At 33.9% G+C, this 72,089-nt stretch overlaps 3 protein-coding genes and 1 non-coding gene across 7 annotated transcripts; 3 read left to right on the top strand and 1 right to left on the bottom strand.

Annotated features, from left to right (window-relative positions):
- Positions 1–22,319: 22,319 nt before the first annotated feature.
- On the top strand, positions 22,320–32,653 carry LOC112288966 (uncharacterized). Of its 3 annotated transcripts, none has more exons than XM_024533788.3 (23): positions 22,320–22,456; positions 22,946–23,969; positions 24,166–24,513; positions 24,638–24,770; positions 25,225–25,400; positions 25,525–25,598; positions 25,771–25,806; positions 25,911–25,998; positions 26,131–26,190; positions 26,344–26,775; positions 26,997–27,098; positions 27,261–27,371; positions 27,640–27,705; positions 27,840–27,929; positions 28,087–28,392; positions 28,536–28,847; positions 29,114–29,301; positions 29,546–29,794; positions 30,023–30,102; positions 30,351–30,985; positions 31,253–31,478; positions 31,628–31,742; positions 32,084–32,653. In XM_024533788.3, exons 2-21 carry the CDS (start codon positions 23,484–23,486, stop codon positions 31,406–31,408), a joined length of 4,128 nt encoding a protein of 1,375 aa, XP_024389556.1. In that variant the 5' UTR covers positions 22,320–22,456; positions 22,946–23,483; the 3' UTR covers positions 31,409–31,478; positions 31,628–31,742; positions 32,084–32,653. The 3 variants fall into 3 exon arrangements, with proteins under 3 accessions (XP_024389556.1, XP_090105765.1, XP_024389538.1); XM_090249639.1 differs by lacking the exon at positions 22,320–22,456 and adding an exon at positions 22,479–22,563 and having other exon boundaries at positions 31,253–31,519; XM_024533770.3 differs by lacking the exon at positions 22,320–22,456 and having other exon boundaries at positions 22,582–23,969; positions 31,253–31,519.
- Positions 32,654–38,022: 5,369 nt separating this feature from the next.
- On the top strand, positions 38,023–38,106 carry TRNAY-GUA (transfer RNA tyrosine (anticodon GUA)). Its single transcript is given in 2 exon segments — positions 38,023–38,059; positions 38,071–38,106. It is a non-coding gene; the product is annotated as a tRNA-Tyr (tRNA).
- A 9,731-nt stretch (positions 38,107–47,837) lies between these two features.
- On the top strand, positions 47,838–48,835 carry LOC112287596 (uncharacterized). Its single transcript, XM_024530749.3, has 2 exons — positions 47,838–48,199; positions 48,397–48,835. Exons 1-2 carry the CDS (start codon positions 48,074–48,076, stop codon positions 48,628–48,630), a joined length of 360 nt encoding a protein of 119 aa, XP_024386517.1. The 5' UTR covers positions 47,838–48,073; the 3' UTR covers positions 48,631–48,835.
- A 1,590-nt stretch (positions 48,836–50,425) lies between these two features.
- On the bottom strand, positions 50,426–53,182 carry LOC112287588 (uncharacterized). Of its 2 annotated transcripts, none has more exons than XM_024530729.3 (6): positions 52,610–53,182; positions 52,165–52,314; positions 51,657–51,747; positions 51,304–51,474; positions 51,050–51,148; positions 50,426–50,939 (listed from the first exon to the last, which is right to left on the bottom strand). In XM_024530729.3, the coding sequence occupies exons 1-6, from the start codon at positions 52,651–52,653 to the stop codon at positions 50,832–50,834; spliced, it is 663 nt and encodes a 220-aa protein (XP_024386497.1). In that variant the 5' UTR covers positions 52,654–53,182; the 3' UTR covers positions 50,426–50,831. The 2 variants fall into 2 exon arrangements, with proteins under 2 accessions (XP_024386497.1, XP_024386503.1); XM_024530735.3 differs by having other exon boundaries at positions 51,657–51,729; positions 52,610–53,141.
- Between the last annotated feature and the right edge of the window lie 18,907 nt (positions 53,183–72,089).

The following is a 72,089-nucleotide window of genomic DNA, read 5'->3' as shown; positions in this document are numbered from 1 at the left end:
GTTAATCTATCAAGGACACAAACTGGAAGAAGATACATAAACTCGTGGAATCTATGTCAAAAAGAAAGTGACAAAATAGAAGAAAGTATGTATATTCAAGGAAGAATTGGAATGGCTATTATCAAAGATTAGAAAACATAAGACTCTTGAAACTAGACTAAAAGCAAGAAAGGAGTTGACAATAGTGAAGAAGGCCTCAATCTTCCTTCTATATATACTACTTAAATAAGAACTATGAGGCGACATGCTATATGACCTCTAATACATGTCCAACTTGCAAGACATATATCTAATTTGTAAGGCAAGTTTCTTAGGTGTGTGCCATATGTCCAACTTGTACTACAAGTAGTAAACATGTTGACATGTGGCCTCCTTATTAGCCAAGTTTTCAACCTACCAATCACCTATAGACATGTATAAAGGAAAAGCAACATCTATGAAGCTTTTAGGAAGCTTTCTATAAGATATTATCATGTTTATCTACTTTGACTTAGTTTTACATATTCTTATTATCCAGATAATTATCAGGGTAAATATATATGTTTGTGACATAAGGATTTGAAGCTATTGTTAGGATTTTGGTGATATCTTGAAATTCGTAATAAATTTGTAATTGAAATTTGTTGCAATAGTTGTTAAAAGTATATTAGTATTTCATGTAAAATTTGGATTTTTTTGGATAGTCTAATTGTAAGATATGAGCCATTGAAATTTGAGAAAATTTTATCTTAAAGATATAAAAGGTTTTATAATATTTTTATTATATTTTTGGTGATCTTGGTACTTAAGGCTTATGTATTGATGTAATTGCTCCTATAGAGACAATTTTGTATATAAACTTGTTTTTTTTTTTTTTTTTTTTTTTTTTTTTTTTTTTTTTGTTTTTTGTTTTTTGTTTTTTTAATCTTAAGGCTTAATTGAACAATTAGTGATACCAAGAAGTCTAGCACTTTCTTAAAGAAAATTCTTTCTACTCTGACAATGGCAAATTTTGGTGTAGTGGTCTAATTATTTTGATGATTTACAGAAAATAAGCAGTATTAACATCAATATGCTCATAATTTTATAGTAGATGTGTGGTTGGCTTTGATATGATCTATCTTGTTCATTATCAAAGATGCTAGAGTGGTTTTATTTATTTTTATTTAATTTTTTATAAAAATTTATATAATTTCCTAGTTGAGATTTGTAATAGATGCACAAAGCTTATATTGCAATTGCTATTGTGGTGGTATCTTTGTGATGATGACAATTTTTTGTGCATAAATTCAATTCTCTAGCAATCAATATACAATGTAGAATCCAAAAAGTGGTGATATCAAATGCAAATATTCTTGATTACATCATAAATGAAGGCCAATAGAACACTTAACATAGTTTATATTATAATATAATTATAATATAAAAAAGATTGTGCATCTAATTAATTATTGATAGCTACTAGTTTGGCTAAACTTCATATAAATAATTAGCATTGGAGGCTCAAGTGGCTTCTATATTATATTTTTCTATTTAATATCATAATATCAATGACATTTGTTTGTATTCCCTCTATTTTTATATCACCATTTACACTACTTGCGGACATAGTTGGGGCATGGCGAACAGTATGTTGTCTTGAACGTTGGTCTTGGCAGTGTTGGAATAGGCGATTATCGCACTTCATAGCTTGGCTAATAGCTTCGTTGAGCGTTTGTGGATCAGGAAGAGTTACAAGCAAATCCTTCATATCGTCCCTTAAATCCTAATAGAATTGACTCATCAACACTTCTTTGTCCCAATTGATGTCGCATGCTAATTGCTTGAAGTCCGATGCATAGATTGATGTAGAGCGCATCCCTTGTCGTAGTGACCGGATCTTTGTTGTAGCCCATCCAACCTTGTCGTGTTCACCAAATGCTTCCGCAAACGCCTCCAAAAAGGTTTCAAAGTTGTTTACTATGGATGATCGTTTCTCAAACAAAGGAGCAAACCATGATAGAGCTTGCCTTGTAAGTAAGGTTCCAACAAGCCCAACACGTGACTCCTCTATTGGATAGCGTTTGGGCTGTAAAACTGTTATCAACCTGATTTGGTTGACGAATCCTCGAAACTTAGAATGCGTACCATCGAACTTATTCGGAAGGCTAACTCGGGGCTCTTTATGTTGTAGAACCAGCGGTGCTTGTCAAACCTGAGGCAAAGTTGCTTCTCCAAGTGCAGATGCTTGAAGCTGGTGCAACCTAGATTGTGCCATCCCAAATGCTCCATCATTATGAATCCTTGCTACGACTCCTTCAATCTCTGCAGTTCTTTGCGATAACGTAGCGAGGGCATTCATGATAGCATCCAACTTGGACTCCGAACTTTTCGTCATACTAATGTCTTGGCCCTCGGCCATTCTAAGAGAACGACAGAAATGACTACAAGAAGACAATATTGGTTTAGAGGAGGGTACTCCGCAATCTCTAAAATGCCTTAAGAGCTTCAAGAAAAGGGATAATCCACTCTCTCCAAGAAGAATAAGACTCTAATATTGTAACAAAAGAAGTATCAGTTTAGAAGAGAGTAATCCACAGCCTCTAAAATGTTAGTACACTTCCAAGCAAAGGAATAATCCACATTCTAACGAGGAAGAAACTAGCTCTAATATCTGAGATGAGTGAAGTCTCGACAAACTGTCATGGACACAAAAATATAGACTCGAGATCTAACAAGAAGTTCAAGAAGAACTCTCAAGAACTAGATTAATCAAATGAATACAAGAACAATACCAGAGAGGTGAGCTAGAGCTCCAAGAGATGTGTTGTCGAGACTAAAGAACTCTTCAGCCTCGATTCCAATATATACTCCTATTTAGGAAGCTTCTCAAGCAACTTCTACCAACTAGGAAGCTTCTAGAAGGTTCTAGAGACTTATTTCTAGAAGGTTCTAGAAACTTATCTCTAGAAGGTTCTAAGGACTATATTCCTAAAATCTTCTACCAACTAAGAAGCTTCTAGAAGGTTTCAGAGACTAGCTTCTAGAAGGTTCTAGAAACTTGTCTCTAGAAGGTTCGAAGGACTATGTCCCTAACATCACCCCCTCCTTTAGCTTCGAGGTCTCTGAGAAGCAATGTTGTTGTTAATTAGTACTAATGCAAGAAAATGAAGTTCTGTTGCATAACGTCTGCTATGAACTCTAACTTTTGTTTACGAGGCAAGTGGTTCATCGACCCTTGAAGCCAACGATAGTGGCCCACTCCTTCAACTTGTGACCAAGTATGACGGACATAGAATACAGACTTGATATCTACCAAGAAGTTCAAGAAGAACTGACAAGAACTAGATTAATCAGATGAATACAAGAACAACACCAGAGAGGTGAGCTAGAGCTCCAAGAGATGTGTTGTCGAGACTGAAGAACTCTTCAGCCTCGATCCCAATATATACTCCTATTTAGGAAGCTTCTCAAGCAACTTCTACTAACTAAGAAGCTTCTAGAAGGTTCTAGAGACTTGCTTCTAGAAGGTTTTAGAAACTTATTTCTAGAAGGTTCTAAAGACTATGTCCCTAACATCTTCTACCAACTAAGAAGCTTCTAGAAGGTTTCAGAGACTTGCTTCCAGAAGGTTCTAGAAGCTTGTCTCTAGAAGGTTCTAGAAACTTGTCTCTAGAAGGTTCTAAGGACTATGTCCCTAACATCACCCCTTCCTTTAGCTTCGAGGTCTCTGAGAAGCAATGTTGTTGTCAATCAATACCAACGCAAGAAAATGAAGATCTGTCGCATAACGTCGCTATGAACTCAAACTGTTGTTCACGAGGTAAGTGGTTCATCGGCCCTTGAAGCCAATGGTAGTGGCCCACTCCTTCAACTTCTGACCAAGCATGAACTTCCGTGTATTCATTGTGAAATTGTCCTGCATTATGCCTTCTGGTTGACCATAGTCAGCAGGCTCGGACTCAAATACAATCACCAATGATCAGTTACTTGGTATCCTCCGTCATCGTGGTGGTGCAGGTGGTTCTTCATCTCGGGGTCGCCTTCGTGAACTAGTTGGTTGAGATAATCTGACTGGCATAGTATCTATCTCTTGGCTATCCATATCAAAAGACCAAACTATGGCTACTGAAAAAATTCTATTTTATTTTGGAGAAAATAACTACATCAACTACGAATTTTGGTGGTGCTCTCTCTCTTTCTTATATTCTTGGGTGAGCAAGCTTCACAAAGAAGCTATTGTCGAACCGGCTTAGGTTTATGAGGATGTTGTTGATGAAACTCTTGTACCTTTTGCGGCGCATTGGTGAGATTTTCAGCTGGCTCCCATGTTCGCTCATTAATGTCGTAGCCGCACCAATGAACAAGATACTCCAACTTGCCCCACCTTCGCCGAGAATCCAACACCTTTTCAACCTCGTATTCCTCGTGGTTCTCGATCTCAATATTAGGTGGCGGACATTGCACTCTTCCAGGAAAAGAGGACTCTCGATAACGCTCCAACAAAGAAACATGAAAGACTAGATGTACCTTCATAGAAGCCGGTAATTCTAGACAGTCACCACTGGATTGATTTGCTTTTGGATGATAAATGGTCCCAATCTTCGATAGTCTAACTTATCACATGGTCGCTTGGTCTTGATATTCTGTCGAAGAAGTCATGCTTTATCTCCAATTTTGAAAGTAGGTGCTTGATTTTGAAATCTATCTGCAGACGCCTTGTAGGATTCTCGAGCGGATTGTAATTGAAGCTTCAACGTATTTTGAAGCTCTGATAGTTGTTTCGCAAATCCTTCAATTATTGGATTGTTATTTATTGGTGGACTCAATAAATCAAGCTTTGGATGATACCCATAGTTGGAAAAGAATGGTGTGTATTGAGTCGACGCATGGAGGGTGTTGTTATATGTAAACTCGGCTAGCGGCAGATATGTGGTCCAATTGTCTTGTTGATAGTTGATACTGCATCGTAAGTATTGTTCCAAGACTTGGTTCACTCGTTCCGTTTGACCGTCAATTTGAGGATGAAAAGCCGAAGAAAGCTTGATATCCACCTTTAGTATCTCAAAGAGAGATCTCCAAAACTTTGATACGAACTGGGTTCCTCGATCTGATACGATATAATCTGATAGTCCATGATATCGATACACATTATCGAGAAAGAGTCTCACTGTGACTTCACTGGATGATGCCTTCTTGCAAGGGACAAAGTGTTCCATTTTTGTAAGCCGATCTACCATGACAAAGATGCTGTCAAATGAGTTTGATGATGGCAGGTCCATGATGAAGTCCATGGAAACTGAAGACCATGGTCGACGTGGAATCGGCAATGGCTGTAGGAGTCCATAAGGACGATGTCGAGGATTCTTGGATCTTGAACAGATGTCACACGAGAGGACAAAATCTTTCACATCCTTCCACATTTGGGGCCACCAAAAATCTCGAGAAATAAACTCCAAGGTCTTGTTGAATCCAAAATGTCCCGCAGCTGGAAAATGGTGGCGAGATTGAAGAACTCGGAGTCGTGCTGGTCCTTTTGGGATATATAACCGCTCTTCAAAGTATAAAAGATCTCCCTCCACCTTGAACTTGTCGTCATTGGCACGCTGCTTAATATCAATGGCTACTGAATCTTTAATGGTTACGGCACGTGCTTGATTCACGAATTTAGCATCAATTGGCATAATAGTAGCGCAAAGCTGAAATTGCTCTGGCTTCAATAATGTCATACATTGTTGATCAAACGCTGCTTCTCCAGCCTTTGGTACAAGATACGATCTCCTCGATAAGGCATCAGATAGTCCTTGTTGCTTTCCAGGTCAATAAGTGATAATAAAATCGAACCTAGATAGAAACATACTCCATCGAGCTTGACGTCAATTTAGAACTCGAGCCGACATGAAATACTCCAAATTCTTATGATCTGTGTATACGGTCACTGGATGTGCAGCTCCTTCAAGAAAGTGACGCCATTCTTGGAAAGGATCCACTATAGCAAGAAGTTCCTTATCGTGGATGTCATAATTGATTTCAGCAGCAAAGAACTTTCGAGAATAGAATGCAACCGGATGGAGCTTCTTGTCTTCTCCCATTTGTGAAAGTACAGCTCCCAAAGCAAAATCTGAAGCATCAGTTTCTAAATGAAGGCCTTTGTAAAGTCTGGATGTACCAAGATTGGAGCCGTAGTAAATGCGGTCTTTAGGTTTTGAAATGCCTTCTCTGCTAGAGATCCCCATTCCAGCTTATCCTTGCATGTCAATCGAGTTAGAGGAGCAGCAACTTGAGAGTAATTCTTGATAAAGATCCAATAGAAGTTGACAAAACCAAGAAAGCATTGTACATCTCTAACCGTCTTTGGAACCTCCCAGGACACGATTGCTTCCACCTTCTTGGGGACCATCTTCAAGCCTTCCGTAGTCGCAACGAACCCTAAAAATTCCATCTCTATTTGGTGAAATAAACACTTCTCTAACTTGGCATATAGTCGTCGCTCGCGTAGTTTCTCCAATACCAAACGAACGTATTTTTCATGTTCTTCCTCATTTTTGGAGAATATCAGAATATCATCCAAATAGATGATAACAAAATTATCAAGGTGCTCTCAAAAAATGTCATTCATCATATGTTGAAAGACTGCTAGAGCATTGGTAAGACCAAAGGGCATGACATTATATTCAAAATGGCCATACCTTGTACGGAATGCTGTCTTCCAGTCATCTCCTTCCTTGATTCGTACGAGGTTGTAAGCTCTCCTTAGATCAATTTTTGTAAAGATCCTTGCACATCTAAGTGGTTCTAAGTGACCAGAAATCAAGGGTAACGGGTAACGATTCTTCTTTGTTACCTTGTTGAGGCCTCGATAGTCCACGCACATCTGCAACGAACCATCTTTCTTCTTCACAAATAAGATGGATGCTCCAGGTGACGATTTTGAATGACGGATGAAGTTCTTGGCTAGATTCTCTTCGATGTACTTCTGCAACTCCGCCAACTCCATCTGCGATAGATTGTAGATTGGGCCAAAAGGCGGTTGTACTCTTTGCTGTAAGTCTATGGCACAATCATATGGTCTGTGTTCCGGTAGCATTTTGGCATTTTTTTTTTAAAACACGTCTTTAAAATCCTTATATTGCTCTGGTATACTTGCTGTCGAGATCTTCTCCCTGGTAGTTGGAGCCGCATAAATGACAAACGGTGTGCCTTCCTTGGACAATCTTATAAACGCTCTTGCTCCAATAAATAAGGATTTCTCTATTCGGGGTTTTCTACTAGGCTTGCTCTTGGATGGTTTTGTGGGAAAGGTCATCTTCCGCAACTTCCAATCTATAGATGGGTTATGCTTTTCCAACCAGGAAAGACCAAGAATAACAGGATTTGATGGGGTTCTAATAATATTGAAAATAATATGACTACTATGGTCCTTAAATGTCACTTCTATAGATTCTGATTCATGAGTGACACTACCAGACAATAAAGGTCGTCCATCTATGACCTCAACGTGAACAGGTATGGATTTTTGTACTAAAGGGATCTTATGATGCTTTGCAAATTCTTCGTCTAAGAAACAAGCAGATGCTTCTGAATCTAATAATGCTAAGGTTCTCAATTTCTGAGGGCCAATAAGCAAAGGGATTGTAAAACAAAGGGCAGGTTGAGCGGAAAGAAAGGAACCTGATTGTTGTTGCAATATTTCACTGTCCAGCCGCACGGTTCCTATTGTGGCTAGCCATCCTCGTTTTCCTCAATAAATGCATCCCTAATCTTCATAATATGTCGATTTTGCTTCTTGGAGCAGATTCCAACTTTGTGGCCTTCTTCACCGCAATACAAGCATAGACCTTCCTCCATACACCGCTTTTTTTCTTCTAGAGTAAGAGATTTGACACGTACTGCATCAATTTGCATGTCTTCTACCTCTGAATTTGAATTCACGCCGCTTGCCGACATAGTTGGGGTGTGGCGAACCGTATGTTGTCTTAAACGTTGGTCTTGGCGACGTTGGAATAGGCGGTTATCGCACTTCATAGCTTGGCTAATAGCTTCGTTGAGCGTTTGCGGATCAGGAAGAGTTAACAACAAATCCTTCACATCGTTCCTTAAACCCTAATAGAATTGACTCATCAACGCTTCTTTGTCCCAATTGATGTTGCATGCTAATTGCATGAAGTCCGATGCATAGACTAATGAAGAATGCATCCCCTTGTCGTAGTGACCTGATCTTTGTTGTAGCCCATCGAACCTTGTCGTGTTCATCAAATGCTTCCGCAAATGCCTCCAAAAAGGTTTCAAAGTTATTTAGTATGGACGATCATTTCTCAAACAAAGGAGCAAACCATGATAGAGCTTGTTTTGTAAGTAAGGTTCGAACAAGCCCAACACGTGACTCCTCCGTTGGATAGCGTTCGGGCTATAAAACTGTTATCAACTTGATTTGGTTGACGAATCCTCGAAACTTGGAACTTGTACCATCGAATTTATCTGGAAGGCTAACTTGGGGTTTCTTATGTTTTAGAACCAACGTTGCTTGTCGAACCTGAGGCAAAATTGCTTCTCTAAGTATAGAAGTTTGAGGCTAGTGCAACCTAGATTGTGCCATCCCAAATGCTCCATCATTATGAAACCTTGCCACGACTCCTTCAATCTCTTCAGTTCTTTGTGATAATGTAGCGAGGGCATTCATGATAGCATCTAACTTGGAGTCTGAACTTTCCGTCATTCTAATGACTTAGCCCCCGACCATTCTAAGAGAAGGACAGAAATGATTCTAGAAGAAGACAATATTGGTTTAGAGGAGGGTACTCCGCAATCTCTAAAATGCCTTAAGAGCTTCAAGAAAAGGGATAATCCACTCTCTCCAAGAAAAATAAGACTCCAATATTGTAACAAAAGAAGTATCAGTTTAGAGGAGGGTAATTTGCAACCTCTAAAGTGCTAGTACACTTCCAAGCAGAGCGGTAGTCCACACTCTAACAAAGAAGAAACTAGCTCTGATATTTGAAGTGAGTGTAGTCTCGACAAAATGTCACGGACAGAGAATACAGACTTGATATCTATGAAGAAGTTCAAGAAGAACTGGCAAGAACTAGATTAATCAAATGAATACAAGAACTATACCAGAGAGGTGAGCTAGAGCTCCAAGAGATGTGTTATCGAGACTGAAGAACTCTTCAGCCTTGATCCCAATATATACGCCTATTTAGGAAGCTTCTCAAGCAACTTCTACCAACTAGGAAGCTTCTAGAAGGTTCCAGAGACTTGCTTCTAGAAGGTTCTAGAAACTTATCTCTAGAAGGTTCTAAGGACTATGTCCCTAACATCTTCTACCAACTAAGAAGCTTCTAGAAGGTTTCAGAGACTTGCTTCAAGAAGGTTCTAGAAGCTTGTCTCTAGAAGGTTCTAGAAACTTGTCTCTAGAAGGTTCTAAGGACTATGTCCCTTACACCAAGCATGAACTTTTGTGTCTTCATTGTGAAATTGTCTTGCAAACACGCCTTCTGGCTGACCATCGTAAGCAGGCTCGAAGTCAAATACAATCACCAGTGATCGGTTACTTGGTATCCTCCGTTGTCGTCATGGTGTAGGCGGTTCTTCATCTTGGAGTCGCCTTGTGAGCTAGTTGGTTGAGATAATCTGACTAGCATACTATCTATCTCTTCGCTATCCATATCAGAAGACCAAACTATGGCTATTGAAAAAATTCTACTTTATTTTGAAAAAAATAATTACATCAATTACGAATTTTGATGGTGCTCTCCCCTTTTCTTATAGTCTTGGGTGAGCAAGCTTTAGAAGGAAGCTATCGTTGAACCAACTTACGTTTATGATGATGTTGTTGATGAAACTCCTATATCTTTTATGACGCATTGGCAAGATTTTCAGCTGGCTCCCACGTTTGCTCATTAATGTGATAGCTGCTCCAATGAATAAGATATTCCAACTTTCCCCACCTTTGTCGTGAATCGAGCACCTTTTCAACCTCGTATTCCTCGTGGTCTCGATCTCAATACTAGGTGGTGGACATTGCACTCTTCCAGGAAAAGACGACTCTCGATAAGGCTCCAACAGAGAAACATGAAAGACTGGATGTACCTTCATAGAAGCCGGTAATTCCAGACAATACGCCACTGGATTGATTTGCTTTTGAATGATAAATGGTCCCAATCTTCGATAGTCCAACTTATCACATGATCGCTTGGTCTTGATATTTTGTCGAAGAAGCCATGCTTTATCTCCAATTTTGAAAGTAGGTGCTTGATTTTGAAATCTATTTGCAGACACCTTCTAAGATTCTTGAGCAGATTGTAATTGAAGCTTCAACGTATTTTGAAGCTCTGATAGTTGTTTCATAAATCCTTCAACTGTTGGATTGTTATTTGTTGATGGACTCAATAAATCAAGCTTCGGGTGATACCCATAGTTGAAAAAGAATGTTGTGTATTGAGTTGACGTATGGAAGGTGTTATTATATACAAACTCGGCTAGCGGCAGATATGTGGTCCAATTGTCTTGTTGATAGTTGATGCTGCATCGTAAGTATTGTTCCAAGATTTGGTTCACTCGTTCCATTTGGCCATCAATTTGAGGATGAAAAGCCGAAGAAAGCTTGATATCCACCTTCAGTATTTCAAAGAGAGATTTCCAAAACTTTGATACGAACTGGATTCCTCGATCTGATACAATATCATCTAGTAGTCCATGATATCGATACACATTATCGAGAAAGAGCCTTGCTGTGACTTCACTGGATGATGTCTTCTTGCAAGGGACAAAATGTGCCATCTTTGTAAGCCGATCTACTACGATAAAGATGCTGTCAAATAAGTTCGATGATGCCAGGTCCGTGATGAAGTCCATGCAAACTGAAGACCATGATCGACGTAGAATCGGCAATGGCTGTAAGAGTCCATAAAAGCGATGCCAAGGATTCTTGGATCTTGAACAGATGTCGCACGATAGGACAAAATCTTTCACATCCTTCCACATTTGGGGCCACCAGAAATCTCGAGAAATAAACTCCAAGGTCTTATTGAATCCAAAATGTCCCGCAGTTGGAAAATCATGGCGAGATTGAAGAACTCGGAGTCGTGTTGGTCCTTTTGGGATATACAACTGCTCCTCAAAGTATAAAAGATCTCCCTCCACCTTGAACTTGTCGTCATTGGCACGCTGCTTGATATCAATGGCTACTGAATCTTCAATGGTTACGGCACGTACCTGATTGAGGAAGTCAGTATCAATTGGCACAATAGTAGCGCAAAGCCAAAATTGTTCTGGCTTCAACAATGTCGTACATTGTTGATCAAACGCTGCTTTTCCAGCCTTTGGTAGAAGATATGATCTCTTCGATAAGGCATCAGATAGTCCTTGCTGCTTTCCAGGTCGATAAGTGATAACAAAATCAAACCTAGATAGTAACATACTCCACCGAGCTTGACGTCAATTTAGAACTCGAGCCGACATGAAATACTCCAAATTCTTGTGATCTGTGTATACGATCATTGGGTGTGCAGTTCCTTCAACAAAATGATGGCATTCTTGAAAAGAATCCACTATAGTAAGAAGTTCCTTATTGTGGATCACATAATTGATTTCAGCAACAAAGAACTTTCGAGAATAGAATGCAACCGACTGGAGCTTCTTGTCTTCTCCCATTTGTGAAAGTACAGCTCCCAAAGAAAAATCCGAAGCATCAGTTTCTAAATAAAAGGCCTTTGTAAAGTCTGGATGTACCAAGATTGGAGCCGTAGTAAATGCGGTCTTTAGGTTTTGAAATGCCTTCTCTGCTAGAGATCCCCATTCCAGCTTATCCTTGCATGTCAATCGAGTTAGAGGAGCAGCAACTTGAGAGTAATTCTTGATAAAGATCCAATAGAAGTTGACAAAACCAAGAAAGCATTGTACATCTCTAACCGTCTTTGGAACCTCCCAGGACACGATTGCTTCCACCTTCTTGGGGACCATCTTCAAGCCTTCCGTAGTCGCAACGAACCCTAAAAATTCCATCTCTATTTGGTGAAATAAACACTTCTCTAACTTGGCATATAGTCGTCGCTCGCGTAGTTTCTCCAATACCAAACGAACGTATTTTTCATGTTCTTCCTCATTTTTGGAGAATATCAGAATATCATCCAAATAGATGATAACAAAATTATCAAGGTGCTCTCAAAAAATGTCATTCATCATATGTTGAAAGACTGCTAGAGCATTGGTAAGACCAAAGGGCATGACATTATATTCAAAATGGCCATACCTTGTACGGAATGCTGTCTTCCAGTCATCTCCTTCCTTGATTCGTACGAGGTTGTAAGCTCTCCTTAGATCAATTTTTGTAAAGATCCTTGCACATCTAAGTGGTTCTAAGTGACCAGAAATCAAGGGTAACGGGTAACGATTCTTCTTTGTTACCTTGTTGAGGCCTCGATAGTCCACGCACATCTGCAACGAACCATCTTTCTTCTTCACAAATAAGATGGATGCTCCAGGTGACGATTTTGAATGACGGATGAAGTTCTTGGCTAGATTCTCTTCGATGTACTTCTGCAACTCCGCCAACTCCATCTGCGATAGATTGTAGATTGGGCCAAAAGGCGGTTGTACTCTTTGCTGTAAGTCTATGGCACAATCATATGGTCTGTGTTCCGGTAGCATTTCGGCATTTTTCTTTTGAAACACATCTTTAAAATCCTTATATTGCTCCGATATACTTATTGTCGAGATCTTCTCCCCAGTAGTTGGAGCCGCATAAATGACAAATAGTATGCCTTGCTTGGACGATCTTATAAACGCTCTTTTTCCTATGAATAAGGATTTCTCTATTTGGGGTTTTCTACTAGGCTTGCATTTGGGTGGTTTTGTGGGAAAGGTCATCTTCTACAACTTCCAATCTATGGATGGGTTATGCTTTTTCAACCAAGAAAGACTGAGAATAACAGGATTTGATGGGATTTTAATAATATTGAAAATAATATGATTACTATGGCCCTTGAACGTCACTTCTATAGGTTCTAATTCATAGGTGACACTACCAGACAATAAAGGTCGTCCATCTATGACCTCAACGTGAAGAGGTTTGGATTTTTGTACTAAAGGGATCTTATGATGCTTTGTAAATTCTTCGTCTAAGAAACAAGGAAATGCTTCTGAATCTAATAATGCTAAGGTTCTCAGTTTTTGTGAGCCAATAAACAAAGGGATTATGAAGCAAAGGGCATGTTGAGCGGAAAGAAAGGAACCTGGTTGTTGTTGCAATATTTCATTGTTCAGCCGCTCGGTTCCTATTGTGGTTGGGCATCCTCGTTTTCCTGAACAAACACACCTCTAGTCCTGACAATACGTCAATTTTGCTTCTTGGGGCAGTTTCTAACTTTGTGGCCTTCTTCACTGCAATACAAGCATAGACCTTCCTCCAAATGCTGCTTTTTTTTCTTCTAGAGTAAGGAATTTGACACGTACCACATCAATTTACATGTTTTCTACATCTGCATGTAAATTCACGCTGATTGTCTACATAGTTGGGGCGTGGCAAATCGTATGTTATCTTGAACGTTGGTCTTGGCGGCGTTGGAATAGGCAATTATCGCACTTCATAGCTTGGCTAATAGCTTCGTTGAGCATTTCTGGATTAAGAAGAGTTAACAACAAATCCTTCACATCATCCCTTAAATCCTAATAGAATTGACTCACCAACGCTTCTTCGTCCCAATTGATGTCGCATACTAATTGCCTGAAGTCTGATGCATAGATTGATGTAGAGGGCATCCCTTGTCGTAGTGACCGGATCTTTGTTGTAGCCCATCCAACCTTGTCGTGTTCACCAAATGCTTCCGCAAACGCCTCCAAAAAGGTTTCAAAGTTGTTTACTATGGATGATCGTTTCTCAAACAAAGGAGCAAACCATGATAGAGCTTGCCTTGTAAGTAAGGTTCCAACAAGCCCAACACGTGACTCCTCTATTGGATAGTGTTCGGGCTGTAAAACTGTTATCAACCTGATTTGGTTGACGAATCCTCGAAACTTAGAATGCGTACTATCGAACTTATCCGGAAGGCTAACTCAGGGCTCTTTATGTTGTAGAACCAGCGGTGCTTGTCAAACTTGAGACAAAGTTGCTTCTCCAAGTGCAGATGCTTGAAGTTGGTGCAACCTAGATTGTGCCATCCCAAATGCTCCATCATTATGAAGCCTTGCCACGACTCCTTCAATCTCTGCAGTTCTTTGCGATAACGTTGTCGTATTACATGCTTTCCTGCTCGAGAACGCGCCAGGTATATGGCTGTAGAAGGAAGTATGGAGATTCGCCGATAGTCAAGCAATCTATCAGTTTTTGACTGCTGGAATATAAATGACTGCAACAATGTATCGTAAATCTATACGGATGCTCTTCGACTGCTTGTCGAAGTCTTTTTTTTACCCCAGCCGGTAGGTCTCTAGACGTTACAAAGAACCCCGAACAATCCAAACTGTTAATCTTCAATACCCTTTTGTACTTACAATCTTGTATCCACTGACTGTCCTGTTAGATTAACCCAATAAATTTCATTCACTCCGCATACTCAATCCTATAGACACCCTTTTAATCCTTCAATCACAGACGTAACTCGATTTTACAAAACAGTCAAGAGTATTCAAACCCACTTCATTTAAAAATCCCGATTCACCATTACAACACTGACTTCAGCAGCGATTGCCTCAATCTTCTCAAAACTCTACGAAGAAGAAAAATCCAAATTCTATGTCTTTCCTTCCCCGACCTGAAGCATGAAGCTCCTCTTTCTAATTCCCTTGATCTTCAAAACCCTCCAATGAAACCAAACTGGTAACCTTGCAAAAGCTTGAAAACTAGCTCCCCCCCGATTTCCCCTCCTATCTAAAGTTTCATCCTTGTCTCCTTCTCTGCACCCTTTTATAGGAACATCATCCAAAAAAGGCATAGTCTTTTCCGGAATAAAATCTCTCAATACCTTATTCATCCCATTCATCATATGCGCAACTGAGTTGGTCGCACCTTGAGGAGGAGTGCACATTCTAACCAATCCAAGCGGTGTCCTCATCGTTGTCATATCTCTACTTCCTTCGGCAAGTTGATATTGATCATAACCTGAATACAAATCACCCATTGAATAGATCGCCCTTCCAGCAAACGCCTCAGCAAATTCATCTACAATAGGTCCAATTCATGGAATCCTGACAGTTACAGCATTCACCGGCTGCATATCTTGAATAAACCGTAGTGACCCATTCTTCTTAGGTACCGTAAACCATCGACTAGAATACAGCGCAAATGAAGGTTCTAATATTTTCATCTTTATCTTTTCTTTCAATAGTTCCACCAATTTAGGTAAATGTGCCCTCGGTACTGGAATCGGTCTTAGATTCCAAGGTACATGCGGTACAGTGAAGATAACCATAGGTGTTATAATATTTGGATCCACACACCCAATTTCATGAGATTCGAAGGCAAACGATCTACCTTGTTTAGCCAACATCTTTTTGAAGCAAGTAATTTCCTCCGGCAATAAAGAACCATCAGAACCAATCTTCAATTCTTCAAAAGTCTCTTCAGTAAACTGATGTCCAATACTCATTGGATCTCTTAAACTTGCTTCTTTTGATGCTTCTCCCATTTGTTCTTTAGAATCCTCTGGTAATGGTCCGGCAACAGGCTTTACCTTCTTATCTGCCGTTTTATATCTCGTCTCTACTGTGACTTCTAGTGCTTGAAAAGATTCAAGCATGGTATAAACCTCTCTCGAATGAATCTCAACAATCTTATCATTATCCCCTAACCTAATAGATGTAATCAATTCCAATGAATCTTCCAGTCCATTTTCTTCATAAACACCCAAAATCCTCTCATCATCTTGCAATGTACCTATCTTGCGTAACTGTCCTTCAATATCATATAATCTTTTTCTTTCTTTTCTTTTAAAATCATCAACTTTCTTATACATAATATTTCCATTCTCCAATATACCAATAAAACTCACATCAAAGGCACCTTCATCTCGCGAGAGTACCTCCTCTTTTGTACCTCCATAATCTCGTTTTACAGTGGTACCTCCCCAAAATCCTTAAATCCTTCAACAATCTTTGGCAATGGTTTCTCCCTCAACCTATCTCGATTCCGTTCATGGTTAGGTGGTACTGTTAGAAATTGTACAGCTTTCCTCCCATCTTCGCTCCGTACCCTTGCATAAGCAGAACCATCGTCAAGTACCTTTGTTTCCATCCGTGTTGCCGTGATATAAGGTTGTCCTAAAATCAACGGATAAGACGTTGTATCTTGAACGAAGAAATGTTGCTCCGTCGCAACATCCCCAATCCGAATTTTGACATCTGGACAAGCTCCATATAATTCGCCCCATGTGTTATTAGCTGCTCGTATTGCCCATCCATGTTCCATATCAATTGGCCATTTTTGCTTCTTATAAAGATCTTTAGACATGAGATTTATTTCAGAACCATGGTCCACCAAGGCAACTACTGGTTCTTCTATATCTCCTACCTTCACCAATATCTCAGTAGTTGCCCTTGCCCAATGCTTTTGAGTATAATGGCTCAAAGTTTCCATTTCCTTGTCACTAGAATCTTCGAAACGTACTCGCTGATTATACCCATTCTTTTCATTTGTTGGTTGCTTGTAACCAATATCAACCTCTTCTTCATCTCTACATATTCTTGCATCAATAGCATGACTCATTCCAGTTTCGCTCATTAATTGCCTCTTTCGCTTAATGCTGTCAATGATAACATCATGAAACTCCTTCTTTACAATTCCCAAGACTTCTTTCAATGTGAATTCCACCTTAGCGTTTAATATACGTTCTTCCAACACCCCTTTCAAATTTGTTGCCGCTTCAATGTCAGAAAGTAGCTTATAAGCAATTGATTTGCCCTTATCTTTTGTCTCCGTTGTTTTTTCTCCCAATGATGCTGAGGTATCCTTTACAGGCAATTCTTGTGAAGCTGCCTCCCGAGCCTTGTCTCCTCGAGTTTGCCTCTTAAAAGAATTTCCTTCTCTAGTATCATCAAAATTTCCTCGTCTTTTTTCTTCCATCAAAGCTTCATGTTGGCTCTTAGCAATATATGCATGAACTGAAAGAGACTCAACAAGATCCTCCCAACCTGTTCTTCCTCGTATTGTAGCTGCAGTTCTCAATAACGCTTCTCGAGGTAATTTTCCTTCTTACATTGTAGAAACGGCAGAAGCCCAAAACTCACTAGTTTTCGTACTTCCACCAATTTCATCATCTACTCTAGCACGATAACTTGCACTTTCTCGTACTACTATTTCATGCTCTTTTAAGTAATCTTGAACCAATGCTCTCATTCCTCCCTTGCCAAAATTGGTTTGAAGAAGATCCTCTCTATTTTTCAATGCTATCTTTCCATCTTTCCAGCAAATAATTCCCTGCCGTATCATATTATTAAATTCATTGCAATCTTTTCTAGTGTGTGAAGCATCATCACACCAAATGCATCTTTGTACATATCCTTGTTTTGAAACATTCTTCGAATTGTTTATAGAAGTATTCTCTTCAAGTCTTGCCAATTTGATTTGAAGATCTCGCATTCCTCGTATAATTTCTTCCATACCCATATCTGCTTTCTTTGACAAGAATGTCGAAGGTTGAACTGTAGGCATTGTCGGTGGTGTTGTACGTACTGGAGCTTTGGGTGCTTGTATTGTTTTCGGAATATTGCTCCTATCCTTCCTCTTTTCTTTTTTTGTAAGTAACCCCATCGCATCTTCCACGTTCTTCCACTTCGTTGTCAATCCTTCATCTTCTTCTTTGTCTTCAAGAAGGGGTTCTAATTTCTCTTGCAATTCTCCATCAGCAGCTTGAAGAAATAGATCAACTTTGTTCGGCTCCAATGTCAATTTTTCTACCTTCGATAATTGAGAGTACTGCCTCTCAAATTCGCTTAGTAGCTCTGTTGCTTGCAAATTCTTATTGGGCCGTTCAATCCATCCCAGAAACAGCTTCTTAGTAATGCGATCAGCATCTTCCAAGAAATATTCGTCTTTCAATGCATGTGAAAAATCCTCCCATGAATTCCCACAACGATCCGTAATCGATGTAATGTGGTCCCTTATCTCCGGTATCGTGGCAAGTCCAAATAGTGCAACCATTTTCTTCTCAGAAACTCGATTTAATTCCATTTCACGAACATAACATCTTAAATACCTTGAAATATTCCTCCCATCAAATTGATCAATTTTATTGACCACTGCTTGCAATGCTTTGGTTTCCAAAGCTTCCTTTCGATCATTGCTTTGCTGTTGCTGCATTGACATTGAGAAGGCTTGAAACAAACTAGCAATAGACGGATCCATGTGCATACCTTGTCCTTTAGAAGACTCCCCACCAGAAACTTCTCCCAAAAATCCTTCAAAATTTTTATTTTTGTTTTCCATAAAAATAAAGATAAAATCAACCGAAATCCAATACCTTCTACCTCAAGCTTTCACGTCGGGTTCACCACTTATGTCATATTACGTGCTTTCCTGCTCGAGAACGCGCCGGGCGTCTGGCTGTAGAAGGTAGTATGGAGATTCACCGATAGTCAAGCAGTCTATCAATTTTTGACTGCTGGAATATAAACGACTGCAACAATGTACCGTAAATCTATACGGATGCTCTTCGACTGCTTGTCGAAGTCTTTTTTTTGCCCCTGCTGGTAGGTCTGTAGACATTACAGAGAACCCCGAACAATCCAAACTGTTAATCTTCAATACCCTTTTGTACTTACAATCTTGTATCCATTGACTGTCCTGTTAGATTAACCCAATAAATTTCATTCACTCCGCATACTCAATCCTATAGACACCCTTTTAATCCTTCAATCACAGACGTAACTCGATTTTATAAAACAGTCAAGAATATTCAAACCCACTTCATTTAAAAATCCCGATTCACCATTACAACACTGACTTCAGCAGCGATTGCCTCAGTCTTCCCAAAACTCTACAAAGAAGAAAAATCCAAATTCTATGTCTTTCCTTCCCCGACCTTAAGCATGAAGCTCCTCTCTCTAATTCCCTTGATCTTCAAAACCCTCTAATGAAACCAAACTGGTAACCTTGCAAAAGCTTGAAAACTAGCTCCCCCCCGATTCCCCCGAAAAAAAAAAAAAAACCTCCCTCCCTAAAACTATATTCTCCCCTAACCTTATCCTCTGAATTTCTTCAATCTTCCATCTTAGATCCGGAATTGGCTCCCGCCATCAGAGCTTAGATCCGAAATTGGCTCACGTCATCAAGGCCTTCTCCTCTGTTTTTACCTTTAAGAGATCCATTTACCGTAAACAACGTTCCCTGAAACGGCACAGAGAACAGGACAGCCCGAAACAGAATCGAACCCCGTAATCGGGACCACATTGAGTCGCCCGACCAATTCAGGTCCCATATTGGATAAGATGCCCGTAGTAACCTGGATGCTCGCGTAATTGGGTCAAATTGGTCTTCGCGTCAGACTGGCTGAGGCCCGTAGTAAGACCTGGAGTTTCCCGTAACTAGACTGCATTGGGTTGCTCCACCAATACAGGTCTCATATTGGGTAAGAGGACCCGGATTGGATTCTCGAAATTGGATCCAATTGGCTCTTCAAACCCGTCGTATGAATTGGTCCTTCTCATCCTGCTAACTCCTGTTATTAGAATCGAATGGAGCATTTCAGTATGCCCCGGCTGACTGTAACGGGGTGACTGAACCTGACCACTCAGTATTTGCGCTGGAATTGGTCGATGCTCCCAATATTCGAGGTAACTGAATATTAATAAAATTCTCCTTTCTTTTTATTTTCACTGTATACTCGTATTACAACACGACAACGTAGCAAGGGCATTCATGATAGCATCCAACTTGGACTCCGAACTTTTCGTCATACTAATGTCTTGGCCCCCAGCCATTCTAAGAGAACGACAGAAATGACTACAAGAAGACAATATTGGTTTAGAGGAGGGTACTCCGCAATCTCTAAAATGCCTTAAGAGCTTCAAGAAAAGGGATAATCCACTCTCTTCAAGAAGAATAAGACTCCAATATTGTAACAAAAGAAGTATCAGTTTAGAAGAGAGTAATCCGCAGCCTCTAAAATGTTAGTACACTTCCAAGCAAAGGAATAATCCACACTCTAACGAGGAAGAAACTAGCTCTAATATCTGAGATGAGTGAACTCTCGACAAACTGTCATGGACACAGAAATATAGACTCGAGATCTAACAAGAAGTTCAAGAAGAACTCTCAAGAACTAGATTAATCAAATGAATACAAGAACAACACCAGAGAGGTGAGCTAGAGCTCCAAGAGATGTGTTGTCGAGACTAAAGAACTCTTCAGCCTCGATTCCAATATATACTCCTATTTAGGAAGCTTCTCAAGCAACTTCTACCAACTAGGAAGCTTCTAGAAGGTTCTAGAGACTTACTTCTAGAAGATTCTAGAAACTTGTCTCTAGAAGGTTCTAAGGACTATATTCCTAATATCTTCTACTAACTAAGAAGCTTCTAGAAGGTTCCAGAGACTTGCTTCTAGAAGGTTCTAGAAACTCGTCTCTAGAAGGTTCTAGAAACTTGTCTCTAGAAGGTTCTAAGGACTATGTCCCTAACACTAAGTCATCTTTGACAACATCTTACTTGGTAAGAATATCTCATGAATTAAACAAGTTGGATGAAAATTGCAGCTGATTTTAGTTTTGGATGAGCTTAACTTTATATGAACTTAGATTTGGATGAATTTTATATTTAGATGAAAATCTATTCATATGTAAAAAATTATTTATGGATGATAATTTATACTTTGATAATTTTTTTGTCAATAGATGAATTTTTATTTAAAAAAATAAATCAACAAATAAAAAATTAAATTAAGAGTTAATAGAAGAAATTTCTTTTGCATGCATATTATGAATAATTTGTTATTGTATGTTTGAGTTAATAGTAGAGGTTTTGTTTAATGACTTGGATGTTATAAGAAGATTAATGAGTGATTTATTTGGGATTTAAATAAGAGCTACAACTTATGAAATTGCATAGTTAATTTACTTATTGTGAACTAGAATAAATTTCCAGCAAAGAGGTGCTCGACTACTTGGATGTTTTAAGGAGTTTTAGGTGTAAATTAATTTTGATTGAACGAGCTAAAATTTCTAAGAATTAAATAATTAGTTTACTTGCTGTGAACTAGAATAAACTTACAACTAGTAGAGGTTTAATTTAGCTCACAACATCCAACAACCTGCTACAGAGGATCTGCTCCCTCATCAAGCCGCCACTCCAATTGAGCAGCCATTTAGTCCAAATTCACCATGAACTGGTCGTCGTAACCCACACCCAATTGAGAATCGGCAACACTGAGGACCTGGTTGGTTGTCTGCAAGCATTTGTTGACCACGACTCGATTCCCCGTCCCATTGAATCTCCGTACCGACGATGTCCACGTGATCCTACATGCCGAATCTTCCAAATCCTATGCAGCTTACGAAGTCGTGAAGATTGGAGGAAGTATGTGATCGAACTGGCACGCCATTACAGTGAATCAGACCCAAGAAAACTGGCTATTACCTGCAGCACAGATCACCACTCACTGAAACCAAATTGGGCTTAATCGAAAACTGTAAGGGATGTGGAGTGGAGATGGTAAAGTTGGAATGATTGTGTGGACGGACTTCAATTCTTCTCAAGTTATGAGCCCGATTGAGTGTTGGGTTGAATTTAGAGCGACGACGCTGATTAACGCTAGTGCGGCGAAGGGCGGGGCTATTGCGGCATGTTCCCAACCTGATCTAAGTTTTCGCAATACGTTCCATAAGTACCCATCTTGTTCCCATCATGATCTGAATGTCCCCCTCCCGTTGTGGGCGTTCCTAAGATGTTATCAGGATGATCCCAACGTTCCCAAAATGTTCTAGATGAGGGACGTTACTGAACATTGGCCAACATAGACTTTCAACCTAGTTGAATCCAACAACAAAGAAATCTTACTGGTTCCATATTCTTTATACTTCACAAATTGGGGCCAACCTTATCTACCACATTTCATTGACATTCTCCAAATATAATACCATCTTCTTCTTCTTCTTTCATATGGAAAATATATTCTATACAAAATAAAAAAATATTCAATCTTCTCTTGTTTATATTATTTGGGAAAAAGCCAAGTGTACATTTCTAGTACCCTAATTCTCCAAAGAAAATATTCCCAGCTCATCTCCCACTTCACTGCCCCTAATGGAATTAAAAGACTCCAAAATTTTATGATAATTTTGAAGGATGATATATGGACAAGGATGGATGAACACCGGGCGTTAGATGGATGAGGAATGGGAGTCTCTTCCTCCTCTGAACCCTGCAACGGTAATGTCGCCGGACTCGTGAGCTTGAAGCTTGCTGCTCTGTACTTGGCCACAGCAACCCGCGCCGCGCGTCTCGCGCATGTTGGATGCGATTGCTGCTGAAATTCTGAATCGTTCAAACAGGGATGTGCAGTTTTTGAAAAGTGGGTAATTTACATCCATTACATTTGTTCAGTGGTATTGAGTAGGGTGTCAAGGTTAGTTCAGCGGTGAATCGCGAAGGTGTTGAGTAGTCTGGCTCTCAAATCTGGTACCTGGAGTTTTGCAATGGGTGCTCTGCAAGCTGATCCATGAGGACAGTCACTTTGAGGGATTCTCGTCCTTTTTTTTGAAATGCCGAATAGCTTGTGGTCATTTGCAATCAGTGATGTGTCTCAGAATGATTGTTGACCTTTTTTTCCTTCTTCATAGCAACAGTAGCATTCCAGCTGAGAGGCTAAGATTATTAGCGTAAATATTTTGCTCGATTCAGTTAATGTTGCTATGCCTACGTTATACATTTATTATTTATTTTGTAATCAGCAGTTCGACCTTGTGAATGTGAATTCTACCTGGAGAATGGTTTCGATGCAGTCATTTTTGGGTTCAAACTCAATTTTCTGAAGTTTCCGACTCTTGCATGTTTCATGCAGGAATGCGGTCATTGCATTCAGCTGGAATTGGGGTGGTGTTCCCAACCCAAGTGCTGAAGTGGCAATCATCAATTGTTTGACTCAGTAAGGTGTCTTCTCACAACGCGATATCTGACTTGATGCACCAAACACAAGATCGACCTTGAATTGTGCGCCTCGAGTATCGATCAGAGATTTTGATTTCATGGGTTCTAAGAATTCAACCGTGGAGCATCATAACATGGGGATACTCCATAATAGTGGAATTCCAAGACTGGAATTTCTGACCCTTATCAGTTGTCTGGCCGGAACTCAAGAATGCAGGGGCTTTTTTCATCTCCCGAATGTGATTTGTTGTATGGACTCCATCATAGGGTCGGAGATAGCAGGAGCGAATCCCCAATAATTTGGGGTATTTCTGCAGGATTAAAAGGATAGAATGGGAATTAGGTTTGATTGATGTGGCGCTTAGGTTGACGTAAATATATGTATATATCTACGAGTTCTCGAGGTAAACAGCAACCGTTAAGAAATTGTTGAATGCCTACTCTCTTAAGATATGGGGATGAGCGAGGAGCAGAAACGACGTATGGAAGCTAATCGATGTGCAGCATTGACTAGAAGGAACTGCAAGTTACAATGTCCTGTTGCTGTTGAGTCTTCAACCAGTGTGCATCTACCATTGCAGCAATTGCCTCTAAGTCCCCATTTAGATGTTAATGCCAAGAACCGAATTGTACTTATGGATTCTCGACCTCATCATCATCAAGAAATTCCGCCCTTTAATATGAAGGTAGAGAGTCGCAAACTCTCTGACCTAAGTGGCTCGGTGAACGATCTTTCAAATCTTCACGTTGTGAAATACAGCGTGGGGCCGAGTGTTCCTAATGCCGTAGATAATCTGCAGCACCTAAATGGCTGTGGCATTTCAGGCCAGTCAGGCGCGAAGATGAAAGTTGCTCTTGAAATTAGTGCTCCAGACAGGTTTTTCCTGATGGTGAAAAGCGGCTTTGCTGATCAAGGATTTTTGGAGTCTATATCATCTGTAAGCTTCTCTTACCTTCTATGTCCTTGTAGGAATCAAACTGTGGCTTCAGCTAATTTAATGCGTTCAAGTGAAGTGGAACAAGCTTTTGAGCAGCCAGTTGTAACGTCGGTGTTAAGAGAGAACTTCAAAAGGGACATGCATATTTCCTGTTGTCTTGTGCATCCTGGATTTGACGTGATCTTTATATGGCCAGGTAGTAAGCTGTGAGAATTTGGAACCTTCAGCAAAGTGGCCCGTGTACAAACTGAAAGATTACGATAAGGTGACAGAAGCATTGAAGGGGTTGTCAAATGTAGAATACGACCAAATACCGTGGTCTACACGCATGGTGTTGGAGAAGTTTCCAAGGGCAGCAGAAAGTGGTGTCCTAGGCGTACCCAACCATATCACTGATTCTGAGGTGGAGCAACTGCTTCTTAAGTTACCTCCAAATTTATCAAAAACATTACTTCCTTTTCAGAAGGAAGGTGTGAAGTTCGGGTTGCAAAGAGGGGGACGTTGCCTCTTTGCTGATGAAATGGGCGTGGGTAAGACGATTCAGGTCAGTGATTTTAATCGCGCCAATAACAGTGAACTTTCTAGCAATATTTTGCTTCGTTCAAAGACGTTCAATTTACATAGAGATAAAGCTTAAACATGGTGCGTGTTGAGTGGAGTTTAATCAGGCAATCGCAATGGCATCATGTTACAAGGAAGAGGGCTCCCTGTTGGTGATATGTCCAGCGAGCTTGCGGCTGGTGTGGGCCGACGAGCTGGAGCGGTGGCTTCCGTATCTATCTCCTGTGGATGTCCATCTTGGTATCTTTCTATCCTCGTAAATTTGCAAATAAGTTCCTCGATGCTCAGCATTGAATTTAAGTGCGAACTTGTTTTCCAGATATTATAATAGCAGATAATGATTTAAATTGCTTCAAGCAGGTTGAGATCTTTTGGTGGACATGTGTATTCTAAGTATAGTTTAAGATTTAGGAAGTCATGCTAATTTTTGAATATACAGACACTACCGCTTTGGAGCATTTCTTTGATTGAACCGATCACAAGCATATATACATGCACTCCAGCAAGTACAGCTTGTTGAAACGATTGGTATAGAATTTTAGTCCTCTGGGAGTTAAATACTATCGCTGAAACCACTATATTCCATTCATCAAAGCGCTTGAACGCTGAGTCTCTGTGCAAACATCTAACCTGAAAAAGTATGTGGTGTTTCGTTCTCGATGGACTAAAAAAGCGCACATGATCATTGCTGCAGTTTTTGGTCGAAAGAACAACCTGACAGAGAACATGGAACTGCCAAAGGTTGTCGTAACATCTTTCAACATGCTGACGCGGCTTCGAGAAAGCATGCTGTCGCGTAAATGGGGCATGGTTATAGTAGATGAAGCTCACAATATTCGATGTACGAGTAGGAAGGTGGAGTGTGACGAGGTCAGTCTTGTATTCATAGTGACTGTAACTCTGAGAAGCTCATCGACGTAAGCTGGAACTCATTTTTTGATCCTTTTGCGTGTGTAATTAAACTGACACCCTCTCCGTGGTTTGACTCTCTCAGACAATGGCAGTGCTCGAGGTAGTTCAGTACGTGAAGAGGGTTGTGCTTCTCACTGGTACACCGTCACTGTCAAGGTATGGAACTTGTGCCTCATCCTTAATTTCTCACTCCTGTTATTGTCAAGTTCTGGTTTATTTACTCTCTGAGTGTTAACAACGCTTGAGCGCATTCCTTACTGAATTTGCATGATGCTTGAAATGATCCCGATTGAAAATTTGCCTCTTATTAGTCATTGCATTGATGCAGGCCATTCGACATCTTCAATCAAATTAATTGCTTGTGGTAAGTGAATGGTTTATGTCAATCTTTTCTCAAGAATGTTTTTCGTATGCGGGGTTGACAAGTAGATGAACATTCTAACCAGTCATCCCCTTCACCATCTGCAGGCCCAATTTACTTGGCAAAAACAAGTACGAATTTGCTCGGAATTACTGCGATCGTCAGTGGAGTCCTTGTGGTCATAGTAATTTCAAGGTAGCATTGGGCTCATCTTGATGCTATCATTATGATGATAGCAAGGTTTTACGACTTCAAATAATGAAGGTTGCTTTTCAAGTGAGCCTCATCCTATTTGATTGATGTATAAAGTTTTGTGTCTTCCCTCAGGATTATTCGAGGGGGTCAAGACTTACGGAGCTTAATGTTTTACTGAAGCAGACAGTCATGGTGCGTCTTCTACCTTTGAAACTTACAAAAAAATCCTGTGAAAACTTTCTCATGGTCATCACTCGTAATTGGTCAACATCCTCTGCATCTTGTCATTCATACTGTTGAGCGTTCGCGTAGAGTCCAAGTCTGAGCGGGTAGAATATGATACAGATCAGAAGGTTGAAGGAGGATGTTATGATGCAACTGCCTCCTAAACGACGTCAACTCATTTGCCTACAACTTGCTCCTAGTGATGTGAAAGAAGCAAAAGCTTTTACAGCTGCAAATGCGAGGGAAAGAATTTCAGTTCAATTGGGCGAGGAGGCTTGTAAGTGTGGGTTCACTCGGAAGGGATTTTGTGACTGTGAAGACGAGAATGAAGATGAGAGCCATGCTGACAGTGAAGAGGGAGAGAATCCACTGGCCAGCAAGACCTCTGCAAGGAGCCTCACAGAGCAGGAGGTTGGAGTGGCGAAGCTTCGAGGATTTCAGGAATGGTTGCTCAATAACTCCATTTTCGCTGACCGAGAATCACAAGACGAAGCCACTCGAGAGAAGATAATAATATTTGCGCATCATTTGAAGGTCTTGGATACTATCCAGGTAATAGTTCGAAGAGTTTGTCAGGTGTTCCTAGGGAGAAAAATCTCATAATATTTCTTTCGAACCAGAGAGGCCGTGATTGACTTGTTGCAAAACATCAGTGTTACTCCGCTCTTTTTTCATGTTTCAATAGTCTTATTCACAATCTTCGAATCTTATCGTTAAACAGAAATTTTGATCGTAGTTAAAGAATATCAAACTTTTTTCTGTGTATGATTCAGACTTTCGTACAAAGCAAAGGTGTAGAGTATGTCCGCATCGATGGATCTACTCTACCACAAGATCGCTTGAAAAACGTTAATCGTTTCCGCTCGCAGCGAGAGGTAATATACTGTAGCTGCCTTGTCGCATGGATTTCTTATCAAGAAATACAGAACTCTCGTTGATTATTACCTTTTCATGACAGCTCAACTCTACATAAGGGTTTGAAGTTATATCATTGCCACAACCTTCGTGTTCACCATGCCACGAACAATGGACTGCAGGTGAAAGTGGCAATCGTAGGATTGCAAGCTGGTGGCGTGGGGCTGGATTTTTCTGCAGCGCAGAGTGTCGTATTTGTTGAACTTCCTAAATCCGCTTCTGAAATGCTTCAAGTGAGATATTTTTCCCTTGAAACCTTGGCTTGAAACCTATTCCATTGACCTGTCTGGAACATATATGGGTTAACTGGACCATTTCTTACAAATGTTACTCATTATGTGTTGCACTGAAGGTGTATATTGAGCAATTGGATTGGATTTAATTACTGAAATTGTGAAACTGGGCAGTCACTAAGCTTGTTACTTGAGTCTTCACTTCAATTCAATAAAATATATTTGGCTTAAAGATTCTGACAACATTTACGTCATTTGGGTTTTGCAGGCTGAAGATAGAGCACATCGCCGGGGCCAGAAGAACTCTGTAAACATTTATATTTTTGTTGCTAAGGTACTTATCTTTGTTTTCAGTCTTCATGATTGGGTTTGCGACCAACGTGGGAGAAATTTAATGAAATTTATTAGGAAGTTTTATCTTAACTTTCTGAGTTATACATAGCGTCCTATAATTCTCGTTTCTAACAGGGAACAGCTGACGATAGACACTGGCAGTCTTTAAGTAGAAGCCTTGAACGTGTGTCCACCATGACCAATGGAGCTGAAACAACTTTAGAGGTAAGTTGTTATCTTTCTTTATCCATTATCCGGATTAGTTACATCTTGAGTCGATGTTCAGATTCTTTTTCGTGTTTCCTATTTGAACTTATTGAACTACAGGACTCGTTAACATTTTTTGCATGTGCTTATGGCTATCTTTGAAATTTTTACGCAGATTGACTGTGTGGTTGATACGGATGATACATACCGTCAAACAAGGATGCTGTCATCGAATGGTGACAACCACTTTGTCGGAGTAGACATAAATGACCAATTTTCAGAAGAATCCTGCATGACATCTGAAATTACTAACGTAGAGGCACAAGCCTCAGTAAAGGAACTCTGCAAATCGTTAACATCAGTCGACTCACTAACTCGCGAGCATGAACTGCAGTCGAACGTCCCTGAATTCAAGGATATGACTGATGAGCTTGGATTCGATGCATGTGTGGAATTCCCCGCCACTTCCCTTATGTTTGAGGTAATCTTGTGAACAATAGATGTCGAAACACACGCACACATGTAAAACCTTCTAGCAGTCACTTGACATGTTATGTTTATATTGGTAGACAAATATCAATTTGAGGCTTTTGATTCCAAGGTTGTCGAAGTGGTTTGAATCAGGTTAGCTCGAATACGGGCCGCGTCCATTTGTTTCGCAGGTCGAGTGATGGACATTCTAGGCCTACATCGCTGCAAGCGAACTTCAAGCCTGAGGACTTGGCACTTTTTGCAGAGAATGGCATTTGTGAACGAGGAGCCCTTCCTGCTTGGTTGATTTTCAGTGCATCTCATAGAGAAGCAGCCATTTTGTTTTTGGATGAGTATAATCGGTTGCGGCCTGTGCTTCGTAATCGGCTTCGTGGTCGACCTCTCTCGCTGCCCCTCGAGACAGAGCTGAAGTCCTACAAAGATAAGGATCATTATGTTGCCGGGGTAGGTTTTCACTCCTCACTAGTGAAACCTGACTTCATTCCAATTCGAGTTATGTTCTTCAGTTATATAATGTTATTTTAACTGATCTAAGCTCTAAAAGTCATTGAATTCATTCTAACGTTGACTAAGCGCTTGGGTCTTCTTTGAAAGAACGCCTACGACAGATTTTTATCAAGAATTAAAAAAATGCCTATTGCCAAGCTCTTCATCCCATTTCCGCAAACATTCAATCAGGATGACATTGTTGTTTTCTGTGCTGCATACAGGGTATTATGAAAGGTGGCAGCAAAAGGCGCTGGACTCCTAAAGAGGAAGTGGGTGCAAAGATCCCAGCAGGTGCAACTTGGCGAACCGTCTCTTTCCATAGACGGAATGGTTTGAAAGAGACGAAAATTGAACAAGCATGGTCTGCCGAGGATGTTCCGCTCTGCAAATATTGTCAGAATCCTTGCAAGTAAGGGATTAATTTCTGACTTTCTATTTTTATTCCTTTTTTATTCTATTCTTTTTTGTTTTTTCCAATGCAGGAGCCAAATTGCCGATCTGGAATGGTTTTCAGATCAACCATTGTTGAGCTGATCGGTGATTTGGGATGGTCCTCATGCTGTTCAGATTCTGTTCCTCACTTGATTAAATGCTGTGTTTGTTGGTTATGAGCCTTTTCATTATTGACCTGCACGACATACTTGGGTGTACAGAGGAAAGAGATCCATGCTACCCGAGTTATTTGAGGACTTATTCTGTCAAACCACATGCCTCAACGAGTATTCCAACAAAACAAGCCGCCGGCGTATCCGTGAGGAGCTCTTTGATCTTGAAGGCGGAGTGTGTGTAAAATGTGGTCTTGACTGCCATGCTCTGGTGGAGCGCATAAGACCACTGCCGGTTGAATTGCGGCAGGCATATGTTATGGAGAAGGCTTCTCAGTTCACCAAGCACAAACGGATGTATATTTCGTATTCCTTCCTCCATTCTGCTCAATTTTCGGATTGTACCTTAAAACATTTACATACCATGATCTCGAATGTTGCTTACGCGGAAACTGAGCATTTGTTTTGCAAGCTTCTTTGGTCACCTTCTGAAAGATTAGTTCCTTTCTTCTTTATAAGCACTTGATGCTATTTATTGCTGAGTCACTGTGCAATATATACCTGAGCCTCCAAACTCTTTGGCAGGCTCCAGAAGCTCGTAAAGGAACCAATAGAGGGCAACGCCTGGCACGCTGATCACATCATTGCTGTAGCTGATGGCGGAGGTAAGCTTTTTCTGTGACAGAAGCCACCAAAAGGCGCCAACTGGACTTTAATTTAAATGCCTTTCATTTTCTACTATCACCGAGAATTTACTTGGATTGGTTGCATCAAGAATTCTGCTATCGATCTGAAACGGGCTCCTCTCTGTATGGTGGAGTTCATATCCATTATCATCAAATCCTAGAAGGATGAGATTTAAGGGGTTTGATTGTATCATAACTTTTTTCATACTGAGTATACCATCTGGCAGGAGAGTGCACTTTGGAGAATTTTCAAACCTTGTGTATTGCATGCCATGCCGAAGTGACAGCTGATCAACGTCGTCATCGGGCAGCTGAGAGTCTAAAAACTAAGTTAGGTTTGCAGAAAACTATGAAGAAGCTCAAGGAGCGGTCTGAGAGGGTTAAGCGGATGCGCCCATTCTACACTGATCTTTCCCTGGACTCTAGTGATAGTGATAATGATCAAGATCTTCTTGGTATAAATGTAGCTGGCAGTGCATATTCAACCTCCAGAGACAGTGGCATTGCCGAAATACCCACTGCTTTTGCCTCTAAAGCTCAATTGCATCCTCCTGATACGGAAGGTGAGGAATTGTGCAACACCTCGAGAAGCTCGTCTCAACCACAGGGCATCACCGAAGTAAAAAAAGAATATATCCTGCTACCTGCGAGTGTGAAAGGTCATCCAATTCCAGATGACTTGATGATCTCTCCCAATGTGGGGAGCATCACCACTGAAGCACTCGTAGAGCATTCCTTTAAATCTACTCTCAAACCACTTGTTATAAAAGGTCGCGGACCAACAGACAAAGTGAAGAAGTCGCCATACTTCCCTATCTTGGACGACCACAAGCCTTCAAACAATGCCAGAAGTTCGTCACAGGTGAGAGCCACATGCTTGCTTGGTGCATGAGACTTTCCGTTACATTTCTGATGCTAGAGGCCAAGGCTTCATTAATTTGATCCTCTGTCGGGTTTGTGAAGGAGAACCATTACGAGATCCAAAGAAAATCCTTTTGTAATATTTCCTCGATTTCATCTCTAAATTATTACCACTGCGTGATAAATTTTATTATCATACCCAAGAGTAATGACCAAAAATTTAATTGATTTTATTTCTTGCACTCAATGGTTGTTAATCGGGATCCAGGTCGAAAATCTTCAACCATCAGCATGTTGCAAGCCTGGAAAGGGCACCTCCAATGAACGTGGCATCCTCACCCCAGCAACCAATGGAACTCCGGATTTTTCAGTGACAAAGAAGCCAACATTCTCGTTAAGGGATTTGAACAAGTATCTTTTGTGATTCGTTTGATCAGATCGAGTGGTCACACTGGAAGCATCCGAATTTCTTTCGAGACTCTTCGTCTGGATTGGTTCGTCTTCAGCTCTTACAAACATCGCACAGCTTTTACAGGTGTTTAATAAGTTAATACAAACTTAATCTCAAATACGATTTGCAGTGGAAATGGAACCAGTATACCAACCTCCAACTTCAGCTGACGATAGTGTTTGCCACCACCAGGTTGCAGGTAACAGCATCTGCATTCAGGAGGGAGATTGAGAACGAAGTTCGCTCCCATTCCCACCTTCATAGCGAGCAGAAATTTTTCACTCTTACCTTGAAAGAGTTTGTTCAGGTAAATTTAACCTTTCTCGTACCGCAGTCTTTCAGTAAATCCCACCACTGAGCACCACTGTAATTTTTATTTGTTAACAGCCATTTGTTTGTTAGAGATACGTGACGTTCATATTCTAAAGTTAGAGCCAATTTGAGTCACATGTAAAGGTTTCATCAAAGACACTGTCAACCTTTTTCTTTGAACATCTCTAAACGTGAGTTTTTGAAACTAGATTTGCTGTAAAAGATGGACATTTGTCGACTTTGAAATCTGGGAGCTTTCACAGAACTCTTGAAAGTCACAGTGCTAGCATTCCGCAATCATCGGGTGGCTCATTCGTGTGTATTACATTTATGCAGATTGGTTGAAGATGGTCATGGTCCTTATAAGCAGGTTCCGAGCAAAAGTAGTTCATGTAAAAAAGAACAAATGGATGAAAACACCTTTACTGGTCATAAGCAATTAGGCTTGTTCGAATTCCTCTTAATATTGTGGGCTCTCCTCACCGTCCCATCGTGTTGAACTGCAATGACATTAAAATACCAGTCTTCACCTTACACAGCCTGGCTGTCAAAAGAATGCCCAACTCAATTCATAGAATTAGCACAAGTTGAATTAACGATATTTTATGTTCAAAGCTGTACAGCATAGCAATAATTGGAATTCGGAAATTTCCGGTCAAACCCGATGGAATCTGTATTACAGTTAGCTTGATGACTTACTGTAATGATAGAAACATTTATGTGAATATCCAGCCAAATGTATTAACGTAATTGGCGAAGTACAACGGACTACTTGACTCCTTGTACGTGGACGTGTAGCTAAGAGTACTACGAACATGGAGCCACTATTAAGGGGAGCTCATTTACACTTTTGTGTATAATAACATCACATCGAGGTTTTTAAAATGTCATGTCATTACTTTTTCATTTCTAGAGCCAAGTAAGTGTTTTGCCATCCATAAGTCTCTCAATAAATAACTTGTGTTGTGGATGTTTTGTTGACTGCTTTTTGGTAAATTTTCAACAAATTTGTCCATATTTAATATGACCTTTTCAAACTAAGCTTCTCATATATGATGTTTCTTGAAGACCATTTTTTTTTTTTAATTTTTGAATCCAGATAGTCCATAGATAAAGATCATTAACAAAGGCCAAATTATACAAAAGCCTTTGAATCTATTGAGAAGAGATTTTGATAAAATAGTTTATTTCTAAATAAGGGATTTTAAAGGATTCTAATTCCAAGCATTAGATGTATAAAAAAAGAGGTAGTCTAATCCTATATGTGGCAAGCTTGATGAAAATTCCAAAATTCATAAAGAATGGATATATATATATATATATATATTTAGAATTAACACATAGCATAGTGAATATAAATATTAGGATTGATTTTTTTCCTCCATATGTTAACAATTACATCATTGTGCAATATAAGCTAAATTAACATAGCCTCTTTTTAAGAATTAAGATTGAACTAAGTATCTTTTCAATTAAATAAAAAATTTTAATTAAGAAAAATATTCTATTTGTGTGTAAGTAAATTAGTGGTAGAATTTTTACTTTGAAGTAATGTTTTACCAAGTTTGGAAAAGTATGTCAAGAATCTCTCTCTAGTAGTCTAAGAATATGATAAAAGATCAAAGATTAATTTACTAAATAGACCATAGAAGAAGTCACCATAGAAAGTTCTTTTTTAATCTTAGTTTTATTTTTCAAATAATTCTATTTTTTTTTAATAAACTTATTGATTCTTATTATCTTTTAAATCTTGTTCAACCAAAAGATTTTCATCATAGTAGAGACTTTTAGATTAAATGCATAAATATTTCTTTTGTAATATTCATTATAATCCTTTACATACATGAATCCTACATTATTATTGCAAAGCTTCAAAATATATAATTTTACATTTTAGAAGTCCATCTACCATTATTGTAGAGGTATTTCAAAGCTTGAATAATCACAATATAATTATTTTATGCCAAATGCTCAAAATATCTTATTTACCAAATATATGTAATAATAATTCTATTATGTTGTTTATTAATTTTCTTTTTTCATATTCTAAATATATTATATTTATTTAAAGATTTAAAATTTTCAAATTAATTATTCAATCTTAATGCTCTAAGCCACTACTAATTAGAAAAGATTATAATTATATACAAAGATATCCAAATTAATTATTTTTGTAAGGAATTTCTATCTTCTATTGTTAAATTTTTTATTTTTATTTTATTTAAATTTATTTTTTATGATTTTTTTTTAAGGTATGACAACCTCTAAAAACCGATGCAAAATTTTTTTGTCTTTGGCACATTGTCTTGGACTTATAATATCATGGATATTTCTATAAATGATTCTTTTTGTAAAAGAAGCATTTATATTCATACATTCAATGCATATGAATAAAACCTTAATAATAATGAATTATCCTTCTGTATCCAAATTTGATACAAACTTATCTATTAGAATCACATATTTGATTTGATAAATCTATTAGCAAAATTGAGATATTAAACTAGTTACTATTGGTCGATATATAGATAAATTAGAAGTGAAAGTTAATGAGCAGTGTAAATGGAAATCAATGCATGCAAGATCAATGAACATATTGTGAGATGTAAGTGATGTAAATTGTATTTGGATAAAATTGTGGATGAGTTGCAGTGATAACATAATAGGTAATTGGAAGCAACTTTGATGCAAGTTTGAGCAGCTACAAGCATGGTAGAATTAGGTCCTAAGTACATAATGTTTTAGTGATGTGTAGAAGAAAGAACATTATAAGAGGTCAAAAGGAGGCATAGCTTCATTACTACATGCTGTAGAAATTTCACTAATCAATTGATTGGTTCTAAACATCTCAACCATCAGATCTCAAGAATCAATCATAACAGTTATAAGATCTATTGAGAATGCAAGAGAGCATTGAAAGAAGCACCAAGGAGAATGCAAGGATGGGCAAAGGAGCTTGAGAGAATCTAGTGATGGGAGTAAGAGAGCATGAGGGAATAAGGAGGTATTTAGAGTCTTAGATTATAAAGGATTTTATATTGGTATGGTAGACACACATGAAGTTGAGGATAAATTCTATCATCTTCACTTACTTCTAAAAAATTTATTTAATTCTAAAGGTTTACAAATATAATTCTTGTACAATCCAAAATATTGACTGTAAATTTTAAAATATTTTAAAAAAAAAAAAAAAAAAAAAAAAAAAAAATTTAACTAGTCAAAAGTCTCTAACATTGTCATATGGTATGATTTATTATTTGAAAATATATTGGATACCTAATCATAGAGAGTTTAGCTTTAACTTATTGGCCAAGCTATAATAAGTGATATATTTTTATTATAGAAAAAAATAAATGCAATAATATTAAAAGATATTCTATCAATAAAAATATTTTATATTTAATAAAATTTATACATAAAGCTTTCTAAAGCATCTAAAAATTTCCTAACATCCTTTGATATACTAAATTATTACTAACCATTTGTCGATAACTTAGATTTTCAATAACTCCAAAGAAAATCCATAATCTCCTTCCAAAAATCTATCTTTATATTATAAATGCTTTCATATCTCCATCTTTAGCATATATATAAAGTCTTGGCTTCCAAAAATCTCTTTATTTTGCATAAAATACTCAAATTATAGTAAAACTCTTTCAAAATATTTTTTTTTTAGCAAAGGATCTTTTTCTTTGAATTTTAGAATTTTATATCTCTTAATTTAATTGTTTAGTTTTTTTCAAATTTCTAAATAATTTAGTATTTATCCTTAAGCTTTATCAAAAAAAAATAAACTATATATCTATTAAAGATCGTCTAATATCTTAGAAACCCTAGTAGGTGCTCTAAATCTTAATTTACAAGCACTTGAGTATTATTTTCTTCATATCTTAAAAATACAAAACTCAAATGCTACAAATTTTATTATATAGCTTTATTACATAATAATAAATATTTATAGAATTTTGTAGTTAAATATTCTAAGTGCCTAAGATATGGCTAGAACCAAATCTCTCATAAAATTGGTTCATTAACAAACTACAATTTGGAAGCATTGTCTTCAAGCAATTATTACTCTTCCAAATCAACTCCAAACCTTTTTCTTTTGCATAAAAAATGTAGTTCTTTAAATCAACTTTTCAACCACATAATCCAATCTTCAAAATTTCTTCATATATACGAGCTATGCTCCAAAAAGTGACAGTAGGTACAAAATCAACACCTTGACTTAGAGCACCTATATCTCCTTCATAAAAACTCCAAATCATAAAAAAAATTCTCCAAAATTATCTCCAAAATCCTAAATTTGATGATTTTAATCTTTATTATTCAAATGATATCAAAAGAATAATCCTAATCCCTAATAAGGCCTCAAGTAGCCTCCTTGAAGTCCATTGGGCATGAATTTTTGCCAATAGGAATGAAAATTTTCATCATCCATCTCTATTCATCCATATGGTTGGTCTAATGTAAAAATCCTTCTTTAGTCTTTTTTCTAATAAGTTTTACATAGTATGTGCCTTAAACACCAAATAAAATAAACAAAGCAAGATTTCAAGAGTCACTAATGTCTAATAAAGATGATTCTAAATATATAAAAACTATTATCAATATAAAATCAACCTCAATAATAGTCCTTTTAAACTAACTACTTCAAAGTAGCAATTTAACTACATTTTTTAACCAACTAAAAATCTAATAACATGGCTCTTACTTCATTGTACAGTAAATTATATATATATGTATATATATATATGCATTATTTTCAAATGGTAGCCAAACCACAATACAACAATGTAACAAAAATAAATAAATTAGTTGATCATTAGTTATTGTGAAGAACAACTATGCATTTCAAGTATCATTATTATAATAGTATACTATGGTATAATTGAATATCTTATTTCACTAGTAGTACATTTTTTTAAGTATCATTTTTTAGTTATATATAATTTTTGACAACCTTGTAAGTATGATTATATCATATTCCATGATATGAAAAATTGAATATTATGCTTATGCAAATAAGGAATGTAAGGATGTAGTAAAGAAAGAGAGACATAAAAGAAAGAAAAAAATAGAAACAAACATACAAACATACAAAGAAGAATGGAAGAAAGACAAACATGCTTGCTAAGGCTGATTTACAAAATAATTGTTAAATTTCAAGATGAGCTTTTGCTCATATGCTTTCACTGGAATGGCAAGAAATATGACACTTGTAAGAGAAGCTGACCTCAATAAATAGAAACAAGGGGACATTGGCTTTTTAATATAGTATGTGCAAATTTTACAATCTTTTCAATATAGTATATGCAAATTAAATATTTATTAAAAAAATAAAATAAAATAAAATTTATCCAAATAAATTTTATTTTCTTGTACAAAGAAAATAATCAATGATGAATCCTTGTTTATAAAATATTTGTATTTGAGAAAAAATTTATGAGTAATTTTTTTGAGTTGCATTAATTCTTATTGTAAACAAAAATATCATGTACTTTGAGTGCTGTTGTGTATGACAACAAAAATATATTGTTTGAAGCAAAAGTGATGGTTGAAAATTGGGATTGAGAGGGCAGCCCTGAGCAAACTTCAGCACCTATGTGAATATGGACCAGTGCAAGCCACAATGAGAAACGGGTTCTGAGTTCCCAATCTGCCCACCCTCCAACTTGCCTGCCCCCATGGTTCCCCTTACGTTCCCTCCCTCCGTTCCCATAAATCAGATCGGCGGTTGAATTTGAATCTGAGAGGCAGGTGCGATCCGACGGCCCACGATGGCGGAGCCAGTCGATTAAATAGAGAGGTTTCTGCGACACAATTCTACGAGGGAGGCACAGTTCGAGCATGAGCTAGTAGAGTGTGTTTGACGTTGTGATGTGGTTGGTGGAGCGAATGCGAGGCTGGGGGTTGTTGAGGGAGGATGGAGAGCGATGGGGCTTCGGGCATGGGTGGACGGGCGTGTTGAGAAATGCGACGATGGATGCGGGGGATACGAGGTGGTGATGCGTTCGTGGGGAATGTTGATGGAGTGGGTCAGTGTGCGTTGGTTGGCATGGGAGAAGCGCAGCGCTGTTGAAATGGGAGGATGGGAAGGCGGCAGGAGCAATGCCAGGGAGGAGGATGAGGGGAGGCGGGGGATGTGAAAGTTAATAAACTATCAAGTTGTGCGATATCTATCAGCAACGAGCTTGTTCGTTTAGCTGAGCAGGGTATAGGCCCCAGATGGTGGTTCTGGCCTGAAAACGTGTGGGTTTAATTTAGTCGCGTATCCGACCATAGCTCAGTTGGTAGAGCGGAGGACTGTAGTTGCGACAGATATCCTTAGGTCACTGGTTCGAATCCGGTTGGTCGGAGGTACCAAGTGGATGATATCTTTTGGCCCTCCCTCCCTGGCTGGGCGTCGTGATGGTTGCCCCTTGGTCAAGCTCAACACTATCCTGCGCAAAATTAATTCCACAATTTTTTGAAGCGAATCCGTACAGGTTGTCACAATTCCAAGTTCTCAGTAACTCGGGCTTTGGAATGAACCAACATGCGTTTGGCTGGAGAAGTTGCGGCCTTAGTGGAATAGATTGCTTGCTGGTACGGAGTGGTGGATGAATAGAATATCCAAATGGCTCCTTTTGTCAATAATATTATGCATCCAAAACCATTAATATTGTTTAATTGTCTAGGATAGTGTATATGTTTGTTTGTTTTTGTTTTTGTAATTTTTCATATATAATCCCAATTCCTCCACCCTACTCCATTATTGCTAATATTTAAAGGACCATAAACAATTGGTTGCCTATTAATTACATACTTACAAAATTTGAAGGAACAACATGACAACTATATTTATAGACATGCATAGACAATAAATAGATGAAGAAAAATTGTCAAAGTTTTAGCGAGATACTTGTTTTGCAAGTATGTATGGTTGTAGTTTTGCATTTAGAGGATCTTGGTTTCTAAGCCAAAATAGTTGCATGGTTTTTCTTTGTTTAGAGTCTTATTGCATTGTAATTGGAAGATTCTATCTTTAACCAATGTATATGTTATTTAAACACATAGTAGTAAGTAGAAGCAGGTAGAAACATGTCAAGTAGATAATAAATCCTTTAGGAAGCTTTAAAAAAGTTTCTTTGATACAAATAAGATATTTTGACTTTTACAAATATACCATGTAACTATTAAAACTTATTTTATAAGTTTTTTACTATTAATAGATTGTATTAGAACCAACTTATAACTCAAGGCTTATATCACAGGTCTCACAATTCCTAGAAAGCTTTCATAAGACTTCTTAATAGCTAGTATATATGAAGACAAAACTAATACCATTATTGATGTTGTCAATACCTTTCTTGTATTCATGTCTTGTTTAAGGCATTCAATTGTCAATATAATTAGCAACGGTTATATTAGATGCTTGTATTATTTAAGAAGTTAGAAAAGATAAAAATAAAAATAAAAAATAATAAAAAATAAAAATAAATGTAATTTTAATTATTTCTAAAATTTCTAATAGAGTGATAATATATCAATATAGAAAAGAATGATATGTAAAAAATAATTTGACTTATTGTTAAATTTTTAAAAATTAATAATATTTCTTCAATTTTTTTTGGCATATTAGTCTATGGCTAAAAATACTTATGGTTGTAAGATCTTTCAAATTCACTTATAACATTGATATACTCCTTGTTGCTTTTTTCAATTGTAAAGCTTTTTAATGTAAATATTTATCTTCATTCTTGACTTCTATTGTAGGTGTAATAATAATATTTCTATGATTGTAATTACTAATTTGTAAACTTTTATATAGGTAAGAGTGATGTCTTCTTCACTCTTATTAATGCATTTTTTTTTAGCTTTGTTTTAAAAATCTATAGTCTTCTTGCTTTTGGCAAAAGCTATTCATTTTTCTTTTTAAAGATACATGATTTCTCATTCATTTTTTTCCATCTCACTTTCACATATATGTTACTTCTTTATTTTTTTATTCTTTAAATTATTGTCCTTAATAAATTATTAAGAATACAGTTATTATATTAGAACTTTGTCTTTTCTTGACTAAGATTATATTATGTTATATTTATTTATTTATTTTGATAAGATATAAGTAATTTAAATTTTTTAGATTATCTACTTTTAAACTAATATTATTCTTAAAATTTTATTTGTTCTTGAATCTTCTTTTATTTTTTATTCTAAGTAATATTAGATTTATTATTTTATTTTATTTATTATAATAAAACTTATTGAAATGAAGGGTGCAATATCACATATGCATGAGCATCTAAGAAAATTAATGCTTGAATGCATCAATTCAATTCACCACTATAAAAATTGAATTCAAGTAAATAGTTTGAAGTAGCATTTACCTAAATTTACAAAGTAGATTTCAATCCTCTAAATTAGTTTTGATATAATTCAAAAATATTATTTTTATTTCTATAGTAGCAAGGATTTAATTTTAATTATACTTAATAATATTAAAAGTTTCTAATTTTAATAAGATTCATAGACTATCAATAGAATTTTAATTGTAGGAGATATTTTTTGAGTTATTTCCAACTAACTATATTTGCATAGAGATGAAGATTGGATGTAATCTTTTAAGAAAATAGAAGATATTTAAGATTTTTTTGCAATATGGTACTCTTTTTATTAGTATTTTTTATGTACTATTCTTTAATTCTTTCACTTGTACCAACTTGTCAACTCTAAAAAAATTACAAAGGATTGACGCTCAACCTTTGCAATGACAATGACTTATAAGAAGTTGTTTTCTTTTGGTACTTCTTGCCTTCTCTCTATAATAGTAATCTTTGATGATTTCTATTTGGACAGAGTGGTTGTCATTAGCCTTATGATGTAATTTCATCCAAAATTTTTAAGGTGTCCAATGTTAAGATATATTTCTTTAAGAACCAAATCAAATTTGTTTTACAATCAAGATCCATCTTTGGCACTAGGGAGTTACAAGCTCATAGCCAATTTAGATAGTAAATATATTTTAATTATTTCTATATAATATATATTATAGATCTTTTATTTCTTATTATATAAATGAGCATTAGTTATTATTAAAGAAAATATTATTAATGGAATAATAACAACCTTAGGATTTGATAATATGATTTGATTTGTAGAAACCAATAGATTATAAAAAATTGCAGTTGTTGAAAGTAGAGAGGAAGCAACCATGCATTATAAAGGAAGACTTGAAATAGAAATATGATTAAAGTCTTGTATCTCATCAAGTCAGGGACTAGCACTATCAAAACTTAAGAGGCGCTACTTCTTTTACTTCATTATTTAAGAGGCAATGTTTTTTTTATTACATCATTATTTCCATCATAGATATACTATATTTTTGGATTACGTAGCCTAAAGACTCTCTTTTATAATTTGTAGAGATAAGTTCTCTATAAATTATTTTCAAAAGATTTGTGTTCTTATCTTATTACGATCAAGAATTTTTTTTATATAATACTATCAAATTATTTGGAAATAATAGTTTTGAATTTATAATTGTATAGATAATATTTATTTCTTTATTTAAAATTCAACTAGATTATTTAAAAACTTCGTTTTTTCTATGGTTAATTGGCTATGTAGCAAATTATACTAGATTGTTTGTCTTAAGGTTCTTTAATTATCCAACTATCTATAAAAGATTTGTCTTAAAATTATGCAAAAATAATGGAAATTAAATTGTCACTTTAAAATTCATTGTTGTATTAGTATTTTGAAGAGCATTATAATTAAGATAAAGAATCAAATTTTGTATATTGTACTAGCCAAAGGTACTACTTTCCAATAGAACAATATTTATTGTATTTAAAGAGCCAATACTAATCCCAACCATAGGATTAGATGTGATTTTAATTACAACTTCTATATCTTCTTTTTATGCTTTTGGATTCCAAAAAGTTATATTTTTTGAACAATCCAAAAATAAAAAAATGTTTAAATTCTTGTTTATTATTTTTTTATTATTTATTTATTATTTAGACTAATAATTTTTGTTACTTTAGATTTTGTGATAAGAGCACCAATCAACTCCAAAAAAAAGGATTATGGATTTATCAAATAGATGGATATTTATTTCCAAAGTATACTTAGGTCTTTTAGTATTATAATTCATCTTATATCTAATTTGGTTTTGACATTTTGATTTCTTATCCTTGCATTGGCTAGAACCAAATGCTCATAAATTTAATAATTAGTTTTTAAACAAAAGCAACACAAAATAGGGAGATTTAGATAATTAATAGTTACAATTTTTTTTATTAGTAATCAAGTTATAAATATTTATTTTGATCTTTTATCCATTGTTCAACTCTATTTCTATTTTTTTTATTTAATTCTTTGTCCAACTATTGACTTAAATGAGTGGCAATTTTTCACACTATCAAAATAAATTCTTTTCAAAGATCCTTTCAAGAAATCTATACAAAGATTTTTAAAAAGTAAGAATATAGGTTATTTGGATTCCATGTATAATGCCAATCAAAATTAGTGTCTCAAACTTAAAAAATATAAAATTTGAAAGTTTAATAGTATTAATATTCAAATAGTAATAATATAAATACTTATCATGTCACTTCTTTTGAAAGAATCTTAAAATAAATATATCAATTTTTATTTTTTTTTTCAAAAATTAATTCTATTAAATTCTTTTATAAGTTCTTTTTTTCAAGTATCTAATTTCAAAGAATTAATTTTGCTTCCCATAAAGCAAGAAATGAAAAATTTTTGACAAAATTTGGTTATTTCATTTCAAATTGTATCTTATTTTACTACTATTTTTTTATTCAATTTGTAATTATAACCTAGTATATCTACAAGCTAAACCTAAGAATTAAGTCTTACTTGGAGATTATTCTATTAGATGAGAAATACTATATTTTTAATAAATACCAAACATTACAAAAAAAAATTATCTTTTAAGTTCAATGGTAGGTTTAAGTTTGTATTAATTAAAAAGAAGTGTTTTCTTTTATAACCAATTGATGTTTCTTATGTGATGTTATTGTAATAGAGAAATTTTTGCTTCAAAAAAGCATAGGATCTTTGCTTGCCATTAATTGCTCAAATAAGTTGTAAGTTTATAAAATACAAATTTTATTTATAGCTTGCCCTTATAAAGACAATTACATTAAATATACAAGACTTATATGTACGAGTCTTTAAGATGTGACTAGATATCATAAAACCACTTCTATTCTTATGGTGATTCTTTCTAAATTTGTATCACCTAATAACTTCCAATCTAACTATCTAATTAGATTCTAAATTCTCTATAATTTAACTTATATTCTTAACTACCATTATAAAAAAAATATCAACTAAAGTTTCATTAGAGATCTTCAGATATCGTCTAATTTCTAGTGGATGCTAAACATTTCAATTTTTAGACATTTGAATACTAAATCTACCATGTCTCAAAAATCCAATACTCAAATACCATGAAATTTCATATACAGCTTTTTAACATAGTCATCTACACTTTTAAAAATTTTGAGCTAAAATTTCATCCAAAAATTCAAGATATGGCTCAACTTAAAACCTCTATGAATAGAATTTACTTACAAACTCTAATTTTAAAGCACTAACTTTCAATAGTTCTTTCTCTTTTGTTCCAAATTAGAATTTATTGATATTTTATATTAAATATAGTTTTTTAAGTCAGATTTTGAATCTCACTTTCTCTCTCTAAAAAATTTCACATAACTCCTTGTATTTACAAAAAAATGGTAATAGGTACAATTTCAATATCATAAAAATTCCGAATTTCTTGATTTTTGCACAAAAATTGTAGTCATCAATACAAGCTAACAAACCTTAACTCTTAAACTTCAAGTAGCTGCTCTAAAGTGGCCTCAAATCCCAATATGGTCTAAGACATCATCTTGATGTCTATTGGGAAAAACCTTCAAGTAATGGAAATAAAGTCGTCCATCAACTTCTCTTATCCATCTACATGGAATAGCCTTGAAGTCAAAATATTATACCTTTGACACCAAAACTCCTCTAAACTCCTTACCAATAAAACCTATACCTTTTATTTTTAATCACAAAACTTACACAACAAATTTAAACAAATTAAAGAAGTATTTTTTTTTGTCTTTTTTTATTTTTTTTATTTTTTATTATGTATATATATATTTTAATTACAACCCTAATTCTCATAATACTTCATATTATTTTTATATATTATGCTACTTTTTAGCACAACAACATATTATTGTATTACATATTGTCTAACTTGAGAATGCACTAGGCTCTTAGCTATAGAAGATATTCTTAAATTTTGAAACAAATAAAGAATCTATAAACCTTAATAAAATCTTAAATAAATCCAAATTAAACCTAATTAATCTTAATTAAATTTTAATTAAACTTTAAAGAAATTTCAAAAAAAATTAAAAGAATTATAAATAAATAATAAAAAAATCTAAAAATATATTAAAAATTAAATTCTAAAGAAATAATAAAGAATATTTTAAGAAATAATTAAAAATATCCTAAGTAAATTCTAAGTAAATCCTATTTAAATCTTAACCAAATTCTAATAAAATCCTAAGAACATTCTAAATTTTTTAATAGAATTTTAAATGAATCTTAATAAAATCCTAATCAAATCTTAACTAATCTTAGTCAAATCCTATGGTATTTTTAAAACCTCAATATTCATTAATTAAATTCTTGATTTTACTCTAAAATTTACATGCATTGCTATCTATTAGTTAAAAACACTTACAAGAGATTTTAAAAGAATCCAACTTATCAATTTGGAAAAAAAAAACTCTTAAGGTGCTTGGATGTTGGCTTTTTTCTTTCTCCAACCTTCATATTAATCTACCAACAATTATATCTCCTTATTGCATTACTAAATTAACTCCAATCTTTATAAAAACATTTCAAATAAAATTAATTAATAATTTATATAATTTTATATTAATTAAACTAATATATTATACAAAACAAAAGAAATCTTCATTAGCCCTAAAGATCCAAATTCCAAGATCCTTATTCAATTGAATTTTAATAAAAAAAAAAACCTTCATTTTATATATTTGATTGTATTTAAATTTATAAAATATTTTTAATACAAGAAAATTTACAAACCTAAAAATTTATACCCATCCATTTGCTATAATGCTTACAAAATTTTCAAATATTTAAACTATTTTTTAATTTTTTAAAACTCTAAATTACTTAAAACGCCTTTTATTTTGAAAAGATTCAAGTAACTCAATATCAATGTATATTACCCAATATCAATGTCTAAACAAATTCTATTAAGTGGACTCTCTATATTTGCTCTTTAATCAACAAAAGAATCCTAGAATTGCTATAGATGTGTGGTTTTGTGCTTTGGGGTCTAATCTTAATTTACAATTGGTCCTCATTGGATATTTATTTCTACTTTTTAAAGATAATTTCTGCTAAAACATACTCTTAATTTATTAATATTTTAAAATTTATAATAAAAAATCCTTATAAGAAAAAATAGATGATATTAATCTTTGCTATTATTTTGTACTAATGACAAAGCATTACTATTATGTATTGCAACAATAATTGTGCTAGTTCAACGCCAATGAACATCTTTTGCAAAAAATCCTAACTCTAATAGCACTTCACATACAACTATTGTTTCTTCCAAAACAAACATTCTATATATAATAAAGATATTTTTTAAATCATTAGACATACTTTTTGATCCACATATCAACTAACAATCAATGTTGTTTTTTATGAAATCTTATTGTTTGTAGTTGTTGATGCAAAAAATATTCTTTTTACATTTTTTAATAACTTTAAGCCAAAAAAGACTAAATTATTTAGTATTGTCTTTGAAAAAAGTCCATTTAGTACTAATATTATATCAATAATTGTGTTGCAACATATTATTCTACAAAAAAAATAATATTAAATATGCATTAAAAATTTATTTAAAAATATAGATAGTACATATTGTATAAATATTAAAAAAATAAAAATATCAAAATATTAATAATCTAATAAAAAATTATTGGATTAAGTTTTTAGAATATTTAAGAAATAATTGATAGCTACTCAAATAAACATTGATTAACTTTAAAGTTTTCCTAGAAGTAGAGGTTTTCTTTAGTATTTTGCTATCAAATTTGTATTCCAATTGTAGAAAACATATTTTTCATATTAATAAAAGTAAATTAAAAATCAGTAAAAGAAAATTCTTTTAATATACACTTTGTTTTTCTATTCAAGTAGAGTTTTTTTTTTTTTTTTTTTTTTTTTTTAAATGTTAAGTCTAGAAAAATTGAAACAGTCTTTCTAATCTAATTTGATAGATATTTAGAGATAAAAAATAGCAACTAAGTAGGATTCTTATGTTGCATAATCTAAAAAATTATTTATTAGTAGATATTCATTGTATACATAATTTGATTTTTTTTTACTTTTACTGTAAAAGAGATCAACAAAGAAATTATTTTTATAAAAAATACGAGTTGGTACTTCTTTATCTTCTGTACTTGCCCCATCTACAGAAAAAGACTTGGTATTTATGTTAAAGACACAAACTAATTATTAATATTAAATTTGGAACACTGCATTAGCATATCAGATTTGAAAAAACAATTATATTAAATAATTAGAAGAGAAAAGTATTGAATATTTTTAATGTAAAAAGTATACATTTTTAGAAAATAAGAATATTATAATACTAGATAGAAATCTAATATAATATAAAATAGAAATAATATATATATATATATAATAAGAATTATAATATATATATATATATATATATATTAAAAATATACTAAAATTACACTAGGAAATGTCTTTAAAACAAAAGCTTGCTAAATTTGCACAAGTTATCTTGGAAGCAAAGGAGTTTTAATCAAAAAAATTAACATGTATTTCTAATATTAAAAATAAATAAAAACAAGAAATTTAAAAAAAGTTTATTATTGATATTTTTGTAGTACAAATATAAGTTTCTACTAGTGTAAAGTATTATTATTATGTATCATACTATTTATTAGTATTTTACATATAAAATAGAACCAATATTTGTTAGGATATAAATTATTTTTAAAACAGTTACTTTGAAAAATTATATATATGTTACAATAAAAAAATAGGAATAGAAGATTAAATTTAAATTAAAAATTTATGAAATATTATAATTAGAACATATATTGAGTGTTGTCAATGTCACAAATTGTTTTGCAACTGCAACAATCTACCATCCACCACATGCCATCCACACCCTTTGTCAATGCTATATAAAAATATGGACTTATTTTTATTTATTTATTTATTAATATTTTATTCTATTTTTAGAAATACAACTATATTTTTTCTTACCAAAATTTTTATTAAAAAATAAAATAGAAAGTAATATAATTTATTCTTATTAAAATTTCAATATTTTTTATTAAAATTAAAATTACTTTCTATATAATTAAAAAAATAAAAAAATATTACAAATTTATCTAAATTTTTAATTAGATTCAAAAAAATATGTCAAGTAGGTAAATGTTTTTGGTGGTAGTAACAAAAATTATGATGGCATTAGAAATATATATATATATATATATATATATATATATATATAGAATTATAATTCATTCAAATTAACCAATATGCAAAACATACATATAAGCATGTCATTATTCTCATATCATATTTTAATTTATATGTTCATAATATACTTGTTTTTTGAGTTAGAAATAAATCTGATTGTTTTGGGAATGGCAATATTTTACATTTAAACTTTTGACCTTTAACAATTATATTTATTAAAAAATTAAAAAATACATATATGAAAACTGAACATAAATAACATCTGAATTTCCAACCAAGAGGAATCATATGTATGTATATATAGAACCCTATATTTTTATAACTGTTATTTGTGTTTGGAAAACCCACCGGCAGTGTTAGTTAACTTCGGGCGCGATAATAGGGGGCCTTGACTCAGGGTTTCGAAGGGGTCGCTCATGATTGGGACCCAAGACCGCGGAAAGAAGCAGCTCTGAGAGCGTGGACATTTTGCTGCTTCCACCCTCGACGAGGCGTTGGAATAGGAGCTTGCTTGTTTGCAAAAGCTCTCGCATCGCTTCTGCTATCGGCGCTCATCTTCCGCCGTTCTCGCAACGCGCTCCTCTATTCTCTGCAGGCTCTTTAAGCTCTTTCTGACCTGCTTTCTGGGGCTCCTCTTTCGCTCATTCTGGCTCCAGGACGAGTCCAGTTCAAGGGTATAAAGGGAAATTAGGGTTTAAGGAAGTTAGTCTGATAGCTAGAGGCTCCGAGTTTTTCTCGGCGAGTATGGCCACCAAAAAGGGCGTAGGAAGAATTGTACACTTTGCAAATCTCCCGCTGAAGCTGCTCTTGCCGAATTCGCGGGAGAATATCACCGAAGTGGCCTTCAAAACCATCCCGAGTGCGTCAAAGGTGTGTATTATTGTCTCTTCTCCCTCTTTGTGAGTTCATTTTCTGGAAATTTCCCTGCGGAAAATCCTAATCGAGTGTGGAACGATATGGGATGCACTAGTGGCTAGATTGGAGCATCCATCTTCTGAAATGCGTAGTCCTTGTCTTAGAGTGCCAGTCTTGCATTATTAATTCCTGGAAATTAACTGCGCCCACAGATAGAGATCAAGAGGGTGCTGGAAACTTTGTATGGATTGCAAGTTGCGAAGGTGAACACCCTTAATATGGAGGGAAAGAAGAAACGCGCGAAAGGGAGCTTGGCATTTTATCGTAGACCTGATTACAAGAAAGCTTATGTGACGTTGAAAGAGCCAGTGTCTTTGCCTGCAAATCTATTCCCTTTGAATATGGTGAAAGAAGAAGAAGCACCTGAGGACAAGCCGAAGCAATAAGTCAGGACTAGTAGAGTGAGTTTGGACCCAATAGAAAATCCTATTCCTTTTAGAGAGTTCGAGATCTGACCTGTATGGTGGTATCTGTACATGGTCGCCAGCTGCTGATTTGATGTTCAAGCCTTTGTGGGTGATGATTATGAATCCAGAAAAGTGATCGTCCTGCGCAGCTGGAGTCACGGTGACAGAATCGATCTTCCGTTTACTTGTCGAGTTTTTCATACTGTCCTGGTGACTCATTCTTCAAAATTTCTGCACTTTAGAGACCCTTCTTCTCCTTCCTCTTGAATAATTTACAAAGTTATTGAATTCAACTTTCCGGTTGAGCTGGAAGGACTTCAGGAGCTTAATGATGCAAGGGAGTAATGTTCTGCATGTAGGCCATCAAGTGTCCGAAGCCTTCCATTAAAGGTGTTCAGAGAGATTGCTGAATGTGACTGCATTGCACCTCTTGATGCCGTAGAATTCCGAGAGCGCTGAAGCCTGCTTGTGGATCTAAATTGGTATTTAGAATGTGGGTGCAGTCTGGAGTGATAGTTAGTTTTTGTCGTGTCTGAAGTGCGCATTTCTTACAAGTGAATTGAGCCTTTTAAATTGCAGAAATAAGCGTTGAATTTCTGAGTCACATCGACCATTTAGGCTGGTTTAGAACTCCGCTATCCATCGATATGTATGATACTTTGGTACGAAACTAGTGGCAGAACACTTCGATCATGCACTATCTTTTCGCAGCAAGGTCTCATCATCGACTTGTGAAACAATTGCGTTTTCTTGTGATACTTGTAATAGGGGGGCTCAAACTTGAAAAAAAGGGTGGATATCATGATATACACCTTCCTGATTTCAGCACTGATTTCTAAGATTGTAAGCACTTAAATCAAATTTGATACAACCACCTCTTAGAGGTGGTTATAAAGAACATCCACCTCTTATATCAAATGTGATAAGTGCTTATATCCTTCGAAATCAGCGCTGAAATCAGGAAGGCGCATATCATGACATCCACCCTTCTTAAAAAAAAGTTAAAACCCCCTTAATGTTCACCAATATGGATGCCCTCTCTCCCCTAAGCTCTGAATCAATGTATTTGAATTCCTGCAAACAGTGTAGGTACCACAGGTGGGAACTGTTACGACGATGACACCAGTGGATTAAATTGTCCAATTTGCTGGTGGGGCCATTGGTATTACACCCTCGCTCCTATGGCACTCCCCTTCCTTCAGCAGCATCCACCACCTTTACATATCAGATTCTACTTAAGCAGAATCTCCATGAGATGAAAGAAAGGAAAAATTGGTTCGCGAAATTGTAGGTACCCCTTGAGTGACAGTGAAGAATTCGATATGGGACGTTAACGCAATATTGATGTTGTTGCCTAAACTCAAACCACACGGTACGATCACTTTTCTAGATCCAAAAAGGTTTTAACATCATAACATCAACTTGAGAACATCGATCAAGTCTGGCTCGGAAATGCCTAGGACATGTGCTTCAGTTTGTAGACCATTTTGCTTGGATTTCTTCGAGTTGAACGGATTGTAATCATGCCTGCCAATTATTGGGTGCACTGTCCTTCATTACAGAGATTTGTTTATACCTAGGCGGGAATCCTTCTGAGGCACACAAGGGTGATGTAATCAAGATTATCAAAATTCTTTTCCTTCGACGAATTGTCATCAGGTGTGTCACTATTTCACAAACAATTTCAAGGTGTTGCATAAGAGTATTGTTCTTGACGTGTGCTTGGTAACGGGAATATTTTTGACCGATGGAGCTTCTGCTCGTGAAGCCTGGATAAAAAAAATTCCGTATGTTCCAGATACAATTTTCAGTAGAATACAAAACTAAAGTAAATCAATCACTAGTCTCGGCAAAATAAGTTCATCCTCCTAATAGTATTCTAGAAAATTGAAATAATATAATGATTAATAAACTACGATTTCCATTGCTGCTGTGTTCAGCACCTCCAGATATGATATACCAACCTTAAAATCACAGTTTTTGCCACTAATTTGGTTTCATAGACAGCTGCATCTTTACCTTTCTTATCTATTGCTACACATTGAGAAATCCAGTGACAAGGATGAATACATTGCGACAATTGGATCTGCTCAAGAACTGAACCTATAGAGATCCGATCAATGCAGAATCACCACTCATTTGCTTCCAGTAAGACATTTTCATGCAATTAAATGGTGAAACTAAAATAGGAGAGAACGTATCCAGTTCAAGCCCTTGAGGGCTGACTTGACGGGTCTGGGAATGTTCATAGAATCCAATCTGCTTTGGCCTGGTTTGATAACCAAAACCTAAACGACACAAGCAGATCACACAAATTATTAATACCATAATCCAATGCGCAACTCGTGCTGGTAGCAAAAGATTATCCCTGTCTACAGTTTCTAAAAAGGCCCCTCACCTGAACTTTGCGACGACCCCATTGAAGGGCAGTCTTGTGTGAGCGGTGGTAGAGATCAATGCGATGCGGCCCCTTGATTGCACCCCCTCGATCCTCTACCTGCAATTTTCAATCCCATTCTTAAACAAATTCCAGCGAAAAGGTGCCATGTGTGAACTTGTGAGGCATGTGGATTACTGTTTGAAAATGATGAAAGTGTCGAGGATCGAGTTTGCAGAGCAGAAGAAAGCTGAAAAAAGTGAAATAGGGCTTGCCTCGCCCCATCCATAGCCAGGAATAAACATGCGGGTACCAAACGGGTAGTAGTTGGTGTCGGCGGCGATGGTGCCATGGCGTGGCAGAAGCTTCCACGGAAAGAATAGCAAACGAGCTGGTAGGTTTTGGTAGTTCATCAGACTCAGCTTCGAGAAGAGAGGTGGCCGGGCCTGTTGTAGACGTATAAACCGAATTGTTTAAGATAGAGATAATACACCTTTAAAAATTTCTAAGATCTTCTTATGAATCTTTTAGAGAGAATTAAAATTTACTCTGTCAGTAAACACCATACTCAGACCTCTTGCTGTCATAATCAAATCGGTAATTATATTTTAAAAGGAGTAAGACAAACCTGAGCTGGAAAGCTGCCATTTGAGGTAAGGCCATAATAGGGTTGTCCATTCTGTGTGGTTGCCGTCCAAAACCTGATCACGGGAGACCACCTTTCACATTGCAAGAAGAAGAGGTAACGCAAGATAAAACCCACTAAAGGTACGATGGGCCAGCTTTATATTAATAATTCGAATCTTACTACGCTTTTCATGCGACTGATCAAAAATTGACGCTGCGTTTCAAACGGATTGCGTGGAATAAGGTTCCGGTTCAGACGCAAGAAGTCCATGAGATTTGCAAGCACCGATCTTATTGTCTAGGTATGTACCGATGTTAAGCTTTTCTGTATGCTTTTGGAATAAGGTTTCACGAACAAAAACTTCTTGAACTACATATACAAGATGCAACAAAGATGAATTCGCAGCTACAGCCTTGATCTACAAGGCGTTCAGATCCGACATCCGATGTTTATTTAAAGTGGTTTCTTAGTGAATTTCCTGAAATAGTGCAGAGAGTAGCACACATACTTGCAGAAAAAAGGCAGTCTCTGGTGCTCTCTATTGCCCTTCTTGCGAGTACGAAGTCGCACTGGCATCAATGAAGGGGAGAATCCAAGATAAAATGGGAATGCGGATGGTAGCCTCAGACCCCATTCCCAATTGCAACAATAACCGCATCTGCAGTGACATAACAAACTCGTCAACTTTGTCATCGTAATATGGACATTTCCGAGATGATTGTCTCACAATTCCACATGAATTTTCAACTATTGTAGGGACATTATTTCCGATATAGAGACAACACGTTAACGTTAGAAGAGCTAAGCCATTCAATTCAAGAGGAATACAAGCCTAGAGTCGACGTACACCCACAACAGCAGAAAACAGTAGACGATCCACAAATTCACAGGTACATTATGTTGCTTGCTCACACTACAAAGAAAGAATTAAGAGGCACGAATCGTGTACAAACCTGCAGTAGGCTGTGCACTCGATTTCAAGCGTGTATGGAGGCATGGCCAAGGAACTACTAGGGTTTCGGCAGAATGTCTAATCTCATGATATACACCCAGAGCTAGTCGCGATGCGTAGAACCTAATTCGCAGTGCCCAATTCCCACCCTCCAAACACCAAAATCAAGCTCCAGAATGCACCAAACCTCATAGACCCACTTCTGGGGTCTAGTAGCAACCCAACGATTGCCGCTGCACAAGTTGCTTAATCAAATCGGACATTTCCTTCACCCCAAAAAAGTGCCGAACAGTCTCCCCGAATTGCTCTACCCCCCAACTGCTACCTCGGCAAGCAAAACTACGACCGTGTCAAAGGGGTATAATCCAATCACGCCTTTGATCCTATGATGATAGTTCTCAAGCTTCACGTCACCGAATCCCACCAACTCAGCTTCCTCTGAAGCTTCTGACAGCACCTCAGAGCTTACGGATAGCGGCGTTAGACAAGCTTTGCGAGATCTGCGAGCACACACGAGAATGGTGCGACGATCCGAAGGCACGCAGGGGGTCTTGCGCTCCTCCCTTTCACCGCAACAGTTCCTCTGTATTTCCACTTTTACGTTTTGTCTTCACTTTATCCTTTTCCTCGATCTCGATTCCTTTTTTCTTTTTCTTTGATCTCGATTTGCTTTCTCTTTATCTTGTTCATTTAAACTCATGGTGTGCCCTTCAGCTTGTTGTCTGAATGACTTGCTACTTAAAGATATTCTTTAAACCATTTTATCACATTGTAGTATAATTGAATATTTGTAGTATTCAATTATATGCACCAAGGATTTTTCTATTTTACATTTTTTGATATAAGAATCTAATTGCATTATAAATAGGCACTTGAACTTTTTAGATGTTTTTTTTTGTAAGAAGTAAAGTTTAGGATTAATGGTTGTCATATCTTTTTTTTTTTTTTTTTTTTTTGAAATATGTGCTTGTGGGAAGTGATGACCTCTATGAGGCATGGTTAATTGTTGCAAGTTGCCTCAGACTAGTAAAATAATGCAATCTTAATTGAGGTGGTATTTCATTTTATAATTGTAATTGATTCTAAGTTTGTTGAGTGGGTTTTGGAATTGCATTTGTATCAATACTTAAGCTAATTTTTTAATTTCTTATGTCGTTTGGTCTACTCAATTATCTCTAAGATTCTATTGAAGTGAAGTTGTAACTAAATGTCCCTCTTTATCTACTTTTATTTATTTTTAAATTTTTTTTTCTCCTCTATAAGTTCTTTAAATCCACGTTATTGTATTGGTAATTTTGCTAATTGAACTTTTCTATGTTAATTTTTCTAAAGAATAATCAAGCAATTGAATATAGAAGTAAATATTAAAAAATTAAAGAATAGCTATATAACTTAGTATTAAATTTGAATACACCAAAAGATTTATTTAAGAAAATTGAGAGTAGCAAGAGTTCTAAGATATAGTTTATAATTTATTTTGTACATAGTGGAATTGATAACAAGAAGAATGTATTAAAAGTTAGAATGTAGCACCAACAAAACATTAATAAGAAATAACTCTTGAGAGTTAAAAACTACTTGATAATAAGAAAGATTGAGAAGTTAAAGAAAATAATATATTTATAAAATTAAAATAATAAATTAAAGTATCAAAAATAATATTAAAAAATAAAAGTATAAGAGATAATATTAACATAAAAAATTAATGAAAGAAAAAAATAATATATAAAACAATGTCTTTTATATTTTTTGGCCATAACAAAAATTAAAGTTGTTTTTGCATGCAATTCCATTTATTTTTTAAAACTAAAAATAAACAAATATCTTATAAAATATTGACTTAAAAATGATAAATTTTATTATAAAAATATTTATGAAAATTTTATCAAATCTCTAAATTATGTGTTGATCTTGTTACTTTATAAAATTATAAAAAACCTTAAAAAGATAGTAATATATTTATATTTTATAAAATATATTTTTTTATTTTATTTTAAATATTAAGTTAAGATATTCTATAAGTAGATGTCATAGACATATATGTTTATTTAGATTAAAGGAATTAAACAAAAATAAATAGAAGTAAGTAAGTTTTAATAATATCTTATGGAGAAGCTTCTTAGAAGCTCTATAGATGCAGATTTGACTTTGTATCTATTTATAAATGGTTGATAGGTTAAAAACTTGCCAATAAATTGGCTATGTATTGCATATGTTGGTGACTTGTAATACAAGTTGGTCATATGGTCCACATGTGGAAAACTTGTCTTACAAGTAAAACAAGTGTTTTGCAAGTTGGACATGTGTTGGAGGTCCTATAGAATGTTGCCATGTACCTCTTACTTAGATGGTATATATAGAGGCAAAAGTAAAGCCTTTTTGATTCTTATTAATGCTTTTCTTATTCTTAGTCTTATTTTCAAGAGCCTTTAGTATTCTTGTCTTTGGAAATAATTATTTTAATTTAATATTATACTATCTTAGAATAAATATCTACTCTTTTTGAGTGACAAAAGAATACATTGATTCTTTGGTTTTTTGTAGTTCATATCTTTGGATATTTTTGAAAAAAATGTTAATTCATTATTCTTGTTTTGTTTAGAATTGAGTGAATTACTTCATTTCTTTTATTTTATTTTAAAAGTTGTAAACTACCTATTTTTAAATTAATATTTTTTATTTTTTAATATTAAAATTTTTCTTACAAAGAATAAACTACTTCTTTTTGTGGAAATTTTTACTTAATATTAAAATTTTTGGATTATTTTCTTTTAATTTGACTTAAAAAATTATTAAAGTTATTTATTATAGAGATGGAAGGAAAAATTATGGATGCTATACTCAACAAAAATGAAAATAGACTTGTAAGTAATTCTTCACAAGCTTACTAGTATTTTTAGAGTCGAAATTTCACGTATTATCAACATCAATTATAAAAATACTATTCCTAAGTCTATTAAAGAAATCAACAATAAATTATAATGTTTATGCCAAAAAATTATGTAGTTGAAAGAAGCAAGTAAATTAACCTCACTTAAATTTGAGTAGTCTTAGTACTATAAGTATTAGAGAAGTAAGAATAAGTATGCTAAAGAAGTGTAATAGAACCAAATCAAAATTTTGAGGATTTCAACAATAATTCAAGCTTTATTTAAGATAGTATCCTTTCTAACACTTCTATGGATTTAATCAAATTAGATTTATAAGCATATTCTTTTTTAGAAGAACACTTTTATTATTTGTATCTTTGATAGAAAAGAATTCACAACTCTTCTATGATTTAAATGCATTCTTGCAAGTGTTTATGACCACATTTAAATAAAATAATTGAAAACAATAGCAAAAACCAAATTTTTATCTTTACAACAAGGATTACATTCAAACATCAGATATGTTGTCAAATACCAAAACCTTGCTTTTAAAATAGATTAGAATAAAAAAGCTCTTATTAATTAATTTAGTTATGAATTGAAAAATAATATAAAACACTTATTATTGACAATATCAAAAATAGACTCATTAAAAAAATTTATTGTTCAAGCCATTACATAGAATAATTAATTATTTGAAATATGCAAAGAATAATTAATTTGCTTAAAGAAGAATAAATTAAATCACAAAAAAAAAATTTAAGTTTTCAAAAACTTCTTCATCAAGGTCAAAACCTATGCAAATTGACATAATATGTTTTAAATATCTCACTAATTAAGAAAATACTTCATGTTGTCAAAAAAATATTGTTCTTATATTATAAAGTATCTAAATATATCATACAATATTTTCCAAAGAAATAATACAATTATAAAATGAGAAGCATGGTTTCCAAAGAAGATGATATATTAAAAAATAAGTTTGTCCAACTATAATATAGACTCTGCCACTAGAATCTTTTGTAATATCCAATAAATATTCTATTCTCTTCTTAGATCCATTACCTTATTTTATAATAGTTTTTTTTTATTTAGAAATAAATAAATTACAAAGTCATTGTTTTGTTAGATTTAAGAGCCTTAGCTTATTTTATAGATAAAAACTTTGTTAAAAAAAAGAATATTTTTTTTGTTAAGAAAATTAATCATGTATATATAGAAGTCATAGATGATCATTTATTATCTTTTAAAGATGTTATTTATGAAACTATTCTTTTAGATATAGCAAACAATGGACATAATAGCTTAATGATATTTAATATGATTATATCTCCTTTAAATCTAATTATTTTAAGATTATTATAGCTAAAGAAGTATAATCCTCAAATAGATTGGATTTCTTATAATATTAATTTTTTTTATAGCATATTTTAGAATTTTATTATCTAAATAAAAAAAACATAAGTCCAATACAATCAAATCCTTATTTGTAGATATAAGAATTTTATATATGCTACAAAAGAAAGGTCATTTTTTGCTATTTACACCACACCTATTTTTGATCTAAAAAATCTTCAAGTGGCATTTCAAGTTAGTATTAAGATTTTTGAGTTATTTTTAAGAAGAAAAATAAAAATATTTTTTAAAAATATTATCCTCATGATTGTTTAATTGATCTTTAAAAAGAAGTTCAATTACTATTTGGACCAATCTGTAGCTTATTATAGAATAAATTGGTTGTTTTTAAATAATACATTGAAAAGAATCTAGTTTAAAACTTTATATGCCATTAAAAATTTATAGCAAAATTTTCTATTTTATTTGTTAAAATAAAAGATGGATCACTATAAGTATATATACATTATCATGATTTAATAATATCACCATCAAGAATATATATCTTCTCCCTTTTTTTTATTAAGATTTTTTGATCAATTAAATTAAGCAAAGTTTTATATCAAAATATATCTACAAAGATTATACAACTTAGTAAGCATTAAATAATAAGATAAATGGAAGTTCTTATTTAAATTATATATATATATATATATATATATATATATATATATATATATATATTGAATATAATTCCATAGCTTTTAGACTCACAAACATACCAATTGCTTTTTAATTTTAATGAATGATATTTTTTGAGAATTTTTGAATTAGTTTTTTCTTATTATCTAAATAATATTTTAATCTATTCTAAGAATATAGAAGAATATGAACTTCATCTTTGTTCTATATTACAAAAATTTAGAATTATAAGACTATATGTCAAGATGACTTTTTATATAATTTAAGTTGACTTTTTAAGATATATTATTTCAAATAATGGCCTTATTATGGATCATAAGAAAATTAAAACTATCATAAATTAGAAGATTCTAAAAACAATAAAAGATGTCAAATATTTTTTAAAATATACTAATTATTATTAAATCTTTATTAATTTTATTTTAGATTTTAACTCAACTTATATAAATAACTTATAAAGATAGATTTGAATGAAATAAAGAAGCTCAAGCATTATTTTTAGATTTGAAGATAGATTTTTTTTTTTTTTTTATTAATCTTATATTGCATTGAATTTTTAATTTTTTTTTTATAATAACTTATATATTAAAATTTGCCTTGAATGAAGTATTGTCACAAATAGTAGTAGATAAAAAACTTTATCATATAGCTTTTTATTCAATTTTTTTCAATATTAAATATGAATTATAAGATCCACAACAAAACTTCTTATAATTGTAAATTCACTTCAAGAATTGCTCTATTATCTAGAAGGTGCTCAAATTTCACTGATTGTATATACAAATTACAAGAATCTTAAATTTTTCATATCAATAAATGTTCTAAATTATTTCCATGTTTGTTGAAGTATGTCTTTATTAAGATTTAAATTTAAGATTATTTATTGATTATAAAAATAACTAATTTTATTAAATAAAAATTTTAGACATTCTTATCTTATACCAAAAGAAAGAAATGTAACTTTTGATTAATAACAAATAATTCTTTTGAAGCTAGAGCAATTTTATGTTTGAGCAATAAAATCAAAATTGATTGTTGATTGAATTTTTTTTAATTAAGTTTAATTAATTATGTCCTCAAATTTTCTTATTCATGATATTAAATATAATCTATTTAAATTTCATAATACTTATAAATCTAAGTTTAAAAATAATTTACTATATTTCAAGGGATGCTTATATGTTTCAAAATATGAAGCACAATTACGTGTTCTTAAAGCTGGTCTTGATTTCTCAATTATACAACGTTTTAGATACAACAAGACCTTGAATTAATATCTAAAGATTTTTAATGGCCTCAAATGTGAAAGGTAGTTAAAAACTTCCTAAAATTATATAATATTTATTTAAAATTAAAAATTCCTTGTTATTGATCTTACAGACTTTTTAAGCAATTACTTATACTAAAATAACCATAGTATTTTATTTCTATGGATTTTACCACAAATCCTCTAATTTCAAGTTCTTATGAATCTACATTCATAATAGTAGATTGATTCATCAAGTTGATATATTTTGTATTATGTACAAAAATTATTACATATAAAGAAATTACTCAACTTTTTCTTGAATTTTTTTTAAACTGTGATTGATTGCCAAAGAATATTATATCAAATAGAAAGATTCAATTTTTATCAAGGATTTGAAGAATTCTTTTTAAGATATTGAAGATTGACATAAAATTATCTTGGACTTTCCATCTTCAAGCTAATAGACAAACAAAAAGAGTGAATTAAGTTTTAGAGTAGTATTTGAGATGTATGATAAACTACCATTAAGATAATTGAGCAATTTTTTTATTGTTGGAAAAATTTGCCTATAATAATATGGTATATTATTCTACTCAACAAACACCTTTCTATGTAAATTATGGTTATCATCTATTACTTGATACTTTTAACTTATTAAAAATTAATAGTTCTGTTGTAAATAATTTGACAAATTTTTTATTAGAGCTTTAGGCAAAAATAAAGGCACAATTAAAAGAAGCTTTAAGAACAACAAAAATTCAATCCACATTCAGATTGTAAAGAAAAACCTCAATTCCATGTTGGTGTTAAAGTATGGTTATTTTTTTATAATATTAAGACTATTTAGCCTAGTAGATTTATTATAAATAAATTAGATTATTGTAGACTTAGATCATTTCTTATTTATCGACATATCAATTTAGTTGCTTATTGATTATACCTATTGGTATTGAGTTCTGTAAAAATTAACTTAAAAATAAACCAAGTATTTAGCTGTGATAGGATTTGAACTTACTTTGAATATTGATTTACATTCCAAAATAATACATAAGGTATTTAAAAAAACCTTTTAGCATCATTGAACAATCCAAGTAAGCTTAAAATTATCTTAAGTACATCTTATTAAATTTTAAAAAATCTTATATAAATCTTATTATATTTTAATTAATTTAAAAATAATCCTTAAATAATCTATAACATACTTTAAACAAACCTCAATCAAATTCAAATCAAATCCAAAAAAATATCAATTAAATTTTAATCAAATCATAATAAAAGTTTAAATCACTAATGCTAAATTCCAACTCTTAATTAAATTCTAACCAATTCTTAAATTTCAACCAAATCCTAATCAAATTCTAAATTCTAAATCTTAAATCTTATTCAAATTATTTTTTTAAAATCCTAAATTTAATCAAATCCTAATCAAATCTTAATCAAATACTAATAAAATTCTAATTAAATTAAAATAAAATCCTAAAAAAGTCTTAAAACTTAAAATTTAATTCTAATAAAATTTAATAAAATCTTAATAAAATCTTAATAAAATCTTAACTAAATTTTTATGCAGATTAAAAATTTATTAAAATATAATGTAATTTTTTATTTTAATTTAAAATTTCTTCATCTTTCAAAAATTATTTAACAATAAATACAAATAATTTGAAGAGAATCAAACTTACCAAATGAGATATAAATATCATAATTCACTTGGATATTAGCCAACTTTCTTCTTCAATCTTTATGCTAATTTTCCAATACCAAAACTTCTTGATTTTATTATTAAATTGCTATCAAAATTTGTATAATTTTTAAAAATTAATTCTAATACTAGTGCATAAAATTTTATTTCAAATTAATCAATAAATTATTACAAATCTTAAAAATCTTCATAGATCTTTTGAACTCTTATTTTAGAGATTTCAATCCATTTAAGTTTTAATCCACTTAATCTTAAAATTATTTTTTAATGAAGATTAAAATGAAAACAAAAATTTGAAAATAAGATGATTGTAAATCTATAATTTTTTAATTATAGATCTACTAGAGATTTTATAAAATTCTCCAAAATATAAATCATTTTTATTTCTTAAAAAATAGAGTCATCTAAAACCACCTTTACTTTGCACAGCTTTTACAAAGTCATTAAAATTTCAAATTATTCAAAATCAATGCTAAAATAACTTTTTTCTTATTTTCTTTGAAATCCTATTTTCTAATCAACAAAAGAACTTCAGAATTGCTATAGATATGTAGTTTTGTGCCTTAAAATTTGATTTTCATCCTAGTTTATAATTAATCCTCTTAAAACATCAATTTTTAGTTGCTTAAGGTAATATCTACTACAAATTATTTTTAACTCCCTCTTTAAGATGTATATACTATTTTATTCTAATCTACTTTGTTTTTTCTTATTTGAGGTTGTACAAAGTAAGTAGAAGCTCATTTTGCAAAAAAATAGCATTATCACTTATTAATTTTATTATTTTTTTGACTATTATTTATATCTTTAAGATAATTTGTTATAATATTTTCAATTAAGCTTTTTTATAATATAATCCTTATTTTTTCTTTCACCTAGTATTTTATATATTTTATTTAAAAGAAGTTTTTTAGATCTAAAAAATAATCAAATACTAAGGTAGTCTTTTTGCCTTCGTATGGAATATTATCATTAGTTGAATGGACCTATTAATTATTTTTAAAGGGAACAAAAATCAAGATATGTGGCAAATAGAATTTGTAGCATCTTAGACTTTTTAATATGTAATAATTTCTATTTATAGAATCGGTCTCTAGAAAGAGAGATAATATTACTAACATACATATTTATTTAGATTAAAAGAATTAAATAGAAGTAAGTAAATTTTAGTTGATTTTAATTTAATTATTTATTAATTTATTATTACATTTTATTTTTAATGGTTTAGAAATATAATGTTATACAAAAATGTCTTTTTTATAGTTATGTTAGAAAGTCATATTAATATAATTTTTAATAGTTTTTTTGATAATAAAGTTAGAAATTTTTAGATTTATTTTTAATATATATATGATTATTTAAATAATAAGATATTAAAACTATTTATATACAAAGTATATAAATATATAATTTGATTTTAATTTAATTAATTTTTTTAAAGTTAAAAGATACATAAATATAATTAATTTTTAAAATAGGCTAAGATACTACGTAATCAAATTATATATTTATATATAATTATTTAAAACTAGGTTTTATATAAGTTTAAAAATAAGTTTTAAAGATTATAAAATATTATAAGTGCCTAATAAATTACCATATAAAATTTTAAATGATAATAAAAGGTTCTTTTAAAACTTATAAGAGACTATTCAAAAACTAAATTAATGTAAAATATTATATAATATTTTAAAAATATTTATAGACCTTAAAAAGATATTGGAAACTATAAATTTTAGTATATGTATAACATGAAATCTTTATTTAGCAAGTATAAATACAATAAACTTAAATAATCTGTCTATTTTTATATTTGTACATAATATAAATCTATTTTTTTATTATTTAATTTTATAAGCATTTTGTTATAATTTAGATTCTGTATATGTTTTAGTGATTAAATATTTATATTTTTATATATGAGATTATTAAGGTTGAATGCGTGAAAGTTGTGAAACAAAAAAAAATTTCTATATTTTTAGTATAAATTATGAATTTAATTTTTAAAATAATATTTATAGTCAAAATTTTGTATAAAAATAGAGTAATTTTTATAATAATAATTAGAATAGAGTTTTAAAAGTCAATTATTTATAAAATTTGAAGTATGTATATATAGTACATAAGCCCAAGCAGTTACGCATTACTTGTTTGTACATTAATGCGTAACTGGACGTGGCACAGAACTGGATGTCGACAGAACAGGAGAAGGATTTTAGTGTTGTTAGTGGAGGAATCTGGACCACCTCACTTCAGCTCCTGTGAACAACTCAATTGATTGCGGATACCCTCCAACAAGGGACCGTATATCACTGCACATCAGTTCCCGATCTGAATTAGGAACGTTGTGCAGCAGCTTTGTGGAGTAGAACGATTGCTACTGTATTGTCTCGTGCAAATCTCACTTCAAGTGCGGGTGGCAGGTTTCTGGTTTCTTCAATGAGGACCACTGTCTCCAGCAAGCATGAGTGTTGGTTGGTCTGGATTGTCTGAAGAACAAACTCAAAAGCACTGTCCACTGCCACCAGATTCATGACTTTGCCGACGAAGCCGTTGTAACAGCACTTCCTGCTCCAGGTCTGAGCGATCGCTCCATTCTATGATCCAACATACTTCTGCTAAACACTCCATTTTTGTCATGGTCACGAATCCCTCCGTAATTCTTGTGCGCACATTGGAGCTGCGCCGGATGCGACCGTGGATACACTATGCCGGCAAATAGAATGAGTAGTCGCATGTGTATGTCGACTTCTTCACATCTCCTTCGTGGGCTCTCTTCGTGCTTATTGGCGCTAGGCCGTGCTTGGTGTTGATTCGTCGAACAAACGCCACTCCGCCGAAATACTTCTCGTTGCCGGCGGACTGGGTTGACTTCAGCAAAACACAGGGGATGCTTACCTGATCCACCCCCACCTGCGCCACGCTCTTGCACGTCACGCTGCTGCAAAGCACACCGCGCATCTTATTCGGCAGAGACTCCCACGTGGGTTGCCTGCCCAGAGCGTCAGCTTGCAGAAGATAGTAGTGGACGCAAACTTCCTGCTTGTGCTGGTCGTACAGATTCGCCGTGGCGTTGAACCCCACCCATGCCGTGCCGTTGAACCGGTAGTGCTGGTAACCCTTGACGTGGAGCGTATGCCCAAGCTCGTACCCATAGCGAGGTATGTCGATCGAGGAGGTGGAGTCCCCAAGGTCCCTTGCTGTTGCGGCAGCACACAGTGCAAGCGACAACAACGCCAGGAGTGTGGCGGCCAACCGCAATGGAGTGTTCATCTGGGAGATACTGAGGGAGTTGTGGCGGAATTGGATGGTCCTCCTTTCTGCAGGGCAAAGAGGGAGTGATTTAGGAGGCAGCTTGAAGCGAGCAGCAGAGATTGTAAGAGAAAAAACACTAAGAATGATAATAAAGAATGAAGTATATTAATTAATAACTTGATTACATCATTTGTAGAGAGAAGTAGTTGTAACTTCTCCATTTACTAATTCTACATTTACTAACATGTATTAATTAATCTAATATATATTAGTAAATCTAACATCCTTCCTTAATCATTACAGATATCTCAAATGATTTACCTTATCTCATTTTGATTAAAGCATTCTTTTCTTCCCATTTTTCTATGATAGATAATAACTAAATTGAATACATCTTAGGCATTCAAATTCTTCATAATCATGCAACGTACACTTTAATTCTCTTTCAAAACAAATATGTGTCAAATATTTTAAATTATTTTTTATAAACAATTGCAATGCTATTTCTATTCTTCTTATGGCTAGTATTCACTTTTCTTAAGGTCCTAACATCACAAAAGGAGTTGTTGAATTCATGGCATCAATCCCATGTACATACATCATTGGGAGTTTATGATACCTTGTCACTTATATAAGGCATGACTTGGCCTTTGTTATACATTATATGTCACAATTTATTGCTAAGTCTAGTCCAATACATTCAACACCTTTAAAATGTATACTTTGATATTTGAAGGAAGTCAAAATTTTGGATTATGTTATTCAAACTCTTTTTTCACATCTCTATTATAACTTTATGGTTGGAGTGATGCAAATTATGTTAGATTTTTAGATGCTTAAGAATCTACTTCCAAATATTTGTTTTACTTCCATTCATTTCTTTTGAATCGCCATTCTAAGAAATAAGTCATGGTAGCAAAATTAAGTACAAAAGAAGAATATATTGCAATAGCTATCCATTTGATGAATATGAAAGTCAAATTGGATTTGCATTCTATTCAAGAAACCTTGAGTAATAAAACATGCCTTAAAGTATGCTGAAGAACCATTGAAATTATATTTCCAAAAGAATAGCCATTTAATGCTTACAATAGAGTAATTAGAAAGATGAGATACCAACTCTTATGTATCATTCTTGATTAAAGAATCATATTTATTTTCTATAGTTAGATGCCAATAGAAGACAACTTCACTTGCAAGTACTTCAAAAACCAAAAAAAGATTTAAAAAGGTGGTTAAAAATATACTAATATACAATGTGGTATCATTAGCCTTAGGTACTTTTCAAATCCCATGGGTGATTTGAGTAGATTTTCGAAGTGATTTGACCTTCAAAGAACCTTGTGGATGGTCAATGGAAGAAACTTTAGACAAAGTGAGCACAGAATTAGAATTGCCAATGATCTCATCATTAGATAAGAAAAGTATAAGAGAGGTTGGTGAAGAAATTTCAAGGTTGTCCATTGATATAGTTACTTCATGACCACCAAGATCCACAAAGAATGGAAGTCCAAAATTTGAGGTTGGTCATGAAAGAAATTCATTTGAATAAAAAAGAAGAGATTCTATTTTTTATTCAAATAAACTCTCTAAAGTATATAAATAAGAGGATATATCTTTAGAAGTCAATGGAGCCGTCATTAAAGATGAAGTTATCACAAGAACCACCCTAGGTGTTTTGGATAGTGTATAGAGTACTTGTGATGACCTAGATGGACTAAGTAGTATCTTTTGCTCCACAATAGATAAGATGGGAAGATTGTTTACTTTTTCTTAAAGAAGAAGAGACTTTATAGAAGGAGTAGGATGACATAAAGAATCTTTATTGAAGATCACATCTTAACTCACAAAGAGCTTATAGATTTCTAAATCATAAATCCAATAGCTTTTAATATTAAATAATTTAGCATAGATAAAAAATAAGCATCAATAAGTGAAAGGATTAAGTATTTTATATTTAATACTAGTTATTTTTAGTAAAAGCTAAATATCTAAATATTCATAAGTAATAGAGATTAAATTTAATATTGGTCTATTATTTGTAGAAAGAAAAATCTAGCAAGGAAGAATAATGAGATAGGTTTTATAAATAATAAACAATATCAAGAAGATAAGCCTCTTCAAGAGAACATGAGGTCCTTGATTGTAAGTAGGTTGTAAGAAAATACAACATTATTTCAAATGAACTCAAATATAAAAAGGTGGCCCAAAGGTTGAATATAATTTTTAGATTAATTCTTTTCTTATACCAAGATGCATCTAACTTCTAATTCTAAACTCAAATCTAAACCTTCTTTCATTAAAATATCTATAACTCATTTGAGACTAATTTAATTTAGGCAAATTTTAGTTCATTGATCTTAACTCAAGCTACAAACTTTAAAATATTAAAGTCAATAAATAAATTTCAAAGAAAATGAGAACCAAACTAAAAAAAAAGTTAGCCACTTGTCATAGTTGTAGCCCTTTAAATCCTTTTCTATAAATTTGTATGGATTTCCTTTATCACAAATCACTTTCTTGCATGTAAAGATTTGTTGGAAAGCTAACAATAAGATCTAGCTTCTTTCAAAATTTTAAGAAAAAAAGATGAAAATATAATAAATGATATAAAAAAAACCAATATTATAGACATTCAATGAGAAGATTTTAAGAACATTCTTAAAATATTACATCAGATTTTAAAAGATTTGAAAAGGTTTTTTAAATATTCTATTTTTTTTAAAAAAAGTTCTAGGAAGATCAAGAAAGTTTTTTGAGAAGCTTACTAGGATTAGTTTTTCTTCAAGCAACATGAAAACTTCTTGAAAAGCTTCTTAGGATTGCTTCATCTTCAAGCAATATGGAAATTTCTTGAAAAGCTTCTCAATACCTAATATATATTAGAGTCAAAGATGAAGAAATCTACAAACTTAACAATACATCTCTTGGAGCTCTAATTCACTTCTTTTGGTGTTGTTCTTATACTCATTTGTCTTGAACAAGTTCTTGATAGCTTTTTTGTTGAAATTCTTCTATTCAAATTCTTATTTGATTTTTTGCATAGTATATCTATGATATTTTATTAAGACTACTTTCTTATTGATACTAGAGTTTGATCTCTCTTGATAGAGAGTGGATTATTCTTCTTCTTGAAAGTATTTAAGTATCACGGACATACTCATGTAAGCTAGTAATTACATATATAAATAGGTGGAAGTAAGTAAAAGTAGGTAAAAGTAAGTTAATTCTATAGTATTTAATATGGAAGCTTCTTAGAAGCTTCATAGATGCTACTTTGACTTCATAGGTGTCTTTAATTGACTTTTTGGATTAGAAACGTAGTCAACAAGTTGGCCATGTGCCACACATGTTGTTAGCTTGAAGATCAAGCTAACTATGTGGCCCACACGTAGAAAAACTTGCCTTGTAAGTCAAGGCATGTGTCCTACAAAGTCAACACATATTAGAGGTCTTATAGAATGTCGCCATGTAGCCCCTAGTTAGATAGTATATATAGAGACAAGAGTGAAGTCCTCTTCACTCTTGTCAATTCCTTTCTTCCTCCTAGTCTAATTTCAAGGGTCTCTAGTTTTCTTGTCTTTTGGTAATAGCCATTTCAGTTTCTCTTTCAATATACATACTTTTTTATTTATATTTTGTTAACTTTCTTCGAGTGAAGGCTCACTTGTCTAAATTTCTTTTTATCGAGTTCTTGTCCTCGATAGATTGACAAGAGTACACCTATAATATCAAAGCTTTGTCTAATCTTGATTAAGAGTGGGTTACCCCTTTTTTTTGATAAGATATAAGCATATTAGAAGTTGCGAATTATCCTCTTCTAAACTGATATTGTCCTTAGTATTTTCTTTGTTCTCAAGTCCTCTCTTCTATTTGTCTTGAGCAATATTAGACATCTTCTCTTTTCTAAGTGTTATCATAACAGAACTTGTTGAAATGAAGAGTGCAATGGCACAAATGCAAGAGCAATTGAGAGAGTTAATGCTTGCGATGCATCAACTCAATTTACCACCACAAGGAGCAACAAGATTGGCAGGAAGTGAAGATATAGAAATGGTTGGAGCTGCTTCAACATCTGCACCAAACTATGTCCTTTCTCCTATGGTGGAACGCCCTTCAAATGTTAGAGAACCAAGAATTGTCCTACCCGAGAAGTTTGATGGTACCAGATCCAAGTTTCGAGGATTTATCAATCAAGTACAACTTCTGATTGAACTTCAATCCCAAAGCTATCCAACTCCAGGATCACAAGTTAGATTCATTGGTACGCTTCTTTCAGGTTCGGCACTATCATGGTTTTCATCTTTTCTTGAAAGACGAGATCCAATATTGGATAATCTAGAGGCTTTTTTGGTGGAGTTTCGATCCATGTATGGAGAACATGATGCAATTCGTGTTGCAACCAATAAGATCCGTATTTTACAACAAGGCAATCGATCAGTAACGTTATATGCTTCACAATTTTGACAACTTGCAACTGATATCAAGTGGGATGATGCTGCACTTATTAGCCAATTTCTCTACGGATTATAATATGAGGTAAAAAAATTAATGCTCAACTTACTTGATCCTCAAACATTGAGTCAAGCAATTGACTTTGCCGTGAAGTACGACAATCGCCTTTTTGAATTCCGATCTGAGAACCGTACAAGTGGACCTCAACGTTACTATAATTCAATGGCAACACCAACACCTCTTCAACACATACATTCGGAAGTAGAGGATATGCAAATTGATGCAGTATGTTTCAAACCTCTTACTGAGCAAGAAAAGACTCGTCGTCATCAAGAAGGATTATGTTTATATTGTGGAGAACCAAAGCACACTGCTCAACATTGTCCAAAGAAATGACGCAATCACAAAATGAGGAGTATGGCTGTAAAAGAAGATAATATGTCAGAAAACGAGTTTGTCTAGCTACAATAGGGACCGTGCGGCTGGAACCTTGCACAACTTCTAATAAAGGTCCTATTCTCTCCTCAGAGCCCTCTCTTTGTTTTATATTAAATGTTATTTTAGGACCTAAACATTACAAAGTCTCTGCCTTGTTAGATTCAGGAGCCTCAGCGTGTTTTTTAGATGAAGAATTTACTAAAAGATATAGCATATCTTTAGTAAAGAAAACTAAACCTGTTCATGTAGAAGTCATAGATGGTCGTCCGTTGTCTTTTCGAGATATTATTCACGAAACCCTTCCTATAGAAGTAATAATCAATGGTCATAATAGCTTTGTAGTATTTAATATCATTAGATCTCCTTCTAATCCAATCATTTTAGATTTATCATGGTTAAAAAAATACAATCCTCAAATAGATTGGATTTCCTGAACTCTTACTTTCTCTAAAAGTATAACTAACAGTGTAGTTAATCAAGTAGAGAGTCATAAGTCTAGTTCAATTAAACCTACATTTATAGGTATAAAAGCTTTCTTGCATGCTGCTATGAAAGAATCACTATATATTATTTATGCCACACTTGTTTCTACTGGTGGAAAGACTTCAAGTGGCATTCCAAGCCAATATCAAGAATTTCAAGATGTATTCAAAAAAAAAAATGAGGATACACTCTTGGAACATCATCCCTATGATTTCTCAACTGACCTTCAAGAAGGAGCACAACCGCCATTTGGACCAATTTACAGTTTATCACAAAATGAGTTGACTGAACTCAAGGAGTATATTGAAGAAAATCTAGCCAAGAATTTCATACGCCATTCTAAATCTCCGGCAGGAGCTCCAATTCTATTTTTGAAGAAAAAAGATCGATCATTGCGGATGTGTATTGATTATCGAGGACTCAACAAGATTACTATCAAAAACATGAACTTCATGTTTGTTGTATATTATAAAAATTAAGAGATGCAGGACTCTATGCCAAGATAGAAAAGTGTGTATTCCACACTATTCTAGACGATTTCTTAGGTTACATCATTTCAAATGATGGACTTATGATAGATCCTAAGAAAGTTCAAACTATTATAGATTGGAAAATCCCAAAAACGGTAAGAGATGTCTAATGTTTTTTGGGATTTGCCAACTACTATCGAATCTTCATCAAGGACTTCTCTCGAGTTGCAGCTCCACTTACACATTTGACTTGTAAAGACAAACTCCAATGGAATCAAGAAGCGAAAGTTACTTTTGAATCTTTGAAGACAGCGTTTGTTTTTGCACCAATCTTGTATCGTGTTGATTTTTCCAAAGCATTCTTTATGAAAATAGATGCATCAGACTTTGCTCTAGATGCGATTTTATCACAAATGGGAACAGATGACAAACTTCATGCAATAGCCTTTCATTCAAGAAAATTCTCAGCAGCAGAAATCAATTATGAGATCCACGATAAAGAACTTCTTGCAATAGTGGATTCTTTTCAAGAATGGCATCATTATCTAGAAGGCGCATCCAGTCCAGTCATCGTGTATATGGATCACAAGAACCTCAAGTATTTTATGTCAGCATGCATATTAAATCATCGTCAAGCTCGTTGGAGCATGTTTTTATCAAGATTCGAGTTCATCATCACTTATCGATCAAGAAAATAATAAGGTTTATCTGATGCCTTGTCTAAACGTTTTTATCTTGCACCAAAAGAAGGAGATGCACCTTTTGAGTAACAACGAATGGTTTTCTTGAAGCCGGAGAAATTTCATCTTTGAGCAATAAAATCAACATTGACTGTTGATTTAACTTTTCTTAAGCAAGTCCAGTTAAGTATGTCTTCAGATCTTCTTGTTCATGATATCAAGAATAATTCTTTTAAATCTCACGATCCTTCTAAATTTGAATTCAAGAACAACTTACTCTATTTTGAAGGACGCCTATATGTTCCAGAAGGAGAAGCATGTTTACGTATTCTTCAAGCTCATCACGACTTTCTAGCAACATGACATTTTGGATATAATAAGACTTTGGAGTTGATATCTAGAGATTTTTGGTGGCCTCAAATATGGAAGGCAGTCAAAGATTTTGTACAATCATGTGATGTTTGCTCAAGATCAAAAACTCCTCGTCATCGATCTTTTGGACTTCTTTAGCCATTATCCATTCCAGAACAACCATGGTCTTCTGTTTCTATGGACTTCATCATGGATCTTCCAATCTCAGGTTCTTATGACTCTATATTTGTGATAGTAGATTGTTTTACCAAGATGGCACATTTTGTACCATGTACAAAATCTATCACAGGTGAAGAAACAACTAAGCTCTTTCTTAACAATATCTATTGCTATCATGGATTAGCCAAGGATATTATATCAGATAGGAGAACTCAATTTGTATCAAGATTTTGGCTGACTCTTTTTAAGATTCTTAAAGTGGATATAAAACTATCTTCGACATTCCATCCTCAAATTGATGGACAAACAAAGCATGTTAATCAAGTTTTGGAGCAATATTTAAGATGTACCATTAATTACCAACAAGATGATTGGACAACTCTTTTGCCATTGGCAGAGTTTGCTTACAATAACACGGTACATTCTTCTACAAAATAAACACCTTTCTTTGCTAATTATGGTTATTATCCACGACTCGATACTTTTGACTTTTCAAAAGTTGATAATCCTGCTGCGAAAGATTTGGCAATTCATTTATCAGAGCTACATGCAACGATGAAGGCACAATTAAAAGAGGTTCAAGAACAACAAAAGGTCAATGCAGATGTCTATCGAAAGGAACAACCACCATTCCTCTTGGGTGATAAGGTATGGCTACTTCGTCACAATATCAAGACTACTCGTCCTTGTGACAAGTTGAACTATCGAAGACTTCGACCATTTTTTATTTCTGCACAAATCAATCCAGTTGCATATCGTTTACATCTCCCGGAGTCAATGAAAATCCATCCAGTATTCCACGTGTCTCTTCTTGAACCATACAAGATAGTAGACATACCAAGAAGACGACAAGCTCCACCTCTTTTTATAGAAGTAGATAATAATGAAGAGTTTAAAGTAGAAGAAGTCTTAGATTCAAGGCGGTGCCGAAATAAATTAGAATATCTTGTCCATTGGCACGGATACGATATTAGTGAACACACATGGGAGCCAATAAAGAATCTTGCAAATGTAGCAAAGGCGGTGGAGGCTTTTCATCAACAACATCCATCAAAATCAAGATGAAAACTTTTTTTATAAAAGAAACAACATCTAGGCAAGATAACATTCTACTTTCAATCCTTGTTCGTAGCTTCTTTGTAGTTGTGACACTCAGAAGATGGAGAACCAACAACTAGCACATTCGACTCAAGAGCCTTCATTTGCTGACCTATCGGATGAGACATTACGATTATCACAACCTTCAAGACGACGCAATCGAGATGAAGATCTTCAAGAATGACATATTCTTCCTCAAATAGATGGCGAGAT

This window comes from Physcomitrium patens, chromosome 1 (genome assembly GCF_059467195.1).
Source record: "Physcomitrium patens ecotype Gransden chromosome 1, ASM5946719v1, whole genome shotgun sequence".
NCBI classification, from domain to species: domain Eukaryota; kingdom Viridiplantae; phylum Streptophyta; class Bryopsida; order Funariales; family Funariaceae; genus Physcomitrium; species Physcomitrium patens.
This window is presented reverse-complemented; position numbering and strand designations above follow the sequence as displayed.

Excerpts from the sequence above, each read along its gene's own strand:
- LOC112288966 (XM_024533788.3), top strand. The coding sequence starts at position 23,484 with ATGGGGATGAGCGAGGAGCAGAAACGACGTATGGAAGCTAATCGATGT. Across the intron at positions 24,514-24,637 it reads GCGTGGGTAAGACGATTCAG|GCAATCGCAATGGCATCATG; the intron begins GTCAGTGATTTT and ends GAGTTTAATCAG. Across the intron at positions 30,986-31,252 it reads ATGCCAGAAGTTCGTCACAG|GTCGAAAATCTTCAACCATC; the intron begins GTGAGAGCCACA and ends ATCGGGATCCAG.
- LOC112287596 (XM_024530749.3), top strand. The coding sequence starts at position 48,074 with ATGGCCACCAAAAAGGGCGTAGGAAGAATTGTACACTTTGCAAATCTC. Across the intron at positions 48,200-48,396 it reads CCATCCCGAGTGCGTCAAAG|ATAGAGATCAAGAGGGTGCT; the intron begins GTGTGTATTATT and ends CTGCGCCCACAG.
- LOC112287588 (XM_024530729.3), bottom strand. The coding sequence starts at position 52,653 with ATGCCTCCATACACGCTTGAAATCGAGTGCACAGCCTACTGCAG. Across the intron at positions 52,315-52,609 it reads GAGTGCACAGCCTACTGCAG|ATGCGGTTATTGTTGCAATT; the intron begins GTTTGTACACGA and ends ATGTCACTGCAG. Across the intron at positions 50,940-51,049 it reads GGGGTCGTCGCAAAGTTCAG|GTTTTGGTTATCAAACCAGG; the intron begins GTGAGGGGCCTT and ends TGTGTCGTTTAG.